Below are 67,482 nucleotides of genomic sequence, written 5' to 3' on the forward strand. Positions count from 1 at the left end.
TACATGACGATTCATCACAGTAGCAACATGACAGTTATGAAGTAGCAACGAAAATAATTTTATGGTTGGGTCACCACATGAGGAACTGTATTGAAAGGGCCAGAAGGTGGAGAACCACGACCCTAACCCCACACCCAGCACCTTCCCCTCCCGCAAGGCCTCTCATTCCCGCTGATGGGTCTTCTCTCTCCCGGTCCCCAGGGTGACTCCGGAGGCCCGCTGGTCTGCAATGGGTCCCTGCAAGGCATCATCTCTTGGGGGCAGGACCCCTGTGCCATCAGCAGAAAGCCTGGCGTCTACACAAAGGTCTGCAAGTACATAGACTGGATTCACGAGACGATGAAGAACAACTAGCCGGCACCAGCTCGCCAGCCTCACCCACGCCCCGTCCACGCGTGGTGACGTGGCGCCTGTTCCTTCTGCTCCTGACGAAGCCCGGCCAGGGCCCCTTCACGCGTCCCCGGGGGCGTCCTGGGCTAGATAGACGCCGAAGCGCAATAAGCAACTTGTCGGAACGGATGAGACCGGAATTCATTAACCTGGGAGTCTGGGGGGTGGTTGTTTGGTAGCTGTTTGGTTCGCTGTTGTATCCCAGGCCCAAAGACAGTTCCTGGCACGAGATTTCAATAAATGTTTAGTACATGGATGGCTCGCCTGAGTGCTTACCTGGGTGCCAGACCCCGGCCCATAGGGCTTTTCCCTGTAACGTACCCTGCACCAATGCCTAAGGAGGTCGGGCTAGCATTGTTATTACTAGTAGCCCTGTGCACGAGTCCGTGCGCTGCCCTCCTGTAGCTCCCCCCAACCCCCCCCCCCCCATAGCTTGTTGCCCTGCCCCATCCTATAGCTCTCTGCTACCCCCTTGTAGCCAGTAGGTCAATGTCACCCTCCTGTAGCTTCCCCCTCCTGCCTCCCCGCCTTGTAGCTTGCTGCCCTGCCCCCTCCTGTAGCTCTCCACAGCCCGCTTGTACCTCCCTGGCCCAACCACTTGCTGATCCATGATCTGGTCGTGATGCGCTTGGTCGTTACACCTCAGGGTGTAACGGCTAATTAGCATATTTTTTATTCTATAGGATTATGATTATTATTGTTATTATTATACCTATTTGCAGACGAGGAGACCGAGACACAGTGAAATGGAGTCACTGGCTCATGGTCACACAGCCAGCAAGTAGAAAAGCCAGGAGTCTGAAACAGGGGTGATGTCTTCAAGGAGCCCTACGGCCTCGGTTTCCTTAGCTGTCAAGCCGTGCGTACGCCTTGTACCCCAGCACGTGAGGTCGGTCTGCGTGCACATAGCGAAGACTGAACAAAAGGGAGTGCTCGTTGTTTTGTTTCCAACCTCCGTGAGAGGTAGCTAGTCCCCTGAGACCCGCACAGGCCAATCCGTTCGCCACTGACCGCGTGCGCCTTTTAAAAAATACGTTTTCATGGATTTTTACAGAGTTGGGAAGGGAGGGAGCCGGAAACGTGGTTGAGAGAGAAACACTGATCAGCTGCCCCCTGCACGGCCCCCACTGGGGATGGAGCCTGAAACCTGGGCATGTGTCCTGACCAGGAATCGAACCCGAGACCTCGTGGGGCGTGGGTCGACACCCGACCACTGAGCCACACCGGCCGGGTGTGACTCTAAATGAAGATTACATGAAAGCAGAAATGCCATTCTTCTGTCCCAGGTGACACATCGCCAGTGTGGTATGGCCACATGTGGCCCGTGGCCGCCCTGTTGGGCAGCACCGTGCGGCTGCAGGAAGTTTGCGTGGACAACGCAGAGCCGCACGGCCTCCGGAAGGAACTCCCTCCTCCCTGGAGAAGTTGCTGGGTCGACAGCCCAGCACCCGGCCCCTTTCCCAGGGTTCTGCTCTCCTGGCAAGGGAGGTAGCCGGCATGAGGAGGAAGAGCCCGCCTGCCTGCCTGGAGCTGGAACTGGGGCCTCCTGGTTGCTAGGCGGACTTGCTGCGTGACCTGCCCTGAGTCACGGCCCTCTCTGAGCCTCCCATTCCTCACCCGAAATGAGGAAGTTGGCTGAGCTCATGTGGACACCCCTGGCAGCCTCCGGTGATTCATGGGCCTGCCTGTCACCTGCAGACACACGGAGGGCAGGGAGGGTGTGAGGGGACCACACATGGGGAGGGCAGGGTGTGCCTGCCTCCCTCCCCTAACACCCGGGCTTGGTTACTGGGGACACACACAGGAAGTCCACTGCCCTGGCTGCAGTGGGGTGGGGTGGGGGTGGACTCCATCACAGAGCATCCCCCTGGGTCTTGTCTCCCTCCATCTCCCCCTCTTCCTTTTCCTGTTTTGTTTCTGTGAGTGTCTCTGAGGCTCCTACGCTGTCCTTGAACCTCTCTTATCTCTGCCTCCCCCTCTCCCTGGCAGCCTGCTGGCTTTCCTTACCTGGTCACCCAGGTATGCATCTCCCTATTTATTTATTGTCCTCAGCTCCCTGTTTATGCCCTTCTCTTCTGGTCCCCGCCACCCTCAGGCTCCCCGGGCACCCTCTCTCCCCATCTGGGAAGACTCCCTGGAACAATGAGACGTAGGGAAATCCCCACGGAAGCCAGGTCCCCACAAGGGTGTCTTGGGCACTGGGAGAAGCCTGTATTCCCGGGCCCCTCCCAGAGCAGGAATCTGGGGCCCGGGTTGGATGCCAGCCGCGCCCAAGTCTAATTAGGGAGAGGGAAAAGGAGGGGGCGCGGGCCCCAGGGGCAGGGTGGGGAAGTTTCCGGGCTCTCGGAGGTTAAAAGGGAAGGCCTGGCCAGGGGTCCCTGGGCAGAGGATCCAGCGGCCCGCACGACAAGCAGAAGCGCTTCTGGGTCACCACCTCCTTCTCGTCCGCGACAACCAGGTGAGGTCAGATGCACCTCTCATTCTGGTTAGGGACCCCGAATACCCGGCCGGAGCCCGGCGGGAGCCTGGTTTCCCTCCAGACCCCCCAGCCTGGCTGGGAAGGAAGCGCAGCCCCCACGCACCGATGGGCGGGCAGCCGGGGCAGCCCCGCCAGGAGCGCGCTCCCCGCGGGCGGGCGCAGGAGGGCGCAGCCAGAGCATCATTAAGATAATTGCGCCCATGACCGCTGTCCCGGCCCGAATGGCTACTCCGCCCGCCCCTGGGGTTGTGGCCTCAGGTTACAAGGGTCCCGCGGGCTGGAGGGGGGCGAGGAGGGGGGCTGGCTTGCCGAAGGGCGCGGCAGGATGAGGGTCTTGGTTAGGGCACCTGTTTTAACCAGCGCGCCCCGCTCCCTCCGCCCTTTCCAGCCCAGGTCCAGGCCATGAGACCCCAGCGCCTCCACCTCCCCGCCGCCTCGGGCGCCCGGGTCCCGGCCAAGCTGCTGCTGCCGCTGCTGATGGCGCAATTTTGGGGTGAGGCGGGGGTCAGGCCTCGTGTGAGGCGCGGAGACCCGGCGACGGGCAAGGGAGTTCTCACTACCCACCCCCGCACCCGCTCCCGCCCCGGCCCGGGGACCCCGCGCGCAGCCAGCGGTCCCGAGCTGGCCCCACGCCCAGCCGCGCCCCCTCGTCTAGCTGCGCCCGGGAGGCCGCGCCCCGGCCCGGCCCCGCCCCGCATGCCGCCCGCGCCCCCCTCCTCCCTTTCCCTTCCCGGGTCCTCTCCTCGCCCCTAACTCCGCCGGGTGCTGATCCGGTCCCTCCTCACGCCGCCCCGTTCGATCCCAAGTCTGGCCTCAGCCCCCTTCTCCTGCCCGTGGCGTGATTCCCACGCCTACTCCTCGCCGACCGCGCCCCGCGTCCTGGCCCCGCCCGCTCCGCCCCAGCCCCTCCAGACCCATCCTGCCGGGTCCCCTTTCTCCACTCCGCCCGGTCCCGCCTTCTTCCCCTTTCACGCCCCTTTCCTTCGCCCACTTCCCTCAGGTTCTCGCAGGACGCACCCCGCGCCCCCACTTCCCACTGTCTCCCGGGTTCTGGCTGGGCGCGCCCCTCCGCCCCGCCCCCTGCTCCGTGCCGCGGCCGCGCTCGGACCCCAAACCCCGCCCTTGCCCTGCGCGGCCTCCTCTGATCGCCACCTCCCGCCCCCCAGTTGCAGAGGCGGTGTCCCCCCAAAACGCCACGGCCTTTGACCTCGAGGTCTCTGGCGCCCCGTGCGCGCGCGGCTCGCAGCCCTGGCAGGTCTCCCTGTTCAACGGCCTCTCGTTCCACTGCGCGGGGGTCCTGGTGGACAAGAGCTGGGTGCTCACGGCCGCGCACTGCGGGAACAACAAGTAGGGAGCTCCTCGGGGCGGCGCGGGGGGCGCGGGGGAGGCGGGCCCGGGGGAGGGGGCGGGAGGCCTGGGGCGTTGGAGGGGCCGGTGCTCTCCCGGCTCCACGTGGGGTCCGTCCCGCGATGGTCTGCGCGGTGGCCGCCAGGGGGCAGTGTGGTCCTTCTCAGCATTTCTGGGCCCATCCATCACCTCCGTCCGCCTGATTCCCCGTGGGTTCCATGTAGGTGCAGAGAGTTGTGTGCCACAGACAGCGGTCAAGGAATTCCGCACTAAAACAAATGGTTCAGCTCATGAGTCCCTATTGAGGGAGGCAGAAAAGTGGGGGGACCCTCCCATGTCCCCAGCTCTCCTCTCTTCCGCTCACTCCTCCGCCCTCAGACCCAGGAGTCCAGGCCCCCAGCCCCTCCTCCCTCAGACCCAGGAGTCCAGGCCCCCAGCCCCTCCTCCCTCAGACCTCCTTCTAGGATCCAGGAGTCTACCCCCACCCCACTGCCTGTACCCTCCTCCCAGGGACTCAGAGTCCTGTTTCAGTCCCTATAAAGGCTTTGCCTCCACACGGCTCTTCCCTCCCCAGGCAGCTGTGGGCCCGCGTTGGGGATGACCACCTGCTGCTTCTCCAGGGGGAGCAGCTCCGCAGAACCACTCGCTTTATCGTGCACCCCAAGTACCACCACGGCTCGGGCCCCATCCTGCCGAGACGCACGGATGACCACGACCTCATGCTGCTGAAGCTGGCCAGGCCGGCCGTGCTCGGGTCACGCGTCCAGACCCTGCGCCTGCCGTACCGCTGCGCCCAGCCTGGAGACCAGTGCCAGGTGGCGGGCTGGGGCACCACGGCCCACCGAAGAGGCAAGAGCTGAGGGCCCTGTGTCTTGGGCAAGAGGGGCTGGGGTCTGGACCCCTGTGTCTGAGGGAGGAGGGGCTGGGAGTCTGGACCCCTGGGTCTGAGGGAGGAGGGGCTGGGAGTCTGGACTCCTGGGTCTGAGGGAGGAGGGGCTGGGGGCCTGGACTCCTGGGTCTGAGGGAGGAGGGGCTGGGGGCCTGGACTCCTGGGTCTGAGGGAGGAGGGGATGGGAGTCTGGACCCCTGTGTCTGAGGGAGGAGGGGCTGGGGTCTGGACCCCTGTGTCTGAGGGAGGAGGGGCTGGGAGTCTGGACCCCTGTGTCTGAGGGAGGAGGGGCTGGGAGTCTGGACCCCTGGGTCTGAGGGAGGAGGGGCTGGGAGTCTGGACCCCTGGGTCTGAGGGAGGAGGGGCTGGGGGCCTGGGCTCCTGGGTCTGAGGGAGGAGGGGCTGGGGGCCTGGACTCCTGGGGCTGAGGGAGGAGGGGCTGGGGGCCTGGACTCCTGGGTCTGAGGGAGGAAGGGATGGGAGTCTGGACCCCTGTGTCTGAGGGAGAGGGGCTGGGGGCCTGGACCCCTGGGTCAGAGGGAGGGAGGGCTGGGGGCCTGGGCTCCTGGGTCTGAGGGAGGAGGGGCTGGGGGCCTGGACCCCTGGGTCTGAGGGAGGAAGGGCTGGGGGCCTGGACTCCTGGGTCTGAGGGAGGAGGGGCTGGGGGCCTGGACCCCTGGGTCTGAGGGAGGAGGGGCGGGGGCCTGGGGCCTGGGATGGGAACAGTCTGGGTGTCTGGACTCCGGGGTCCTGGAGCATTGGGGCTGGACCCGGGAGAACCTGGTGTTTCCTCACATCAGTGAAATACAACAAGGGCCTGAGCTGCTCCAGGGTCAGCATCCTGAGCCCCAGGGAGTGTGAGGTCTTCTACCCGGGCGTCCTCACCAACAACATGCTGTGCGCGGGACTGGACCAGGGCCAGGACCCCTGCCAGGTAGGGCCTGCCCGGGGAGGGCCTCTGACCGGTGGGAGTGGGCAGAGGGAGGTGACAGGGGAGCAGAGGGTCCACCCTTGTCCCCAGTCCCCCAGCCACCCAGCCACACAGCATCCCCCCGCCCAACCCTCTCCCACCCCTACCTCGGCCTCATCCCTGCCAACAGAACTTGGTCCAAACCTATATGCAAATCTCATGAGTTTATTGGAGTCAAAATCTTGAGGACTTGCCCGGCGGCGAGATCTCCAGGGACTGAGAAAATGCTCCGGAGACAGGCTGCTTGGCCATTTCTTGCGTACGTTCAGAATCGAAGGGGAGGAGTGAGCAGGGTGGCCCGGCATCCAGGTGGTGGTGGATGAAGCAGGCGGGAGAACGCACAGCAGGGAAATCTCCGGAAGTGGGTGCCCAGCAACATGGGAGTTGCATACTTTCCCATCGGTGGGCGCAGGGTAGCTCACCGCTCACACTCACAGTACAGGGTACAGAGATGGCACGGGGGCCCCGCCGTCAATGAGGAGCTCTGTGGGCCTCCGGTCTGCTGCCAGCCCTTTTCCGCCCAGGGGGTTGGAAAAGAAGATGACGCTGGCATTTCCAAGGCATGTTATCATAGATGCATGAGAAGGATGGGCAGGCCTTGACGAAGGTGAAGACTGTTATCTTTGCTAAGGGAGCTGTAGGCCTGGGGCATGACCACCCGCCAGGACCTGCCCCGATAGGAATTTGCGATCTGACCATCCTGTGAGGTTTCTTGCAGTCTCTGCGTCAGTCAGGCTGCCCTGTAGCCCTCCCCCCACCCCCGCACCCCCGAAACCCGCCCTGAGCTGGTCAGGTTTATGCCACACACCCCTTTTCATTCGCGTCCCCACGTCCCAGCCTGCCTCCTCGGGCCCATCTTCTTATGTCCAACCCTGTCCCCAGCCCTACCCGCTTCCCAGGCCATCCTGAACTTCACTCCCATCAAGTCATTCCCAAGCCCCCTCACCCCGGGTCTCTCTCTCTCTCTACATCAGTGGTTCTCAACCTTCTGGCCCTTTCAATATAGTTCCTCATGCGGTGACCCAACCATAACATTATTTCCGTGGCTACTTCATCACTGTCATGTTGCCACTGTGATGAATCGTCATGTAAACATCTGAGATGCAGGATGGTCTTAGGCGACCCCTGTGAAAGGGTCTTTCGACCGCCAAAGGGGTCGCGACCCACAGGTTGAGAACCGCTGCTCTAGATCCATCTCCACCCCCTTCCCTGTCAGGAGCTAGAATCTCAGCTCTGTCACGCCTCCATTCTCATTTCCGGATCCAACATCCATAACCCACGGTCAAAGGCCACCCCACTTTATACCTGACTCCAGCCCCATTCCAGCCTCCTCTCTATCCCAGCCTCTTTCTCCCCCGTCACGACCTCAGTCCCCCCAAGCGGCAGCCCTCACATCGGTGCCAGTATCTGACCGCTCCACCCTCCTCCCCCCAGAGTGATTCCGGCGGCCCCCTGGTCTGCGATGAGACCCTGCAGGGCATCCTGTCCTGGGGCGTTTACCCCTGCGGCTCCGCTCAGCACCCGGCCGTCTACACGCAGATCTGCAGATACACTTCCTGGATCGAGAAGACCATCCGCTCCAACTGACCCCGCGACTCCCTCCCCATCTCACATCCTTCCTTGTACAGTCGCCAGACTTTCCCTCCCTCGCCCCGTCCAGAGCTCCGCCACCCGTCCTTACCAGCCAGCACCTCTCCTCTCGCCTCCTCCTCCTCCTACCTGCCCCCTGGAGTGCAGGACGCGGGAGCCCGAGAGAGGCCGGGAAGCCAGTCCCTGAGAGAAGCTATCGGCCACCCAGCCTGGCTTCCTCGGCCGTTCTCTGCTGGGTGACCCTTGGGCAAGCCAGGAACCTCTCTGGGCTTCCGTTTCCACCTGGAAAATGAAGACAAAGAAGTGCCTACCTCGTAGACGTGTTGTGAGGAAACCATGATAAAGCGTGTGTATGTGTGTAGATCAGCGGTTCTCAGCCTTCCTAGTGCCGCGACCCTTTAATACAGCTCCTCATGTTGTGGGGACCCCCAACCATAAAATTATGTTCGTTGCTACTTCATCACTGTCGTGTTGCTACTGTTATGAATCGTCATGTAAATATCTGATCTGCAGGATGTATTTAGGTGACCCCTGTGAAAGGGTTGTTCAACCCCCAAAGGGGTCACGACCCACCGGTTGAGAACCGCTAGTGTAGATCATGATGGTCATTCTCGGTAAAGCATGACCTGGCATGTGGTGTTAGGATCCGTGTACAGGTCCTGGTGACAACATGTGTGACTCTGGGTCTCGGAGAGGAGAGCACAGGGCAGTCCCCAATCCTGTCACACACACACACACACACACACACACACACACACACACACCCCAGGGGTCTCCATTCCTCCGGGCCGATGGGACCATCCCATGGCCCACCCCCCTCGAAGTTCTATGAAGCATCTCTGAGCCATTTCCTTCCTCCCTCCCATTGTGTCCCACGCCTGGGTCCACCCAAAACCAGTTGGGCCTGCACAGCAGGAGCTGGCCCGGCTTTTAGTCGCTTGGTACCTTCTTTGTCTTCCTGGGGCCGCTGGAACACGAGAGACCTCACCCCGGCTCCCTCCCAGCCTCTGAGGCCAGGGGAACGCTCCTCGCCTTCTTTGCTAAGCTCCCGAAAAGAGCCCTCCCTCTGACATTTAGGGGAAATTCTCTTTCTGTGTGTTCAAGCCGATTGCATCCCTTCACCAACCAAGAGCTGCAATCCCCTCATCCAACGCCCCTAACCCAAGTCCATCCTTCACCGCCCCATCCCAAGATGGCTTTGAGGTTTTTGCTCTGAAAGTGGGCGAAGAAGCGCTCTTTGCCTCGCTCTGAAGCTGTCTCCGTATAAATATTCCTGTACCTGGAGGAGATAATACACAGGATGTGGGCACAGCGAATATATGATCTTGCACCTCCACTTAGCCTGGCGTTTGGAGCGGAAACGTAAGCCGACCCTGTGAGCAGCAGAAATTCTCCATCCAGCACAGGCGGTTCTTGGGTCCCCATTCAAACACCAGTGTGTTGAGCGTTTATTGGCTGGCAGGCCGGGTGCTGGGCTGGGAACAGAGCGGTGACCACACGGCCGCTGCCCCCGCAGACGACTGGTGCACAGTCCCTGGCACGGACTCCTCCCTGCTCCCATCAGCACACCCAGGAAACCATCATGAAGCATCAGCTGAGTCTGTTATGGGAGGATCGGAAGCAAAGTGGGCGGGGACTCAAAAACTTGAATCATTTTCTTTAAAAAAAAATATTTTTATTGATTTCAGAGCAAAAGGGAGGGAGAGGGAGAGAGAGAGAAACATCAATGATGGGAGAGAATCATTGATCAGCTGCCTCCTGCACGCCCCCTGCTGGGGATGGAGCCTGCAACCCGGGCATGTGGCCTTGACTGGAATGGAACCCGGGACCCTTCAGTCCGCAGGCCGACGCTCTAGCCACTGAGCCACACCTGCTAGGGCTTGAATCATTTCTCAAAAAATATTTTTTATTGATTATGAGATAGAGTGGAAGGGAGAGGGAGGAGAGAGAAACAGCTGTGTGGGAGAGAAGCATGGATCAGCAGCATCCTGCACGCCCCCTGGTACAAACCCAGGTTTCAGGAGCGAGCCTGAGACCCGGGTTTGTACCCTGAGCGGGGAATTGAACCGGCAACCTTTTATAAAAAAAAATTTTTTTTTAATATATTTTACTGATTTTTTACAGAGAGGAAGGGAGAAGGATAGAGAGTTAGAAACATCGATGAGAGAGAAATATCGATCAGCTGCCTTCTGCACACCTTCTACTGGGGATGTTCCCCCAACCAAGGTACACACCCTTGACCGGAATCGAACCCGGGACCCTTCAGTCCGCAGGCCGATGCTCTATCCCAGCCGTGGGCAAACTACGGCCCGCGGGCCGGATCCTGCCCGTTTGAAATGAATAAAACTGAAAGAAAAAAAAAGACCGTACCCTTTTATGTAATGATGTTTACTTTGAATTTATATTAGTTCACACAAACACTCCATCCATGCTTTTGTTCCGGCCCTCCGGTCCAGTTTAAGAACCCATTGTGGCCCTCGAGTCAAAAAGTTTGCCCACCCCTGCTCTATCCACTGAGCCACACCGCTCAGGGCTGAACCAGCGACCTTTCAATGCACAGACAACGCACAGCCCACTGAGCAACACCATTTTTAAAGGCAGCTCACCAGCCTTTCAGTCACACCACAAGTATTTGCTGAATCCTGTCCTGTGTCACGTCCGAGAGATGAATCAGACTGGGCCCTGCTTTTGAGGAGCTGCTGGTCAGGTCAGGGAGACAGGCAAGCCTTCCATTCTTGGCATCCAAGTCTCCGCTCCAAGATCCCCTGAAGGAGGCCTTCCAGCATGGCCTGGGCTGAGGCGGTTCCCGCTCACCCCCACCTCACCCAGCCATTGTTTTGTTTCTCTCACAGCCCTCATTATAGCGGAAACGATCCTATATAATAAAGAGCTAATACGCTAATTAGACCAGACAGCAGAATGACCGTCCGGACGACCTTCCAGACGGCCTTCCGGACGAAGCTGGGACTGCAAGGGGCTGCGAGGGATGAGTCCCTTGCATGAATTTTGTGCATTGGGCACTAACTGGTTTGACTCAGTGGATAGAGCATCAGGGTCCTGGGTTCAAATCTGGTCAAGGGCACATGCTGGGTTGTGGGTTTGATTCCCAGTGGGGGGCATGCAGGAGGCAGCCGATCAATGGTTATCTCTCATCATTGATGTTTCTACCTCTCCCTCTCCCCTCCTCTCTGAAATATATAAAAATAAATAAAATCCTATATAATAAAAGCCTAATATGTAAATCGACCAAACAGCAGAACGACCGGTCGCTATGATGCGCACTGACCACCAGGGGGAAGACACTCAATGCAGGAGCTGCCCTCAGGCTCTAGGCCAGCCAAGGCAGGTGCCAGCGAGGGCCTACCAGTTGCCCCACAGATAGGCCCTGATCACTGGCCAGGCCTAGGGACCCTACCCGTGCACGAATTTCATGGACGAGGCTTCTAGTCTCATTTATATTTGTTTCCTCCCTAATGATGTGTCCCCTCCCTCCTCATACCCAGTCCATGAGGGCAGGGAGTCTGATTTATTCCTGGTGGTTTTTCTAAGCACCTGGTACCGTGCCTGGCACACAGAAGCCACTCAGTATACCATTGCAATAAAAAAAATAACACCAATCGATCAATGCTGTAACAGGAAGAGGGGCAGTGCGCCCTGAGGAGGGGCCCAGGTCTCCTCTTGAAGGAGTCAGGGAAGTCTTCTCAGATGAGGAGGCATCGCACGGGGTTTTTAAGGATACGTAGGCGCTCACCTGTGACAGGGAACATGCATTTCTATCACTTACTATGTTGAGCAGGTTACTTAAACTCTCTACCTCAGTTTCCACCCGCTTCCTGTGAAATTGAGATGCCATGCTTACCTAGCTGCCAGGTACAGAGTACACAGTCCATAAAGGCAGCTGTCAAGATGCTCTTAAAGCAGTTAGTATGACTCTTAGCACGTAGTGGGTCTTCAGTCCTTGGTCTCCAGACGTGCTCCTCTGGAGAGGGAGTTATGACAACTGCAGTCCTGGGAGCAGTGCCGGGCTCTGTAGGAGACGGACAGACACAGGTGTGTAATACTCACAATGTGCCAGACACTATCCTCACAAATGTGAATCAACCCCCCTACGACCTCGGCGGAGAGAGGGCCAGGGACCTGCTCAAGTTCACACACCCAGCGATTGCCAGCATTGAGGTTCGGATCCAGGTTGTCCAGGTCCAGAATTCATGCTCCAGACTGCTACGTCCTTGTGAGGACATGCAAAGGGAACCCAGACCAATTCGTCAACCAGGCTCGTGGCAGGTGGAAGAGGTGGTGAGTGCTCAGGGGAGGAAAAGAGGGACTCCGCCAGGAGAAATCACGGAAGACTCCCTGTAGGAGGTGGCATTTAGGTTGGGTCTTGAAGGATGAGTTCAAGTTTCCCCAGGAAAAGAAGGATCTTAAGAAACGCTGCTGTGAAAAAGAAGGAACTCTTACCATTTGCAACAGCACGGATGGAACTGGAGAGCATTATGCTAACTGAAATTAGCCAGTCCAGGAAAGATAAATACCTCACTCATTTGTGGAATATAAAGAACATTATAAACCATTGAGCAAAAGTAGATAGAGGCAAAGAAGCATCGAACAGACTGTGAAACTACAGCAGGAAGGCAGGGGAGGGGTGGAGGGGAGGGGTAAGAGATCAACTGAAGGACGTGTATGTATGCATATAAGCACAACCAATAGACACAAGACACTGGGTGTGTGTGTCGGGCGGGGGCGGGGGGGAGCGGTGAGGGCTAGTGCCTGGGGATAGGGGAGGCTGGGAGGAGGTCAATGGGGGGGGGGGGGGGGAAGGAGACGTATGTACTACTAATTGTAACACCTTAAACCAGTGGTCGGCAAACTCATGAGTCAACAGAGCCAGCTATCAACAGGACAACGATTGAAATTTCTTTTGAGAGCCAAATTTTTTAAACTTAAACTATATAGGTAGGTACATTGGTATTAACTTAATTAGGGTGCTCCTAAGGCTTAGGAAGAGCCACCCTCAAGGGGCCAAAGAGCCGCATGTGGCTCGCGAGCTCCAGTTTGCCGACCACGGCCTTAAACAATAGAATAAAATAAAATAATAAAATGAAATGAAATCAAATAAAATAAATACAATAAATAAAATAAAATTAAATAAATACAATAAATAAAATGAAGTGAAATAAACTAAAATAAAATAAATAAAATAAAAATAAAATAAATAAATAAATTATATTAATAAAATAAATAAAATAAGATTAAAATAAATACAATAAATTAAATTAAATTAAAATAAATACAAAAATAAAATAAATAATAAAATAAAATAAAATAAGAAAATAAAGAAAATAAAGAAAGAAAAGCATTCACTCATTCAATTAACATATCCTTGAAACCTCCCAGGAACCCAGCCTGAACTGGGTGATTCTAGGGACACAGAGATGAGTCAGACCTGGGCTTGGCCCTTCCTGGGCTGCCCATCAGATGAGAAGGTGTGGGGGAGCTGCAGCAAGAATGGGGTGATGGGAAGGACAACAGAAGGGAGGACATGGATGAGAAAAACAACAACAAGTGAACGTTCTCCGCACTCAGCCAGGATCCGGGGATAAGAAGAGAAAGGGAAACTCACTGGTTCCAGGCAGGTGGGCCACCGGGGCCTCCTGGTGTGAGGATGTGAGGAGGGGAGTAGGTGATGGCAAGTGTGTGTGAATCCGGTTGGGACCGTATTTCTCAAACATCTTTGTGGTCTCTGCCTCTTGGGGTCTGAATCTCCTCTTCCGGGATCTTCCTGTGTCTCCATCTCCCTCTCCCTATGATTTTTTTCTCTTTCCCCGCCTCAGCCACGTCCCGTCTCCTCTGTGGCTTCTTGCCTCGGAGTCCTGCTGCTTCTCCCGCCTGCAGCCTGATTTCTGTGCAGGGCTCCTGTTCATTGGTCATTCAAGACTCCAGAGCCCGCCTTAGGGATCTTCCTCCTCACCCTCGTCCTCCCTCAGGCCACTGACTGTCCTGCATGTAGATCGGGCACCTGGAGGTCATGGGGAACGAGGGCTCCCCCTCTTTGGAGATGCCCAGGAGGGTTCTATGTCCTCAGCCCCCTTCCCCATGTAGTCAAGCTCTGGCCCAGCAGGCAGTCAGCTCTTTCTAACAGGGGATCCCCCTGGATGGCTCCCTCTCCAGGCATCCAGGCCAGGCCCCAGGGCTTCCTCCTCCCCCAGTGACATTTCCCAACCCCAATTAATCACAGGGTGGCCCCAGGGAGGAGGAAGGAGATGGCATGGTGAACCATAAAGAAGCAGGGACACCAGAGCCAGATGCCAGGACCCAGGCGCCCAGAGGTCATGCAGCTGGGATTTGTGTGTGCTCTGCTTTCTCTCCTGGCAGGTGAGGCTCCTGCCATCCTCCCTGTCTATCCCGCGGACCCTCTAGGGCCCCAGCAGCCCCTCCACGTTGCCCTTCATGCCCCCAGCCTTCAGCTCCTGCCCTCCAGGCGTCTCTGCCTCTCCCCCCAGCCCTCCCACCTTGCTCTTCACTGACCCCCCTCTGCCTCCCACCTGCTCACAGGGAACAGCTGGGCAGACACCAGAGCCATTGGGGCTCAGGAATGCCACCCCAACTCGCAGCCCTGGCAGGCAGGCCTCTTCTATGTCACGCGCAACCCCTACCGCTTATTGTGCGGGGCGACCCTCGTCAGTGACCGCTGGCTGCTCACAGCTGCCCACTGCCAAAGGCCGTGAGTGATCGCTCTGGGGAGGGCGCCGGGGATAAGAGAAGGTGAGGGGGGCAAGGGCCCCTGGGAGAGGAGGGAGGGAGCTGGAGGCAAGAAGGGATGAGCTTCTGTTTCTGTTCCCAGAAGTTCAACTCAGAATTACAAAGAGTCAACTTTTCCTAATTCTAGAGTTTTAAAGAATCTGGTTCTAAGAGTCTAAGACTGGAAATTTGCAGTCTTTGGATCCTCGACTCTGACCCAGAGGAATCTAGAACCGTCGACTCCTAAAATCTTGGGTCCATGAGATTGCACAGGAGCCTCAGAGAATTCTAGAATCTTAGAAGTCCAGAGCAGCGCTGGCAATGAAATATAGCACTAGCCATTTAACCTTTCTAGTAGACATGTTGCAAAAGAAAATCAAGAAGATTTTATTTTAATAATAGATTTACCTACGTACTCAAAATATTATTTTAACATGTAATCAATGTTTAGATGCCTACAAATGTCATTGTTAACTCTTTATGGTGTAAGCCTTTGAAACTGGACATGTATTTTGCACATATGACACATCTCAATTTGAACTAGTTGTACTGGATAAGAGCAATACTAGAATCTTAGAGTAGTCCAGCTAAATTCATCGACTGCAGACGCTCATAATCCTAGAATACTGTGATTTGTACCATTCCAGAATCTTGAAGCAAGAAAATTCTAGAAGGTTATATTCATCAATGTCTAGAATTTGTCGCATTTAACATCCACAGAATGCTATCATTCCAGATTCTTAAAATCTCCACACTTTTAAGTCAGAGAATTCTAGAGTCTCCAACTGCTTGAATCCTAGATTTTTCAATTTCCAAAATCAATAGACTCATAGAATTCTAGAATGATGATATTCTCATCGGATTGTCCCAAAATATTAAAATTCTAGGCTCATTAAGTCCTAGGTTTAACTCAGATAATTTTAAAATCCTAGAATTTTGACCTCGAGGAATCTAGAACAGGATAATCTTGGATTCATGACATTCTAGAACTTGAGCCTCAAAGAATTCTAGAATTTGTAGGTTCCTAAGGGGTTAGAATCCTAGAGTCCTGGGCATTCTGATAGAATCCTAGAATTTCCATGAGGCAGAAACCCTGTCTGCATATCTCTGGAAAGGGGGCTGCCTACCCTGTTCTGATGTTCTTCCCTCCAGGAATGAAGAACAGGTGTTGCTACGGGATGCTATGTGGGAATTTCCCATCATGCATTGCTCCATGATGGGGCCTCTTTCAGCTCAAGGTCTGTCTAGGAGAGCAAAGTTGGGATTTCAGCCCCAAAGATGAAGGAGGCGAAAAGAAGAGATACGGATGAGAGGCAAGGATGAGTTCGGGTGAGGGAAAGGCCAATTTCCCAGACCCAGAGCCCCAGCACAGAGATAGAAATAACTTCACACTCCTCAAACACGGCGTTCTCAGACATTAGCCTGGCCCCTCACGTGAGAGGTCAGAGGCTGGGGGTTGGACATGCAGGCCACCAGAAGGTCCCCAGCTGTCCAGGACACGAACCCAGAGTAGAGGATGTAAACTAAAACAGCAGTAAGAAGACAGGAGGTCAAACCTCAGGAGGAAAGGCATTGAGGGGTTGGCGATACGGCCGTCAAGAAAAGCCGGGGGCCACAGGTGACCCCAAAGTTGGGGATTTTCCATACCCCATCCGCCGGCCACTCCCCACAGAACCACCAGGGGTGGGGCTGTTTTTGTGTTGTAGGTGGAGCCCCTGTGTGCCTACACGGTGCCAGGGAACCCAGGTCACCGGCAAGGCTGCAGGTGGGGCAATGAAGAAGATGGCTCAGGTGGCATGGACCTAGGACATGGTGTGAGGGAGACCTACAAAAGCAGAGGCAGACAAAGGGATGGGGTGGGGATCAGGAGCCCAGAGAGGGCGTGTGCCTGGCTTAAAATCACACAGCACTCTTGGGTTGCACATATGATGGGGACCCAGGAAGGATATATATATATACTTTGTGGAGAGTCACACAACACCTGAGGTCTGTCCCAGCAGGTTTCTGTGGGTCCGCCTGGGGGAGCATCACCTCCAGAAAAGGGAGGGCCCAGAGCAGCTGTTCCGGGTCATGGACTTCTTCCCCCACCCTGGGTTCAAGCAGAACCGTATCACCCAAGACTACAAGGATGACATCATGCTGATCCGTCTGCCCAGGAAGGCACGCCTGGGGCCTGCCGTGCAGCCCCTCAACGTCAGTGAGACCTGCGTCTCCCCCGGCACCCAGTGCCTCATCTCAGGCTGGGGGGCCGTGTCCAGCCCCACAGGTACAGCCTTGCCCATGACACACTCCCTTACGTCTCACGCTGAGGGTCTAAATCCCTCCTCCTTCTCTGTCTCTGCCTTTCATGTCTATGCTCTATCTATTGATCTATCTCTCTCTCCACCCATATGTTCCAACAAATCTAAGATGCTATCCTATATAATAAAGAGGTAATATGCAAATTGTTTGTCACGCCCTCACAAGATGGCTGCCTATGACCAGGCTGGCAGGGGGTTAGTGAGGGACAACCAAACGACTGAACAGCAGGCTGCATGGGGTGACCAGGTTGGTGGGGGGGCCATGAGGGGCAACCAGGCTGGCAGAGGGGACAGTTTGGGGCAACCAGGCCAGCAAGGGGGGGTAGTAAAAGGTGACCAGGATGGCAGAGGGAAGTAGTTGGGGGCAACCTGGCTGGCAGCAGAGGGCAGTTAGGGGCGACCAGGCCAGCAGGGAGGCAGTTAGGGGTGATCAGGCCAGCACGCAGAGGCAGTGAGGGGCGATCAGGCTGGTGGGGGGGGGGGAGGCCTGTTAGGGACGACCAGGCAGGCAGGCAGGTGAGCGATTAGGAGCCAGTGGTCCAGGATTGTGAGAGGGATGTCTGACGGCCAGTTTAGGCCCGATTCTGGGGATTGGGCCTAAACCAGCAGTCGGACATCCCCCGAGGGGTCCCGGATTAGAGAGGGTGCAGGCTGGGCTAAGGGGACACCCCCTCCCCATGCACGAATTTCATGCACTGAGCCTCTAGTAAATTATAAGGTGCATCATTACTTCACTGAGAATGGGGGTCCCACTGATCCTTGTGAGACCACATTTACTGGGAGACACCTCCTGATTTCAGGGTGTTTAAATGTGCAAATATATGCATCTTAGAATCCAAATAAGGTCGCCTATTCTCAGAGTCAGAAATCAAAGGCCTATTAGCCAAATTTGGCTTCCCACATTAGTGCTGGTTTTCCCAGTGTCTTGAAAAATAATGTCTGACTTTGTTGCTGCCAACATCTACAACCTGGGCAATTCTGCATAAAAGCTGAGTGTCTGGATTCGCTTGGGAAGAACTTGGGGCAATGCTGGACCCATGTTTCCCAAAGACCGACCACTGTTGGATAGAGAGAGTGGAGGTGGCCCCTGCAGATCGAACCACAACAGAGCCTGGCACCCCACTTCCATTTACCCACCAGGCCCCTGGGTGCATCTGAGTTGGCACCCAGGCATTGTATATATTGACATATGTGTGTCTATATTCATATCTATCTCTATGTGCTGTAACCTCCTCTATCTCTACCTCGTATCTCTAAATCTTTCTCTCTCTCTGTATCAATGACCATCTCCCCGATAAATGTCTCCTCCTGTTTAATTCGGGGCCTTCTCACTGGATATCTGTGGGCCTGTTTCTATTTCTGTATGGCCTCCTCTGAGAATTTCTTTCCCCTTAAAAGGTCTCTAGCTCCTGCCACGGTCTCTGTTTTTCTCCGTGTAAAATACATGCGCGTCTCTTCTCGTCTCTCGCTTCTCTGCGTGTTTCTGGTTCTCTCCTCTTCATATACGTTCAGGCTACGATTCTGTCCCTTTGTCACTGGGGCGCTTCTTGGAGAAGCAGATGCTGTGACTCCCATGGATCCCCCTTAAGAAAGGGGTTGTGGCCCTAACCGGTTTGGCTCAGTGGATAGAGCGTCGGCCTGCGGACTCAAGGTCCCAGGTTCGATTCCGGTCAAGGGCATGTACCTTGGTTGTGGGCACATCCCCAGTAGGGAGTGTGCAGGAGGCAGCTGGTCGGTGTTTCTCGCTCATCGATGTTTCTAACTCTCTATCCCTCTCCCTTCCTCTCTGTAAAAAAAATCAATAAAATATATTTAAGAAAGAAAGAAAGAAAGAAAGAAAGGAAGGAAGGAAGGAAGGAAGGAAGGAAGGAAGGAAGGAAGAAAGAAAGAAAGAAAGAAAGAAAGAAAGAAAGAAAGAAAGAAAGAAAGAAAGAAAGGGGTTGTGTGTGCTGCCCTGGCCGGTTTGGCTCAGTGGATAGAGCGACAGCCTGCAGACTGAAAGGTCCCGGGTTCGATTCCAGTCAAGGGCACATGCCCGTGTTGCAGCTTGATCCCCAGTAGGGGGCGTGCAGGAGGCAGCCGATCCGTGATTCTCTCTCCTCATTGATGTTTCTATCTCTCCATCTCCCTTCCTTCTGAAATCAATTTAAAAAAAAATTATTTTTTTTTAAAGAAAGGGGTTGTGTGTGCTGAGTGAGGTGGGTACAGCAGCTGATCCTTGGTGACCGCTTTCCACAACAGTGCATTTCCCAGTCACGCTGCAGTGTGCCAACATCAGCATCCTGGAGCCCAGACTCTGCCAGCGGGCATATCCCGGCCAAATCTCCAAGGGCATGCTCTGTGCCGGCCTGTGGGAGGGGGGCCGCGGCTCCTGCCAGGTGAGATGTACTCTGGGGAGGCGGTGGAGGATGGGGATCCTGCTATGACACTGAGGCCTGGGAGAGGATGGGGCCAGCACCAGAATTTGTGGATCTAAAAAAGCGGGGAGAGTTGGGGGTCTGAGCTCCAAGTCCTGGGGGAAGAGGGTGCTAGGGGCCCAGAATGCTAGGTCCCAGGGAGGGGTGAAGGCTGTGAGCTTTTCCTCCTGGGTCTGAGGGAGGAGGGCCTGGAGACCTGGATGTCTGGGTGTCAGGGGAGCGGAAACGGGGTGGTCTGTGTGATGTCATACTAGTCATGAGACGGGCCTACTAACCGTTTCTCTGCTCTTCTCCCACGCACAGGGCGACTCTGGGGGCCCCCTGGTTTGCCATGGGACTCTGGCTGGTGTGGTGTCTGGGGGCTCTGAGCTCTGCTCCCGACCTCACCACCCCGGTGTCTATAGTAGCGTTTGCCACTACGTGCGCTGGATCAGAAAGACGATGGAGGAATACTGAGCCCTCGTGCCTTGGATGACGGGGGTGGGGGGGCACAGGGTAGCGGGGGTCCAGCCTCCATGGTCTCCACCCGTGCCCTCAGCTGTCCTGGAGAGGAGCCTTCTGGATACTTAGGCTCCGCCCCCTTGGGATGGAGCAGGAAGACAGACACTTGCAGCCTCCTGGTTCCAGCTCTAAGACGTCAGCAAGAACTACCACCTTGTGGAACAGCACCACCTGGTGGCTCAACCCCAGGATGGCAATAGCCCCGCCCCTCGGAACTTTGCCCAATGAGAGGTCTCTGCTGGACTCCAGCCCGTGTGTGTGTGTGTGTGTGTGTGTGTGTGTGTGTGTGTGTGGCCCCGCCTCCTTTGTCAGAGTCCCCGTCCCCATGACGTCAGGGGTGCTATAGCTTTCCCCCATTGGCGGGCAGGAAGGGTCTGGTCCCGCCCCTCATGGCCCTGCTTTGGGCGGGTCCTGGGTTTGAATCCTGCCCTGGACCATCTGGGAGAAGTCGAGGGGAGGGTCTGGGTTTCTGCAGATCCAATGGGTGGTTTTGCAATAAAGGCATGGAGCCCTTTCTGCTTTCTGCTTGGGTCGTGGGATGGAGGAAGGGCAATGAGAGGGTGTTGGAGGGCCCAACGGGTACGGCCACTGGAGGAGGCCAATGGGGGGGGGGGGGGAGAATGGGGAACATCTGTCCTACTGTCAATAAGAATCCTATATAATAAAAGCCTAATGTGCTAAGTGTCTGACCGTTCCACCATTCAACCAGTCGCTATGGCATGCACTGACCACCAGGGGGCAGACCCTCTGATCAGTAGGTTAGCTTGCTGCTGGGGTCCAGCCAATGGGGATGGGCAAGACAAGCCAGACACGCCTTGGAGCCCTCCCACAGCCCCCCCACCCAGGCCCCCATCGTGTACTGGTGAGGTCCCTCGGCCTGGCCTGGGCTCTCTCCCAATCCAGGACCCCTCGGGGGGTGTTGGAGAGCTGGTTTCAGTGGATTTCCGCAGGCCAGGTCGAGGGACCCCACTGGTGCACGAATCTGTGCACCGGACCTCTAGTAATAATTTAATTTCCCTTGAGCCCTTCCTAGGTCCTGCCTGAAGTGTGTCCCCATCAGCCCTATTGCAGCAAGCCTCCTGGGTTCTGCTCAGGCTGGTCCGGTCGCCCCCAGGGGAAGGGGAAACCAGGTCACGGTGCCTCCCAAACCTGCCTGCCCAGGCCAGACAGCTCAGGGGACAGCGGGCAGGGCTGATCCACCCTCAGGTTCCTGACCAAGAAGACTTGTTTTTCTTCTATTCGGGGTTATTGGCGGCAGCAGCAGCAGCCCCCCTCCCCCCTCAGTCCCAAAGTCTGGGCCCCAAGCCCTCTCATCCTTGTATGCAGGATCCAGACATCCTCCCCCTCCTCATTCAGACCCAGGAGGCTAGGCCCCCAGCCCCGGCCTCGCCCAGACCCAGACGTCTGAGCCCCCAGTCCTTTCTGTTTCTGACCCAGGAGTCACAGCACTGAGCTCCTCTCCCTGGCCTCTGCAACCCGAGAATCCAGCCCAGCTGTGGGCAAACTATGGCCCGCGGGCCGGATCCTGCCCGTTTGAAATGAATAAAACTGAAAGAAAAAAAAAGACCGTACCCTTTTATGTAATGATGTTTACTTTGAATTTATATTAGTTCACACAAACACTCCATCCATGCTTTTGTTCCGGCCCTCCGGTCCAGTTTAAGAACCCATTGTGGCCCTCGAGTCAAAAAGTTTGCCCACCCCTGATCCAGCCCCTCCTCCCTGGAGAATTTCCCTTCAGCCCCTCAGCCCCGCAGCCCCCCCTCCCTCCAGCCCAGGGTGCTCTGTCAGCTCAGGGCGGGAGGAGGCGGAGCAGGAGGCGGGGAGTCCCAGTAAAAAGGCTCCAGGTCCCTGGACCAGGCAGAGTGAGCTCCTGGGGCCTCTTCCTCTGGGTCAGAATCAGTAGGTGGCCCCGCCCCCTGGCCTCTCAGAGCCTGGCACCTGGACCCGGGCCCCTCCTCCTTCAGGCCCAGGACTTTAACCCCAGATCCCCTCCTCCTTCCAGCCCCGGGAATCTGAGCCCCGAGGAGTCCGGGATACTAACTCCCTTCTCCCTGGGAACCTAAAAATCCAGACCCGCAGCCCCCACTCTTCTCAGATTCAGGAATAGGGGGCCCCACCCCCTTCTAACTCAGACCCTTCCTCCCACCAGACCCAGAAGATGCTCTGCTCCCCTGGACCCCCAATCCCACGAACCTACTAGGATTTCAGGCTCCCCTCTCCTCCTCTCAGCCCAGGATCTCCCTCCCCCAGGCCTCAGCATGGGACGCCCACCGCCTGCTGCCATGTGCTCCTGGATCTTCCTGCTCTTGCTGCTGGAAGCCTGTGCAGGTGAGGAGGGCCGGACGGCACCGGTGGTGAGTGTGCGCCTGTGTGCACGCCGTGGTGGCTGTGTGGGTGCCTGTGGTGGGTGAGGGAGGTGTGAGGTGTGTGATCGCATGTGGGGGCTCTGGGGCTGGCTTTGGTGGGGGCGGGCGGAGGCATGGCTCTGGGGACAGCAGGTAGGAGAGTCAGGGGATGCTGCAAATCTGCATGAGCACACCTAGCTTGCGGGCTGCTTGCCGAGGGGTGCAGATACCCACGGGAGTGTAGGAGCATGTGGGAGCATGTGCAAGTGTGTGATGACTCAGGGGCTTCCATTGTTATCGTGGTAATTAGCTAGTTAACTTTATTTTTTAATGTTTTTTAATTTAATTAATTGACTTCTTTTTATTGGTTTCAAGAGAGGAAGGGAGAGAGAGAAAAAAGCATCAATGATGAATCATTGATCGGCTGCCTCCTCCACGCCCCCTACTGGGGATGGAGCCTGCAACCCGGGCATGTGCCCTTGACCGGAATTGAGCCTGGGACCCTTCAGTCCGCAGGCTAATGCTCTATTCACTGAGCCAAACCAGCCAGGGCCAGCGAGTTAATATTAACAAAGAAAGCAAAGGGAATTCAGACATCGTAAGCATGGTCACCTGGGAAGTTTCACCAGGAAGCTACAACTTCCACAGTATTGTTCCTCCAAGCGGACTCACACCCCTCCGTCCCCCATCCCGAGGTTGGGGGTGGAAAGGGCAAGTTAAACCAGTGAAGTCAGGATGGCATATGGAAGGCGCTTGCCTGTCAGTCTCACCTGGGAAATGCTGGAGTGTCTAGGGCAGCAGTTCTCAATCTGTGGGTCGCGACCCCTTTGGGGGTCGAACGACCCTTTCACAGGGGTCGCCTAAGACCATCGGAAACACATATATAATTACATGTTGTTTTTGTGATGAATCGCGATGCTTTCATGATGTTCAATTTGTCACAGTGAAATTGGGGGTCACCACAGCATGAGGAGCTGTATTAAAGGGCCACGGCATTAGGGAGGTTGAGAACCACTGGTCTAGGGGGTGGCCCCATCAGAAGCTCCTGGAATCTTGGAAAGTTAATAGGTCAGTTTGAAGAAGCTCCTGGTTAAAATCCCCCGACAAAGAGTCCCTTCTCTCCTGCTCTCTTTAGCTCCACGACCCCACTGGCAGCTGCATGCCCGGCTTCTCCCTGCAGAGCCAGGTGGACCTCGCACGCAGGACACTGGCCTGGGCAGGACGCTCACATGGAGCAGAAGCCAGGGGCAGCGGCCTTTATCCTGGTCCTGCGGAAGATGAGACCGGATGTGTTCCGTGGTGGGATGGAGGGAAACGGGACATGGGGAAAGCAGGGGTTTGTTTCCACACCCATAAGCATCGCTCTCCTCCTGTGCCCGTCTCAGGAAACTCTTTTCCTTGAGACATAGCAAGAACTCCACCGCCCCCAATAACACAATGAGTGTCCGTGTGATTCCATGTGGCAGCTTGTGCAAGCCGGGAGCCCAACACGGGAGGGTGTGTGGACACGGGAGGGTGTGTGGACACGGGAGGGTGTGTGGACACGTGAGGAGACAGGCAGAGAACCTGGGTGTGTCCCTTTGAACCCACAGCGGTTTTCCTGCCCTCCTCCTCCCTCATCCCCCCGCTACACTGCCCCAGGGGTGGCGATCCACCCCTCTCCCTCCTGCTGCAGGGCACTGGAGGGCACAGGAGAGCAAGGTACTGGGGGCCAGGGGCTCAAGGCCCATTCGCAGCCTGGGAAGGCGGCTCTGTTCCAGGGCATTCAGCTGTCATGTCAGGGTGTCTTCATAGATGTCACAACTGGGTCCTCACAGAAGCCCACTGTAAAAAATAAAAATAAAAAAATTGTGGGTGGCCCTGGCTGGTGTGGCTCGGGTGGCTGAGCAGGGTGTCATGCACCAAAAGGTCACCAGTTCAATTCCCATCAGGATGCAGGTCCAGGTTTGGGGCTGCATCCCCAATAGGGGGCGTGCAGGAGGCAGCTGGTTGATGTTTCTCTCTCTTTCCCTCTCCTTTCCTTTCTCTCTAAAATCAACAAAAACATGTATTTAAAAACCTAGCCGGTTGGGCTCAGTGGATAGAGCGTCGGCCTGCGGACTGAAGGGTCCCAGGTTCGATTCTGGTCAGGGCACATGCCCGGGTTGCAGGCTCGATCCCCAGTGGGGGGCGTGCAGGAGGCAGCCGATCAATGATTCTTATCATTGATGTTTCTATCTCTTCCTCCCTCCCTCCTTTCCTCCCTCCCTCCCTCCCTCCCTCCCTCTTGCTTCCTCTCTGAAATCAATAAAAATATGTTTTAAAAAAACAAAAACCTGAATGGATGCTTGGCCTGAGGTGGGTTTGGCCTAAGGAAAGAGGGGGCTGTATTTTCACATCAGGGAAGAGAAACTGGGGACGGAGTTTCTAACAGAGGAGGCTTGGGGGCCTGGGCCTGAGAAGCTGAAGGGCTCCAACTCCTGGGTCTGAGGGAGGAGGGGCTGGGGGTCTGGACTCCTGGGTCTGAGGGAGGAGGGGCTGGGGGCCTGGACTCCTGGGTCTGAGGGAGGAGGGGCTGGGGGCCTGGACTCCTGGGTCTGAGGGAGGAGGGGCTGGGGGCTTGGACCCCTGGGTCTGAGGGAGGAGGGGCAGGGGGCCTGGACACCTGGGTCTGAGGGAGGAGGGGCTGGGGGCCTGGACTCCTGGGTCTGAGGGAGGAGGGGCTGGGGGCCTGGACACCTGGGTCTGAGGGAGGAGGGGCTGGGGGTCTGGACTCCTGGGTCTGAGGGAGGAGGGGCTGGGGGCCTGGACTCCTGGGTCTGAAAGAGGAGGGGGCTGGGGGCCTGGACCCCTGAGTCTGAGGGAGGAGGGGCTGGGGGCTTGGACCCCTGGGTCTGAGGGAGGAGGGGCTGGGGGCTTGGACCCCTGGGTCTGAGGGAGGAGGGGCTGGGGGCTTGGACCCCTGGGTCTGAGGGAGGAGGTGCTGGGGGCCTGGACCCCTGGGTCTGAGGGAGGAGGGGCTGGGGGCTTGGACCCCTGGGTCTGAGGGAGGAGGGGCTGGGGGCCTGGACTCCTGGGTCTGAGGGAGGAGGAGCCGGGGCCTGGGCTCCTGGGTCTGAGGAGGAGGGGCTGGGGGGCTGGACCCCTGAGTCTGAGGGCGGCGGGGCGGGGGCCTGGGCTCCTGGGTCTGAGAGAGGAGGGGCTGGGGGTTTGGACCCCTGAGTCTGAGGGAGGAGGGGCTGGGGGCCTGGACTCCTGGGTCTGAGGGAGGAGGGGCTGGGGCCTGGGCTCCTGGGTCTGAGGGAGGAGGGGCTGGGGGCTTGGACCCCTGGGTCTGAGGGAGGAGGAGCCGGGGCCTGGGCTCCTGGGTCTGAGGAGGAGGGGCTGGGGCCTGGGCTCCTGGGTCTGAGGAGGAGGGGCTGGGGGGGGCTGGACCCCTGAGTCTGAGGGAGGAGGGGCTGGGGCCTGGGCTCCTGGGTCTGAGAGAGGAGGGGCTGGGGGCTTGGACCCCTGGGTCTGAGGGAGGAGGGGCTGGGGCCTGGGCTCCTGGGTCTGAGAGAGGAGGGGCTGGGGGCCTGGGCTCCTGGGTCTGAGGGAGGAGGGGCTGGGGGCCTGGACTCCTGGGTCTGAGGGAGGAGGATCTGGGGGCCTGGGCTCCTGGGTCTGAGGGAGGAGGGGCTGGGGGCCTGGGCTCCTGGGTCTGAGGGAGGAGGGGCTGGGGGCCTGGACTCCTGGGTCCAAGGGAGGAGGCGCTGGGGGCCTGGGGCCTGGGATGGGAACAGCCTGGGTGTCTGGACTCCTGGGTCTGAGGGAGGAGGGGCTGGGGCCTGGACCCCTGGGTCTGAGGGAGGAGGGGCAGGGGCCTGGACTCCTGGGTCCGAGGGAGGAGGCGCTGGGGGCCTGGGGCCTGGGATGGGAACAGTCTGGGTGCCTGGACTCCGGGGTCCTGGAGCATTGGGGCTGGACCCGGGAGAACCTGGTGTTTCCTCACATCAGTGAAATACAACAAGGGCCTGAGCTGCTCCAGGGTCAGCATCCTGAGCCCCAGGGAGTGTGAGGTCTTCTACCCGGGCGTCCTCACCAACAACATGCTGTGCGCGGGACTGGACCAGGGCCAGGACCCCTGCCAGGTAGGGCCTGCCCGGGGAGGGCCTCTGACCGGTGGGAGTGGGCAGAGGGAGGTGACAGGGGAGCAGAGGGTCCACCCTTGTCCCCAGTCCCCCAGCCACCCAGCCACACAGCATCCCCCCGCCCAACCCTCTCCCACCCCTACCTCGGCCTCATCCCTGCCAACAGAACTTGGTCCAAACCTATATGCAAATCTCATGAGTTTATTGGAGTCAAAATCTTGAGGACTTGCCCGGCAGGAGATCTCCAGGGATTGAGAAAAAAAACAACACAAAAGACCTGTCTGCCTTTGTAACGATAATATCTAGTTTCCAATAAGCTTATCTAAATAATCTATTAGCCAGTTAACTGCCACGCGTCCAACACGGAAACCATCCCCGCACATCAAGATATTTTGAATTGAAATTTTTAAAAAAAATCAATTTGCAATGAATATTATAAAAATAAATATATTACTCACACTACGGGTGTCCTTGAATATTTTCCGTTGAAAATTCTCATGGGGAAAAAAAAAAAAGATTTTAAAGCAACTACAGAGGGGGCGAACAAAGGGTTAAAATACAAATTCTGAGGAATGAATCTTACCTAAGCCGATCAGCTTAACTCCAGTCACCTGTGGTTTACTGAATCTGTAAATTTTACTGAATGCCTGTCTCCATTAAAATAACTCTCTTAAGCCCGGCCAGCATGGCTCAGTGGTTGAGCATCGACCTATCAACCAGGAGGTCACGGTTCAAATTCCCGGTCAGGGCACGTGCCCGGGGTTGCGGGCTCCATCCTCAGTGCAAGGCGTGCAGGAGGCAGTGGATCAATGATTCGCTCTCATCATTGATGTTTCCCTCCCTTCTGCTCTGAAATCCATGAAAATATTTTTCCAAAAAATGTCAGGAAGTTTGCTAAGACATCATAAAATACGTTTGCCAGCCGAGGGAATGCCAGTGACTCATTTTTACGTTTTCTATCTTCTAGCTCTACTGAAGTCCTCGCTGGACATTCTCCAGGACCCGTTTAAGGGATGTGGGACTTTGGAAACGGAGGCATGTCATTTCCACAGGTAAATATCACTCCTTATCCTGAGCCAGCCTTAGCAGGCTCTTTTTCTGAAGACGTCGCAAGTACCACAGCCCCACCAGCAGTGGACGAATCCCACCCACGTAGTCCTCCGATAACATCATGATCTGCAAACAGCTCCTGGGGACAACGTGTGTGGCTCTGTGTCCTGGGGAGAAAAATGCAGGGCAGTCCCCCATCCTACCCCCTCACACACCCCAGAGCCAATGGGAGCATCACAGGGCCCACCCCCCTCGGAAGTTCCTTGAAGCATCACTGCACCTCTTCCTCCTTCCCTCCTCCCACTGTGTCCCATGTCTGGGCCCACCCAACACCAGCTGGTCCTGTATAGCAGGAGCCGGGCTGGCTCTGAGTCACCTGGTACCAGCTGGCCTTCCTGGGGCCACTGGAACCCAAGAGACGTCACCCTGTCTCCGCCCCAGCCTCTAAGGCCAGAGGAACTCTCCTCACCGCTGTGTTACATCCCCACAAAGAAGCCCGCTGACGTGTAGGGGAAATGGTTCCGTTTGCTTGTGAAATCCAACGGCATCCCTTCACCCACCAAAAGCTGCAGTCGCAAGCTCACCGCGTCTCCATGCTCAGCCCTCACCCAACGCCCATAACCCAAGGCCAGCTCCATCCTCCAGACCGCACTCCCGAAACGGCTTTGGGATTTTGCTTGAAAAACGTGGGAAGAAGGGTTCATTTCCCCTCTCGGGAACTGTCTCCGTGTAAATATTCCTGTGCCAGGAGTGGGACTGGGGAGGTGTGGGGCGATGATACTGAGTCCAGGCAAAGTCAGCAAATGTTCTTGCACCTCCACTTAGCCTGGCGTTTGGAGCGGAAACGTAAGCCGACCCTGTGAGCCACAGAAATTCTCCATCCAGCACAGGCGGTTCTTGTGTCCCCATTCGCACACCAGTTTGTTGAGCGTTTATTGGCTGGCAGGCCGGGTGCTGGGCTGGGAACAGAGCGGTGACCACACGGCCGCTGCCCCCGCAGACGACTGGTGCACAGTCCCTGGCACGGACTCCTCCCTGCTCCCATCAGCACACCCAGGAAACCATCATGAAGCATCAGCTGAGTCTGTTATGGGAGGATCGGAAGCAAAGTGGGCGGGGACTTGAACACTTGATTCATTTCCAAAGGCCGTTCACCCATTTCTTTAGTCATGTCTCCAGAGTTTATGGAATCCTGTCCTACGTCAGTTCCCCGGGGTGACTGGGCCCTGCCCTCACGGAGCTGCTACGCAGGTCAGGGAGACAGGCAGATCTTACATTCTGGGCATGCAGGTCTTCACGCCAAGGTGCCTTCCTCAGAGGCCCTCCAGGATTGCCCTGGCTAAAGGGGTTCCCCTCAAGTCACCAATCTATTGCTGTGTTTATTTTTAATTTATTTATTTTTGGAGCACGTGTCATAGCAGAAACTATCTCATTTATTTGTTTACTCCCAAATGATCTGTCCCCTTCCTCCTCCCACCCAGTCCATGAGGGCAGGGAGTCTCATTTATTCACTTGTGTTTTTCTAAGCACCTAGTCAGTACCTGGTACACAGAAGCCACTCAATACATTTCTTTAAAATATTTTTTATTGATTTTAGAGAGGAAAGGAGAGAGAGACAGAGAGAGAGAGAGAGAGAAAACCAACAAGGATGAGAGAGAAACATTGATTGGCTGCCTCCTGCACACCCTGCCCTAGGTATCAAGCCTGCAACCTGGGCATGTGACCTGACCAGAATTGAACCGTGACCTCCTGGTTCATAGGTCGACACGCAACCACTGAGCAACACCGGCTGGGCAATACACTGTTGAAATAAAAAAAACTAATAATAACATAAATCGGTCAATGCTGTCAGAGAAAAAGGTACAGTGTGCCCCGAGGAGGGGCCAAGGTCTCTTCTGTTTTTTAAAAAATGTATTGTTACTGATTTCAGAGAGGAAGGAAGAAGGAGAGACTGACAGAAACATCAATGATGAGGATCATTAATTGGCTGCCTCCTGCACCCCCCCTAATGGGGATCAAGCCTGCAACCTGGGCATGTGCCCTAACCAGGAATCAAACCATGACCTTCTGGTTCATAGGTCAATGCTCAACTACTGAGCAACATTGGCCAGGCAATATATATATTGGCCAGGAATATATATCCTATATAATAAAGAGCTAATATGCAAATGGTTGTCACGTTGTCACGCTGTCACGCCGCCACGGCTCAAACAACACTGGGGAGAGAGGAAGGAGGACCAGCCAGGCACAAATGAGCTCCTGAGAGAGGAATGGGGACCGGCTAGGCTGTGGCCTGGGAGAGGGACAAGTCGTCCGCCCCATGCTCCCGGGTGCCAGTGGCTGCGTCTGGACCTGTGGCCTGGGAGAGGGACAAGCCACACCCCCCCGTGGTCCCAGGTGCCAGCACCTGCACCTATGGCCTGGGAGAGGGACAAGCTGCCCGTCCTGAGGTCCCAGGCCCCAGCACCTACGGCTGTGGCCCAGGTGAAGCTACCCGCCCATGGTCCCCTGCAGCTGCGGCCGGCCCGGACAAAGCTGGCACAGGTCCTGAGTGCCTGCAGCCACCCAGAGGAAGAGAAGCCCAGGTCCTGGGTGCCTGCGACCGGCTGGAGGAGAGCATCCTGGGTCATGGGTACAGGGCAAGGCAGAGGTGGTTAGGGGCAATCAGACCAGCAGGGGAGCAGTTAGGGGCTATCAGGCAGGCAGGCAGGTGAGCAGTTAGGAGTCAGCAGTCCCGGATTGCGAGAGGCAGTCGGACATCCCCCGAGGGGTCCTGGATTGCAGATGGTGCAGGCCGGGCTGAGGGACCTCCCCCCCCCCCCCCGCACGAATTTCATGCACTGGGCCTCTAATATATATATATATATATATATATATATATATATATATATATATATATATATATATATATATATATACATACACACACACACACACACACACACACACGGTTGATTTCAGAGAGGAAGGAACAGGGAGAGATAGAAATATCAATGATGAGAATCATTGATCAGCTGCTTCCTGCACGCCCCCTACTGGGCATGGAGCCCACAACCTGGGGGTGTGCCCTGACCAAGAATTGAACCATGACCTCCTGGTTCCTAGGTTGATGCTCAACCACTGAGCCACGCTGGCCAGGTGGCAAGGTCTCTCCTTAAAGGAGTCAGGGATGTCTTCTCAGATGAGGAGGCATTGCATGGGTTGCTGTTTTCTTTAATCCTCACTCTAGGATAAGTTTTTCTTGACTTTAGAGAGAGAGGAAGGGAGAGAAACATTGATGTGAGAGAGAAACATCAATTTGTTGCCTCCTCTAAAAGCCCCGACCTGGGACTGAACTCAAAACCCAACCATGTGTCCATACGGGGAACTGAACAGGCAACCTTTTGGTGTATGGGATGAAGCGCCAACCAACGGAGCCACCCAGCTAGGGCTGCATGGGGTTTTAAAGGATAAGGAGGAGTTCGCCAGTTCTGGAAGGAAATGTATTTCTATAACTTATTGTGTGACACTGACGGCTCTACCTTAATTCCCATCCCCACTTCCTGAGAAATTGAGATGAAAAAGACTTTTGTGAGAAGTAAATGAGATAGTATACATCAGCGGTTCTCAACCTGTGGGTCGCAACCCCTTTGGCGGTCGAAAGACCCTTTCACAGGGGTCGCCTAAGACCATCCTGCATATCAGATGTTTACATGACGATTCATAATGGTAGCAACATGACAGTGATGAAGTAGCAACGAAAATAATTGTATGGTTGGGTCACAACATGAGGAACTGTATTGAAAGGGCCAGAAGGCTGAGAACCACTGGTATACATGCAATGCTTACCTAACGGCCAGGTACAGAGTACACAGTCCATAAAGGCAGCTGTCAAGATGCTCTTAAAGCAGTTAGTATGACTCTTAGCACATAGTGGGTATTCAGTCCTTGGTCTCCAGACGTGCTCATCTAGAGAGGGAGCTAAGACAACTGCAGTCCTGGGAGCAGTGCAGGGCTCTGTAGGAGACGGACAGACACAGGTGTGTAATACTCACAATGTGCCAGACACTATCCTCACAAATGTGAATCAACCCCCCTACGACCTCAGCGAAGAGAGGGCCAGGGACCTGCTCAAGTTCACACACCCAGTGATTGCCAGCATTGAGGTTCGGATCCAGGTTGTCCAGGTCCAGAATTCATGCTCCAGACTGCTACGTCCTTGTGAGGACATGCAAAGGGAACCCAGACCAATTTGTCAACCAGGCTCGTGGCAGGTGGAAGAGGTGGTGAGTGCTCAGGGGAGGAAAAGAGGGACTCCGCCAGGAGAAATCACAGGAGACTCCCTGTAGGAGGTGGCATTTAGGTTGGGTCTTGAAGGATGAGTAGGAGTTCACTAGGAAAAGAAGGATATTGAGAAAGACATTCACTCATTCAATTAACATATCCAGGAATCGAGCCTGAACTGGATGATTCTGGGGAAGCAGTGATTAATCAGACCTGGGCTTGGCCCTTCCTGGGCTGCCCATCAAATGATGAAAGAGAGGAAGAGAGGCAACAAGAATGGGGTGATGGGAAGGACAACAGAGGGGAGGACATGGATGAGAAAACAAAAGACAAGAGAATGTTCTCTGCACTCAGCCAAGATCTGGGGATATAAGAGAAAGGGAAACGCGCTGGTTCCAGGCAGGTGGGCCACCGGGGGCCTCCTGGTGTGAGGATGTGAGGAAGGGAGTAGGTGATGGCAAGTGTGTGTGAATCCGGTTGGGACCGTATTTCTCAAACATCTTTGTGGTCTCTGCTTCTTTCAGTCTGAGTCAGAGTCTCTCTCTCTCTCTCTCTCTCTCTCTCTCTCTCTCTCTCTCTCTGGATCTTCCTGTGTCTCTATCTCCCTCTCCCTTTGATTTCTTTTTCTTTCCCCACCTCAGCCACATCCCGTCTTCTTCTTGCCTCTGAGTCCTGCTGCTTCTCCCGCCTACAGCCTGATTTCTGTGCAGGGCTCCTGTTCATTGGTCATTCAAGACTCCAGAGCCCGCCTTAGGGATCTTCCTCCTCACCCTCGTCTTCCCTCAGGCCACTGACTGTCCTGCATGTAGATCCGGTACCTGGAGGCCATGGGGAACGAGGGCTCCCCCTCTTTGGAGACGCCCAGGAGGGTTCTATGTCCTCAGCCCCCCTCCCCATGTAGCCAAGCCCTGGCCCAGCAGGCAGTCAGCTCTTTCTAACAGGGGATCCCCCTGGATGGCTCCCTCTCCAGGCATCCAGGCCAGGCCCCAGGGCTTCCTCCTCCCCCAGTGACATTTCCCAACCCCAATTAATCACAGGGTGGCCCCAGGGAGGAGGAAGGAGATGGCATGGTGAACCATAAAGAAGCAGGGACACCAGAGCCAGATGCCAGGACCCAGGCGCCCAGAGGTCATGCAGCTGGGATTTGTGTGTGCTCTGCTTTCTCTCCTGGCAGGTGAGGCTCCTGCCATCCTCCCTGTCTATCCCGCGGACCCTCTAGGGCCCCAGCAGCCCCTCCACGTTGCCCTTCATGCCCCCAGCCTTCAGCTCCTGCCCTCCAGGCGTCTCTGCCTCTCCCCCCAGCCCTCCCACCTTGCTCTTCACTGACCCCCCCTCTGCCTCCCACCTGCTCACAGGGAACAGCTGGGCAGACACCAGAGCCATTGGGGCTCAGGAATGCCACCCCAACTCGCAGCCCTGGCAGGCAGGCCTCTTCTTCCGCACGCACCTATTCTGCGGGGCGACCCTCATCAGTGACCGCTGGCTGCTCACAGCTGCCCACTGCTACAAGCCGTGAGTGACCGCTCTGGGGAGGAGGCGATGTGTGAGGAAAGAGTGAGGTGGACAAAGGCTCTGGGAGAGGAGGGAGGGAGCTGTGGGGCCAGAAGGGATGAGCCTCTATTTCTCTTCTCAGAAGTTCAACTCAAAATTACAAATTTGTCAACTTTTCCTAATTCTAGAGTTTTTAATCATCTGGTTCTAAGAGTCTATGATTGGAAATTTACACCCTTAGAATCCTTGACTCTGACCCAGGGTAATCCAGAACTGTAGACTCCTAAAATCTTGGATCGACGAGATTCTACAGGAGCCTCAGAGAATTCTAGAATCTTAGAAGTCCAGAGCAGCGCTGGCAATGAAATATAACACCAGCCATTTAAATCTAACATTTCTAGTAGACATGTTGCAACAGAAAAACAAGAAGATTTCATTTTAATAATGGATTTAACTTTAAATATTATTTTGACATGTAATCAATGTTTAAATATCTACAAATGTCATCGTTTATTCTTGTGTGTGTGTGTGTGTGTAAGCCTTTGAAACCGTACGTGGATTTTACATGTCTGACACATCTCAATCGGAACTAGTTGTACTGGACAGAGGAATATTAAAATCTTAGATTCAGAGTCTTCTGTCTGGATTAATCAAATACAGACACTCATAGTCCTAGAATAATACTGTGATATGTAACGTTCAGAATCTTGAACCAAGAAAATTCTAGAAGGTTTCTCTTCATAAACATCTAGAATTTGTTGGATTTAATATGGCAGAATGCTATGATTCCAGATTCTTAAAATCCCCACATTTTCATTCAGAGAAGTCTAGGGTCTCCAACTATTTGAACCCTAGATTTTCAAATTTCCAGTCAAAGCTTCGTAGAATTCCGGAATGATAACAATCTTGTGCGATTGCTTCAAAATATTAGAATTTTAGACTTGTTATGTCCTAGATTTAATTCTGATCATTTTTTTAAAACTATATATTTTATTGATTTTTCACAGACAGGAAGAGAGAGGGATAGAGAGTTAGAAACATCGATGAGAGAGAAACATCGACCAGCTGCCTCCTGCACACCTCCCACTGGGGATGTGCCCGCAACCAAGGCACATGCCCCCGGCCAGAATCGAACCTGGGACCCTTCAGTCCGCAGGCCGACGCTCCATCCACTGAGCCAAACCGGTCAGGGCAATTCTGATAATTTTTAAAACCTAGAATATTTGATCTAGAGAAATCTAGAACAGTACAATTTGGGATTCATGACATTCTAGAACATTAGCCTCACAGAAATCTAGAATTTGTGGGTTCCTGGGATGTTAGAATCCTAGAGCTTTAGATTCTGAGCATTCTAATGGAATCATGCAGAATCTACCGGAGGCAGAAATCCTGTTTGCCTCTCTCTGGAATGGAGTTGTCCACTCTGTTCTGATGCTCTTCAGGAATGAAGCGCAGGATTGTTTACAGGATGCTGTGTGGGAATGTCCCATCATGCACTGCTCCATGATGGGGCCCCTTGCAGCTCAAGGTCTGCACACCAGGCTAGATTCAGCTCCAGACACAGAGCAGGAGAAGCAAAGAGGGGTGGGGGTGGAAGGGATGAAGGGGCAAGTATGAGTGTGAGTGGGGAAAGGGCTAGTTGCAGAGGCAACACGGTGACAGAGAGACACAGAGATAGAAATAGCCTCACGCTCCTCGAACCCGGCGTTCTCCGGGATCGGCCTGGCCCCTCCTGTGAGAGGTCGGAGGTTGTGCAATGGGATGGATATGTAGACCCCCCCAGAACGTCGCCAGCTGACCAGGCCATGGACCCAGAGCAGAACAAGGGAACGAGAAACACAGCGAGAAGGCGCGAGGTTACACCTCAGGGGGAAACGCACTAGAGGGTTAGCGATAGGGCAGATCGGAAAAGCCTGAGGCCACAGCTGACTCCCGAGTTGGGGATTTTCCATATCCTATCCACCTCCTGCGAACACACTGGAAGGCACAAACAGCCACTCCTCACAGAAGCCACCAGACCTGCGGGGGCGGGGGTGGGGCTGTTTCTGTGCTGTAGGTGGAGCCCCCATGTGCTTACCTAGTTCCAGGGGACACAGGTCACCAACAAGGCAGCAGGTGGGGCAATGACGAAGGCGGACCCGTTGGCACGGACCTGGGGAAGGGTGTGACCTTTGGAGGAGAGTTACAAATGCCCAGGCAGACAAAGGGATGGAGTGGGGAGCAGAGGCCCAGAGAGGGTGTGCGCCTGGCTTAAAATCACACAGCACTCTCGGGTCGCACATACGATGGGGACCCAGAGAGGATACGGAGTGTGTGGAGAGTCACCTAACACCGTGGTGGACACGGATTTTGACCCCTGAGGTCTGTCCCTGCAGGTATCTGTGGGTCCGCCTCGGGGAGCACCACCTCTGGAAATGGGAGGGCCCAGAGCAGCTGTTCCGGGTCACGGACTTCTTCCCCCACCCTGGGTTCAACCAGGACCTTAGAGCCCAAGACCACAATAACGACATCATGCTGATCCGTCTGCCCAGGAAGGCACGCCTGGGACCTGCCGTGCAGCCCCTCAACATCAGCCAGACCTGCGTCTCCCCGGGCACCCAGTGCCTCATCTCAGGCTGGGGGGCCGTGTCCAGCCCCATAGGTACAGCCTTGCCCATGACACACTCCCTTACGTCTCACGCTGAGGGTCTAAATCCCTCCTCCTTCTCTGTCTCTGCCTTTTCATGTCTATCCTCTATTGATCTATCCCTCCACCTGTATATTCCAGCAAATCTAAGATGCTATAAATTATAAGGCGTATCATTATTGCACCTCATATTATTTATTCTCATATTATTGAGAATGGTGGGGGGTTCCATGGACCCTTGTGAGATACCATTTACTGGAACTCACCTCCTGATTTCGGGGTGTTTAAATGTGAAAAAATATATGTATCTTAGAATCCAAATAAAGCCTTCTATTCTCAGAGTCAGAAATCAAAGACCTACTAGCCAAATTTGGCTTCCCACATCTTCCCACGTTAGTGCTGGTTTTCCAAGTGTCTTGAAAAATAATGTCTGAATTTGTTGCTGCCAACATCTAAAACCTGGGAGATTCTACACAGCAGTCAGGGTTCTTACTCACATTCATTCCCACAAGAGCTACCAATATTGGAGAGAGTGCAGGTGGCCCCCTGCAGGCCAAACCACAACAGCCTCCTGTTTACCCACCAACCCCCTGGATGCACCTGAGTTTGCATCCATGTCTGTCATTTTTGCACATTATATACGTGGACATATGCATATTTATATCCATGTCTATCTCTATATGCGGTAACGCCCTCTATCTCTACCTCGTATCTCTACATCTTTATCTCTGTCAGTATCCACGACCATCTCCCCATAAATGTCTCCTCCCCTTTAACTCACAGCCTTCTCACCGGATATCTCTGGGCACATTTCTATTACTTCATGGCCTCCTCTGAGAATTTCTTTCCTCGTAAGAGGTTTCTAGCTCCTGGCATGGTCTCTATATTTTCTATGTAAATTATATATGTGCCTCTTCTTGTCTCTTGCCTCGCTGTGTCTTTTTCCCCCCCCCTCTCTGCATCTTTCTGTTTCTCTTTCTCCCTTTCTCCTTCTTCATATACATCCATTTCCCTTCTATGCTATGATTCTGTCTCTTTGTCGCTGGCTTTGTTTCTATCTTGGAGAATCTTATGCTGTGGTTCCAAGGATCCTTCTTAAGAAATGGAGGGGGAGCCCAGCCCCGTGCTTTAGTGGCTGAGCATCGACCTATGAACCAGGGGGTCACAGTTGGATTCCTGATCAGGGCATATGCCCAGGTTAGGGGCTCAATCTCCAGTAGGGGGCGTCCAGGATGCAGCCAATCAATGATTCTCTCTCATCATTGATGTTTTTCTCTCTCTTTTCCTCTCTGAAATCAATTATATATATTAGTGGCCCAGTGCATGAAATTCATGCACGGGGGCGGCGGGGGGGGTGTCCCTCAGCCCAGCCTGCACCCTCTCCAATCTGGGACCCCCCCCAGGGGATGTCTGACTGCCGGTTTAGGCCCTCTCTCAATCCGGGACCGCTGGCTCCTAACTGCTCACCTGCTTGCCTGCCTTATCGCCCCTAACAACTCTGCCTGCCAACCTGCTCGACCCCAACTGTCCTCCCTGCCGGCCTGCTCACCCCCAACTGCCCCTCCCCCCTGCTGGCTTGATCACCCCCAACTACCCTCCCCTCCTGGTCTGATCGCCCCTAACCGCCTCTGCCTCGGCCCTGCCACCATGCCTTTGTCCAGAAGGGCATCCGGAAGGTCTCCCGGTCTAATTAGCATATTACCCTATTATTAGTATAGATTTTTAAAAAGAAATGGACAGGGAGGATCCTGAATGAGACGAGTAAAGCTGCTGATCCCCTTCCCCAACAGTGGAGTACCCACTCACGCTGCAGTGCGCCAACATCAGCATCCTGGAGCCCAGACGCTGCCGGCTGGCATATCCCGGCCAAATCTCCAAGCGCATGCTCTGTGCCGGCCTGTGGGAGGGTGGCCGCGGCTCCTGCCAGGTGAGATGTACTCTGGGGAGGCGATGGAGGATGGGGATCCTGCAACGACACTGAGGCCTGGGAGAGGACGGGCCAGCACCAGGATTTCTGGGCCTAAAAGAGGAGGGAACTGGGGTGGGGTGGGGGGTCTGGTTTCTAAGTCCTGGGGGAAGAGGGTCTAGGGGCCCAGAATGCTAGGTCCCAGGGAGGGGTGAAGGCTGTGAGCTTTTCCTCCTGGGTCTGAGGGAGGAGGGCCTGGAGACCTGGATGTCTGGGTGTCAGGGGAGCGGAAACGGGGTGGTCTGTGTGATGTCATACTAGTCATGAGACGGGCCTAATCGTTTCTCTGCTCTTCTCCCACGCACAGGGCGACTCTGGGGGCCCCCTGGTTTGCCATGGGACTCTGGCTGGTGTGGTGTCTGGGGGCTCCGAGCCCTGCTCCCGACCTCGGCGCCCTGCCGTCTATAGTAGCGTTTGCCACTACGTGCGCTGGATCAGAAAGACGATGGAGGAATACTGAGCCCTCGTGCCTTGGATGACGCGGGGCGGGGCACAGGGTGGGGGGGTCCAGCCTCCATGGTCTCCACCTGTGCCCTCAGCTGTCCTGGAGAGGAGCCTTCTGGATACTTAGGCTCCGCCCCCTTGGGATGGAGCAGGAAGACAGACACTTGCAGCCTCCTGGTTCCAGCTCTAAGACTTCAGCAAGAACTATACCACCTTGTGGAACAGCACCACCTGGTGGCTCAACCCCAGGATGGCAATAGCCCCGCCCCTCGGAACTTTGCCCAATGAGAGGTGCCAGCCGGACTCCAGCCCGTGTGGCCCCGCCTTCTCCTTTGTCAGAGTCCCCGCCCCGTGACGTCACGGGTGCTACAGCCCCGCCCCCCCAATTGGCGAGCAGGAAAGATCTGGTCACGCCCCTTGCAGCCCTGCTTTGGGCCTGGGTTTGAATCCTGCCCTGGACCATCTGGGTGAAGTCCAGGGGAGAGTCTGGGTTTCTTCAGATCGAATGGGTGGTTTTGCAATAAATGCATGGAGCCCTTTCTGCTTTCTGCTTGGGTCGTGGGATGGAGGAAGGGCAAGGGATGGGCGGTGGAGCGCCGGTAGGGAACCGTCACCGCGTTGAAATTTCCCCGGGTCGGTCCTGCCTGAAGTCTGTCCCCATCAGCCCTATTGCAGCAAGCCTCCTGGGTTCTGTCAGGCTGGTCCGGTCGCCCCCAGGGGAAGGGGAAACCAGGTCACGGTGCCTCCCAAACCTGCCTGCCCAGATCCCACCCTCTCAGGGGACAGAAGGCGGGGCCGACCCGCCCTCAGGTGTCCTAACCAAGACTTGCCTGTCTTCTGTTGGGGGTTACTGGCAGCAGCCCCTCTTTGCTCTTCCCCCCATCCTCCCTCAGTCCCAAAGTCCGGGCCCCAAGTCCTCTCATCCTTGTATGCAGGATCCAGACATCCTCCCCCTCCTCATTCAGACCCAGGAGGCTAAGTCCTCAGCCCCCTTCTCTTCTCAGACCTAGACAGACGTCTGAGCCCCCAGTCCTTTCTGTTTCTGACCCAGGAGTCACAGCACTGAGCCCCTCTCTCCCTGGCCTCTGGCCCCGAGAATCCAGCCCCTCCTCCCTGGAGAATTTCCCTTCAGCCTCAGCCCCGCAGCCCCCCCTCCCTCCAGCCCAGGGTGCTCTGTCAGCTCAGGGCGGGAGGAGGCGGAGCAGGAGGCGGGGAGTCCCAGTTAAAAGGCTCCAGGTCCCTGGACCAGGCAGAGTGAGCTCCTGGGGCCTCTTCCTCTGGGTCAGAATCAGTAGGTGGCCCCGCCCCCTGGCCTCTCAGAGCCTGGCACCTGGACCCGGGCCCCTCCTCCTTCAGGCCCAGGACTTTAACCCCAGATCCCCTCCTCCTTCCAGCCCCGGGAATCTGAGCCCCAGCCTCCTCTTCCCCAAGATTCAGGAGTCCGGGATACTAACTCCCTTCTCCCTGGGAACCTAAAAATCCAGACCCACCGCCCCCTCTCTCCTCAGATTCAGGAATCGGGGCCCCACCCCCTTCTAAGACCCAGGTTCTGGGTCCCAGCCTTTTCCTCCCACAGGACCCAGAAGAACAGCTCTGGATGCTCTGCTCCCCTGGACCCCCCATCCCACGAACCTACTAGGATTTCAGGCTCCCCTCTCCTCCTCTCAGCCCAGGCTCTCCCTCCCCCAGGCCTCAGCATGGGACGCCCACCGCCTGCTGCCATGTGCACCTGGATCTTCCTGCTCTTGCTGCTGGAAGCCTGTGCAGGTGAGGAGGGCCGGACGGCACCGGTGGTGAGTGTGCGCCTGTGTGCACGCCGTGGTGGCTGTGTGGGTGCCTGTGGTGGGTGAGGGAGGTGTGAGGTGTGTGACCGCATGTGGGGGCTTCAGGGGCTGGCTTTGGTGGGGGCGGGCGGAGGCATGGCTCTGGGGACAGCAGGTAGGAGAGTCAGGGGATGCTGCAAATCTGCATGAGCACACCTAGCTCATGGGGCTGCTTGCCGAGGGCAGAAGACACACATGGGAGTGTAGGAGCATGTGGAAGCATGCTTGGGTGTGTGACTCTGTGTGATGACTCACAGAGTTCATTGAGTGTACGTGTGAATGTGTGCGGTGGTATGTGCCAGGCGGGAGCCCCACACGGGAGGGTGTGTGGACACAGGAGGGAGGCAAGCAGAGAACTTGGGGTGTGTCCCTTTGAACCCACAGTGGTTTTCCTGCCCTCCTCCCTCATTCCCCCTCCACTGCCCCAGGGGTGGCGATTCAACCTCTCCCTCCTGCTGCAGGGCACTGGAGGGCACAGGAGAGCAAGGTGCTGGGGGGCCAGCCGTGCAAGCCCAACTCGCAGCCTTGGCAGACAGCCTTGTTCCAGGGGGACCAGCTGTTATGCGGGGGTGTCCTCATAGATGACAACTGGGTCCTCACGGCAGCCCATTGTAAAAAACCGTGAGTGGGTGCCTGGGGCAGAGGTGGGCTGGGCCTGGTGAAGGAGGGGGCTGTGTTTTACCTTGGGAAAGAGAGCTGGGTACCAGGCCTCTAAGGGAAGAGGTCTGAGAGAAGAGGGAGCTGGGAGCCTGGACGCCTGCATCCCAAAACTAATCCTCATCACTACAGGAACTACACAGTCCGCTTGGGAGAGCACAGCCTGCAGAATAAGAGTGGGCCGGCACAGGAGAGGGCCGTGGCCCAGTCCATCCCACATCCCTGCTTCAGTGGCGACAGTGAGGACCATAACCACGACCTGATGCTCCTTCGACTACGTGAACCAGCATCCGCAGGGCCCAGCGTGAAGCCCATCAACCTGACAGATCACTGCCCTCAAGATGGCCAGAAGTGCACCATCTCAGGCTGGGGCACTATTACCAGCCCCCAAGGTAATTGGAGTGGAGGAGGAGCTGGTGTTCCCAGTGGACCCCAAGCCACTAGCAAAACTTTACCCCTGGAGGGACATAAGGAAGGAAATGTGACTGTGGGGTTGCAATTCACAAGTGGTCCATGTTAGGAACTTTGAAGGCCAGAATATCAATAGGATTGGTGGGAGAAAGCATAGTAACACATTGTTTAGCAGGGCTCGAAAATATGGATGGATGGATGAATCCCTCTTTTATGATGGAGAGTAACGTGTTATGAGATCTTTGTTGTATAGGATTTTATATAATCTCATTAATAGACTTGGGATACAAAGGATTTACAATGGCCCAAGAAAGCAGATTTCTCAGCCCGTTTTCCCTCTTGAACCCAAGAATACTGGCCCAGGCTCTCGGCCTCACTCGTTTATCTAAACGAATGGATAGACTCTGAAGCTCCATAAGGGCTCATGTTATATCTATTTTTTTAATTGGGCATTCCTGGTGCTCAATACGTATTTGTCGGATGATCATGTGGATGAGTGAAAGAGGGAACAAATAACTCCCTCCTTCCAAAAGCTGTTGTGAAGATTAAACGAGATGCGAGCATATAACTCCTGGCTGGTAGAGGTGCCTACGTTTCCCCACTCAAACCTACTGCTCAAAGGCAAATAAGAAAGACAAATTCCACTTACAGTCATTAAAATGCAAACACTTGTGAGGATCTGACAGGCCCCACATGCTGGACGGGATGAGTCCCTGTCCTTATAGAGTTGCATGCCAGGTGGAGGAAAATAGATAACATAGAACATGAAATATGCGAGTTGTGGCATAATGAAATACCCTGGAAGGTAAGAGGATAGGGCAGTGATGGTGAACCTTTTGAGCTCGGCGTGTCAGCATTTTGAAAAACCCTAACTTAACTCTGGTGCCATGTCACACACAGAAATTTTTTGAATTTGCAATCATAGTAAAACAAAAACATATTTCTGATATTTATTTTATATATTTAAATGTCATTTAACAAAGAAAAATCAACCATAAAAACGAGTTCGCATGTCAGCTCTGACACACGTGTCATAGGTTCGCCATCACTGGGATAGGGAGTGATAGAGGTGTGGTGTTTTATTTAAGATGGTCGGAGAAGGCGGGGGGGGGGGGAGGGAGGAAGAGGAGGAGGGGGAGGAGGAGGAAGAGGAGGAGGAGGAGGAGGAGGGGAAGGAGGAGGAGGAGGGGGAGGAGGGGGAGGAGGGGGAGGGGGAGGAGGGGGAGGGGGGGGAGGAGGGGGAGGAGGAGGAGGAGGAAGAGACGACGGAAATGGGAAGTAGAATTCAGCTGAGATTGAGAACCTGGTGGCCTGGGGGTGGGAAGACTGGAGGGAGTGGGACAGATGTGTCACAAGAGGGCACCTCCAAATCCTCCTGTCCCAACTCTTAATTTGAAAATGACTCAAGGCAAGAAACAAAAGATAGGATCCAATGGTCCGACACCAGGGGCCATGGCTCTGTTGAAGATGGTGAGAAATCATGAGCCACAAGGAATGTGCCAGAAACTACCCCTGTTCCTCCCCCCACCCCCCGCCCCCTGCAGCTGTGGATGCAGAGGAAAGGTTAGATCCAGGCAGGCATGGAGGGCAAGGGTTGCTCTCTCTGGGAGCTTACAGCCTGTACTCCCTCAGAGAGCCTTCCAGATGCCCTCAACTGTGCAGAAGTCAAAATTGTGTCCCAGAAGAGGTGTGAAGACGCCTACCCTGGGAAAGTCACCGAGGCCATGATCTGTGCCGGAGACAGCAGTGGGGCTGACTCATGCCAGGTGAGTGACTTCCTAATCAACCAATCAAAATCCCTCTGAATTAGCCAACCTGAAACCCCTTCCCCCCCCCCCCCCCCGCCACCCCCTTTCTCTCCTGGTAGAGGCTGGAGGCACCGCAGTGGGGTGACCCCAAAGGCTCGTTCCCGTCTCTATAAGGTGGGAAGAAGATTCAGAGAAGGCCACACTCTCCCTGCAGGTCACACAGCGCAGGGATCAGAAGCGTTGAGTAGTCGCTGTCGTTTTTATGGAAACCCCTGTCTGCAGGATGAGGATGAGGTTCAGGGAGGGGAAAGTTAAAGGGGGTGAGAGGATGTTTCCATGAAGGAGAGAGTCGGAGGCTACAGGGCGCACAACCTTCCGACGTTTGTGCAGACTCTGCCATCCACCAGCTACTCAGCCACTTTGATTTGGCTCCTGACTCCGTTTCTTAGCACAGCTGCCTGCTCCTGATTGGTTTCTTGGGGGAGTCATGCTCTCTTCTCAATTGGCCAGGGAAGGGTGCCATGGATTAGTCCTCCTTCAAAGACGCCTCATCCCCAAGATAACATGTCTTGGGATTTGCCACAGATGTTAACTCTCTCTTTTCCATTGGCTGCAACTCGTCTTCAGGGCTCTTCCTGGCTTTGTCCCCGGCATGGAAACCCCGCCCCCTTTGCCAATGATTGGACCCTGAAAACGATGCTCCACTGCAGTTCTTCCCCATTGGCCGGGAACACAGTCATTCCATCAGTGATCCTGCCCTGAAATCAGTTTCTGTGAATGGTTCTTAGAGAGGATGGTTTCTCCCCACAGACTCCTGCAATTATTGGCATAGGTACATGCGTGTGTGCATGTGTACAGGAACCCTGCTCTTTTTCATGTTTGGTAACTAGATTCAATGATCTGTTCACCAAAAGCCAGGAATGGAGAACACATCAGCTCAGTCCCTGATGTTTTCTCTTTAGATGGGACCCTTCAGAGCACTCTCTTCTCTCATTGGCCGGGGTTTCCCTCACCCCCCCGAGACAATTTGTCTGGTCCCTTGTATGTGGAAGACCCCACCCCACTCTCTTAACCTCTCGCTCACCCTAGCCTGCTGGGGCTGACCAGCAGACCCTAAGCAACAGATGATTACTCTGACACACGTTTCTGTGAAAGAGAGGGCCAAGGGACTGCCTGGCTAAAGGAACCAGACAGCCCCATTTGCCTGCCTCCTTAGGCTTTTACTGTAGTAACAGCTTGAACTAAACTTGACCTCTAGATCAGTAGTTCTCAACCTTCCGGCCCTTTAAATACAGTTCCTCATGTTGTGACCCAACCATAAAATTATTTTCATTGCCACTTCATAACTGTAATGCTGCTACTGTTATGAATCGTAATGTAAGTATCTGATATGCAGGATGGTCTTAGGTGACCCCTGTGAAAGGGTCATTCGACTGCCAAAGGGGTCGCGACCCACAGGTTGAGAACTGCTGCTCTAGATACTATTAGCAGGGTAAGCATCCTTGAGAAAACACCTGCATCTGTAGTGTCTTTAAAACAAGGACGTTTTGAAATCTAAACATAAAGATTCCAGTAAAACACCCAGGGGCTCAGGCTTGTTTGGAAAAATCAAGGCAGGGTCTACCACCCTCAGCAAGGTTCCCCTAGGTATCCGACCTTCCAGAGAATCCTTACAAACTTTCCAACCAAGTCCCGTGCTTCCCTACATCAACCAGCGGTTGGAACCAGGGGACAATGCTCTTGTTCCCAGTGGCTGGGGGGCCAATCATGCAGCAGAGCTGGTGCTAAATGCTGGGTATCTTAGGTGAAACTCTCCCCCTACTCCCCTGCAGGGCGATTCCGGGGGCCCATTGGTGTGTGGTGGAGTTCTCCAAGGGATCACATCCTGGGGATCGGACCCCTGCGGGCAGCCCCAGAGGCCTGGTGTCTACACCAACCTCTGCCGCTACCTCGACTGGATCAAGAAGACCATGGGCAGCAGGAGCTCAGCCTAGGACAAGCTTTGGATCCCTCAATAAACCAAAAACCATGGCCTGGCTCTTTGCCTGTCTTGCTTTGGCCCTGCTGGGAGTGTGGAGAGACAGAATCTGTGCACTATGGGAGGCTTGACAGGAGGTCTAGAGAGACCAGGACCCCAAGGCCACTCTGGCCATTACCACTGCCTGAAAGGACCCCGTTTTCCTGGAAAGAGTTGGAGGAAGGGGAGATTAATTTCAGGGGAGAGAAAACATGTAAGAATTTTTTAAAACCTTTATTGTTGTATTACATATGTCCCCCTTTTTCCATTAACCCCCTCCAGCCCGTCCCAGTCCCTCACCACCGCACTATCTGTGGCCATGGGCCATACAAGGTTCTTGGTTGAATACTTCCCACCCATCCATCCTCCCCCACCTTTCCTCTGAGATTCTGCACTCTGTTCTATGCTTCTGTCTCTCTGGATCCACTCCGTTCATCTGTTTACTGTGTTACTTAGATTACACATATGAGCGAGATCATGTGATCCCTGTCTTTCTCTGATGAAGACTTGTAAGAATTTTCTAATATCCAATGGCATGGCCTGTCAAAGACAGACTTGAGAGGGTTTATGTTTCTTTTTCCTGAGCAGCTAATGTGTTCTTACCCGCCGAGGAGAGATTCTTCTTCCTCGCATTGTTAAAATTTTGAAATATGCAAAATAGGGTGCAGGAAGTATGTTGACAACTAAACATGCACTCGTGAACACCCATAAAGCACCACCCAGGTGAAGAAATAGGACACTGACAGCCCTGAGATGTCTGTGAGACCAATTCCCTCCCCCAGCTCCCCTCAGGAGAAATAGCACTCTTTCTCACAGCTTAGAGCTGCCCGGGGGTAACTGCTGTGGAAGAAGGGGGTGAGGCACATCATTGCTGGTGTCCAAGTTGAAGTGTGGGGAAGAGGAAATTTGGGGCAGTTCTTAGGAAAGATGTGTGTGGAGTGGGTAGTTGTTGTGAGGATATAATGTATTGCAACCAAGTGGAGACAGGCTCCCCTCTGCACCTCTCTCCTGGCTCTTCCAGGATGTTCTATGACTTTCTTGCTAACAACCTTTGGTGCTGCAAATCCCTTTTCTACTGCTTCTGCATTTTCAGTGTCTGCTCCCTCGTGCCTTTTCCCATTTCTCTCTCATTTTAACTTTTCAACTTCACCTTCAACCATCAACGGCTCCATTCTCCCAGAATTCTTAAATTTTATTTATTCATTCATTCATTGAGAGAGAGAGAGAGAGAAACATCAGTTTGTTGCCCCACTATTTGTGCATTCATCGGTTGGTTCTTGTATGTGTCCTGACCAGGGGATTGAACCTGCAACCTTAGCATATAGGAAGAATGCTCTAACCAACTGAGCTAGCCCTCCAGGACTCCCAGGATTTCTCAGGACATATTTTCATAAAAGAAAATCCAACTGGTCCAGCTCAACTTTTCTCCTTCAGCCACATCATAGGTCCCTGAATAGCCAATGGTTTGACTGCATTCTGGTCAAGTGACCAACCCTATCCAATCACCACAGGGTGTTTGGAGTCATGCTCTATGAGAGATGTGGATGAAGTGGTTTTCCCCAAGGGTTGTGAGATGTCTTGTATATAACAGTCTCCCTGAACTTCCATGAAAGTCCCTTCAGCCAGAAATCCGGAGGAAATCTTTCATGCCTGACACTAAGTCCCTGGTGCCACGAATGCGTATCTGGAGGGGCTACCCAAAGGTCATCTCAACATGAAGAATAGCCCAGATTTGGAAGCAGCCCAAATGTCCATCAGTAAATGAGTGGATAAAAAAGCTGTGGTACATTGACACAACAGAATACTGCTCAGCCCTAAGAAAAAAAGAAATCTTACACTTTTCTGCAGCATGGGTAGACCCAGAGAGTATTATGCTAAGTGAAATAAGCCAGTCAAAGAAAGACAAGTACCATGATTTCACTTATATGTGGAATCTAAAGAACAAAATAAATGAACATAGTGGAGGCAGACTCATGGATACAGAGAACAGCCTGACAGTTGTCAGAGGGGAGGGGATTGGGGGCTGGTTAAGGGTGAAGGGATTAAGCAAGGGAAAAAAATAAAGACTCATGGGTGCAGACAACAGTATGGTGCCTACCAGAGAGAAGGGGGGAGGGGGGATAGAAGAGGAAAAAAGGGATAAATGGTGATGGAAGGAGACTTGACTTGGGGTTGTAAACATGCAATATGGATAACTTCCCTCTAGCGGAGAAGCTCTCTGAATCCTCAGACCCATTAGCTTTTATTTGATATATACCCTGATACTGGGAGGAGATGAACCCAACATTCCTCGTTATTATCTTTTACCTGCATAACCTCAGTAAAATATTTATGTGCAGTTAACGAACTTGCATTACCTGTAAAAGAAACATGTACCTCTCCATTGTCCTTTGTATGTATCCAATCCTACAGATTTCCCCACTTTTAAAAAATTCAACAAAGAGGGATATCACAAGCCATTGGCAACAAATTCCACTCCTGGACTTGTATAAAGGAGCTGAGAGGCAGGACTAGAATACACATTTGACCTTTAGCAAAGCAAACAGGCATATCAAAGGTAAAGTTTGGTAAACAGTAAAAGGATTAGCAGGTTAGGGCAGTGGTCAGCAAACTCATTAGTCAACAGAGCCAAATATCAACAGTATAATGACTGAAATTTCTTTTGAGAGCCAAATTTTTTAAACTTAAACTATATAGGTAGGTACCCTGTTATTAACTTAACTAGGGTACTCCTAAGCTGGCCTTTGCTAAAAATGTTCTCAATCTGATAGAGGTACGTTCACTGAGGTCGACCCCTTCCAACTCTCCCATCCACACTCGTCTTGTATACTTGTTTCGTCTATCTCCTTTTGTTCACCCTCTCTATATGTCCAAACCATCTCAACATACATACCTTCTCAATCCTCGACACATCTTCTTTCACTCCACAACATTTCCTAAAATTAACTTAATAAAGTTTACTTAAAGTTTTAAGTCTTAGTTAAACTATAGGTACGTTGAATAAAACCTGGTATCATACTTAATAACGATATTATTTATTGATAAAATTAAATTCCTTACAATTTACAATATCCATAAAATTAAAACATGACAATGACTGACAAACACTAATGTGAACAATGGCCTTGCATCTCCTTGGAAAGTTTGGGTAAGTCAGGTTTGTATGTTGTTGTTTTTAATTTTATGCACGATTCCAGGTTCTCATCAGTAAGACAACTTCTCAATTTACTCTTGATAAGGTTCATGCTTGAAAATGATTGTTCGCATAAATATGTAGACCCGAATAAGGAAAGAACAGCAAACGCTAGTTTTTTCAGTTGATTATATGAGTCAGGAATACTATTCCAGGTGTTAAAAATCAACATATCTTCCTTCTCCAGGTCTTTCAAAGCAGACCACTTGTGCTGTGAACTAAGTTCACATTTGTTTTCCTCCATTATTTCTATGTCAGCACAAAGACGTTCAAATTTCGAGCTCCACAGTTCTCTGTTTTTTAAATCCAGCAATTGCATTTCAAAGTTGCCAATGTCAATATTAAAGGGAGAAAAATGTAATTCTGTTACAGTAGCATCGAGAGGTTTTTTAACAAAGGCTAACGTCGCTTTGCTGTTTCTGAATTCCTGAAACCTGTTGAGAAAAGCTTCCCTCATATTTAAAAGTGTTGTTTTGAAATAGCAAATGTCAATATCAGAATTATTTTCTTGGCGATGTTTCAACAGGCTTGGAAAGTGAATCAAAGTTTCTCTATCAAAATCTTGAGCAAAAAGATATAATTTGTTTTCAAATGAAATAACTTCTTCTAACATCGAAAAAGCTGTGTTTCCTTTCCCCTGTAGTTTATGATTAAGCTGATTTAGATGAGACGTAACATCTACCATGAAATAAAATTTTTGGATCCACTGATCGTTTGTTAGTTCTGGATAGTGAATACCCTTCTCAAGGAGAAATGCTTTAATTTCTGTTAATAAGGAAGCAAAACGTTTCAAAACGTTTCCTCTTGATAACCAGCGTACCTTGTTAAGCAGCAGCAGATCTGCGTACTCACTCTCTATTTCAACTAAAAATTCTTTAAATTGGCGATGATTAAGAGCTTTAGCTACAATGGAGTTGATAATCTTAATCACCAATTCCATAACGTTGCAAATTTCTTCTGGAAATGTCTGCGCACAAAGCGCTTCTTGATGAATGATGCAATGGTAAGTAAGTATCTCGTGATTAATTTTTTCTTTCAAAATAGCAACAAATCCGTTTCTTACGCCGGTCATACTTTTCGACCCGTCTGTTGAAATTGAGACAATTTTATCGAGTGGAATATGATGTTTTTCAATGCACTCAATTACAGCATTTGCTATATCCTCTCCACATGTTTGACCTTTGAGTGGCAATAATCCTAAAAGTTCTTCTTTAGGACCTGTAGATGAAATAAATCGTACAAAAAGTGAAACTTGTGCTGTATCATTTATGTCACAAGACTCGCCAACTGCTATTGATAAAGCTGAAACCAATTTAAGATCTTCGACTTGCTGGTTGGTTATATTCGAAGACATTTTGACTGTTCTATCTTTCACTGTTTCAGCAGACAATGGTAACTCTTTAATTTTTTTTAGAATATCTGCTTTGTTCTTAAAATCCCGAAATAGCTCTTCGGATGCATTTATAAAACAACTTTTTATATATTCCCCATCTGTATATGGTTTTCCTCTCTTAGCAATCTCTTGACTAACCACAAAACTTGCAATATTAACATTGTTGGAAGATGGCATCCAGTAATTAAATTCAGAACTTAATTTTTCTTGACTCTTCTGAAGTTCCTCAACTGCTTTCTTCCTTGCATCACCGACAGGATATTTAATACTAAATGACACGTGTTTAGTTGTAAAGTGTCTCTCCACATTTGATTTCTTATTATGCGCCAATTTTTCCTGACAAATAAGACAGGTCGGAAGGCCATTTAAGTTTTGAATAAATGCAAAAGTCTCGGTCCATTCAACTTTAAATTCACGGTTTTCATCTTCTGTTCTTCGCTTCTTCTTTGTAGTCATGTCAAACAGGACACCTAAAAAATGTTTCACTTTATAATAAAGCCACCAACACAAAATAATTACATTCTTAAATTGATGACAAAAATACTTGTAGGATTTGCAGCTGGTTGGAAAAATACAGGTAACTTTATGCTTTGAGTAGGTACTTTTGTCACCTGCATGCAATTTGCGGACACGACTAGCACTAACCACTGCACAATGAGACTGCTGACTGGCTGGCTCACTCAACTTGTACATAAATCGCGCACGCCTCCCCTGCGCTGTGTATCCCGCAGTCCGCCTGCGCGGCGTCTCCCATCGCCTGACCGACCGACACCCACCCCTTCTTCTAATGCCACTTCTTCAAAATAAGACTTGCCCACGCTGAACACCGACCTCTGTGCATGGGCCACGGAGTTTCAATCGCACTGTACTTACGCGCCCGCACATGGTATTTTGTGGAAGAGCCACACTCAAAGGGCCAAAGAGCCGCATGTGGCTCGCAAGCCAGTTTCCTGGCCACTGCCCTAGCCGGTTTGGCTCAGTGGTTAGAGTGTTGGCCCATGGACTGAAGAGTCCTGGATTTGGTTCTAGTCGAGGGCATGTACCTCGGTTGCAAACTCAATCCCCAGTCCAGGTCAGAGTAGTGTGGGAGGCAACCAATTGATGTGTCTCTCCCTCTACCTTCCACTCCCCAAAAAAACATCAATGGAAAAATACCCTTGGGTGAGGATTAACAACAGCAAAAGCCAACCTCGTTGGTTCTGCCGACTTAGCTACAGGGAAGAGGCAAACAGAGAGCACCCCCATGTGCATGAAGGTTGCAGAAATAAGGCCCTTTCCCCTTTTCAAAAAGGAGAGGGGCATAGGAAAATCAGAGTCTCTATACGTGCAGGTCCTCAGCTGTGGAACAGGAACAAACGAGCCAGTTCACTGGGCTCCTGAGGTCTGAAGGAACAAGTGCAGAGCACTGTGCATGCTCAGAGTGGGTGCTCAGCACCTCTCATTATACCAACATCACCACAATTTAGGTCTTTTCAACTAGAAATTTGTAACATTAGAAGCTTAACATGATTATTATGGAGTTATTAAGAAGATACTTCTGTTCTTACCAAGAAGGATGGGGGCGGCTGTTGACTCCTGGAGGAACCACCTGCAGAAAGGAGTAGGGAGGGAAAGCAGTCAGCGGGGTGCAGGGCAACCATGGTCCCCCATGCATCCCTCCCCAGAGCCAGGGCCCCTCAGACTCCTGGGTGTCAAAGATCCCAGGGGGCACCATGTCCTCAGGTGAGGTCAGAGCCCAGTGCTGGACATCATGGGGACCCTAGTCTCCCTCTTCACCCAGGCCCCAGAGCGACTTGCCTATAGTCCTAAGGGGACAACACAGACAAGAACGCAAAGATCCAGGCAGGAAAAATGACTAATACATGGCCCTGAGCTGCAACAAGAGAACCCCCATCGCCTGCCTTCTGACACTGTATCTCATTGACACCTCAGTGGCTTATCCCTGGGTGTCACACTACTTGTATGACCTGCAGCACCTGACCTAAGCCCCACTGTTGAAAATGGGGATAGATTCGCCTTGCAGACAGGCTGTTGGCAGAATCCAATGAGATAAAGGTGTCCCCTTGGCTCAGCTCCAAGGTGGGTCCGATGAGCACATCCCTGCACGTGCTCTGCCCACACCTCAGGCCTGCTTTCCCACCCAGCTCCCCAAAGCATCCAGCTCTGGGCCAGGCCTGCATCACCATTCCTTGCTTCTTAACCTGGGGAAGCAGCTATACCAGAACCTTCTGAATCAGAAAAAGTTAAATGCCTGCCATCAGGATCTGGGAGGATCTGGTGAGTTCTCAAAAGTACTGAAACAGGGCAAGCACTTCCTATTTTGAGCTACTCTTTATCAAGCAGAAACCCTTAAATCCGAGTTTTGTATAGAAATATGCTGTCCACTTGAATGCACATATGCATGGCCCATGAACACAGACAATGGGGTGGTGAGGGTTTGGGGGGACGGACAGACAAGGGACAGGCTGGAGAGGATCAATGGGGAGGAAAAGGGAACAGGTGTACTGGTTAATAATGCAGATTTTGTAATCAAAACACGTAATTTCAACAGAAACATCAAAAGTGCTTTATTCAAAATAATAACCATCGCTAGTTACACATTTCTCCCGTCTTTCCGATAATTTGTGGATACTATTCTAATAGAACTTTTCTTGTTTTGAGGCAAACCATTCAGAGACCTAATTTTTCACTTCTTCATACGTTTTGCAGTGCTGCTCAGAAAGTGTGTGCCATCGATCGGAACAAGAGGTAATCTGAAGGAGCAAGGTCTGGTGAATACGGCGGGTGGTTAATACTTCCCAGGCAAGATCTTTTTTATTTTTTTTAAAATATATTTTATTGATTTTTTTACAGAGAGGAAGGGAGAGGGATAGAGAGGTAGAAACATCGATGAGAGAAAAACATCAATCAGCTGCCTCCTGCACACCTCCTACTGGGGATGTGCCTGCAACCAAGATACATGCCCTTGACCAGAATCAAACCTGGGAACTTTCAGTCCCCAGGCCAACGCTCTATCCACTGAGCCAAACAGGTTAGGGCCCAGCAAGATCTTTTAACATGTCTTTAACTGGTTTTGAAGTGTGTGATGGTGAGTCATCATGAAGCAAAATTACTTTGCCATATCTTCTGGCCCATGCTGATCGTCTTATGATCAAAGCATGGTTCAAATTGATTATTTGTTGTCGGTATTGATCAGTATTAACAGTTTCACCTTGTTTTAGAAGCTCATAATACACCACACCTTCCTGATTCCACCAAACGCAGAGCATTGTCTTCTTTCCAAAGCGATTTGGCCTTGCAGTCAATGGTTGACCTGAATCAACCCATGATTTTGTGCATTTGGGATTCTCAAAATAAATCCACTTTTCACTGCCAGTCACAATTCGATGCCAAAAAGACGTTCTTTTGTGCCGCCGAAGCAGCATTTTACTGATGACTTTTCAGGTTTTCCATTTGTCTTTCGTTCAGTTGATGTGGCATCCATTTTCCTTCCTTTAAAATCTTTCCCATTGCTTGTAAATAATCGGAAATTGTTTGCTGAGGAATGTCTAATCTTTCTCCAAGTTATTTTTGAGTTTGACACACATCTTCATCTAATAAGGCTTGTAATTGTTGGTCTTCAAACTTTTTTGGTTGACCAGGATGTTCTTTATCTTTCACATCGAAATCATCACTTTTAACACATTGTTTGCGGGTAGTTTTCATCGCGCGCTAACAGGTGGCGCAGGCCATTTTTGCTAATTTTTTTGCGCAAATGGCAACATTCAGTAAAATTACGATAACTTTAGTTTTGCATATTTTTTTTCAATGAAACTTTTTGTGATTTACTATAAAATGTATACTGAATTATTTTTCTTAAATTTTAAAGACAAATACTGGAATTGTGTGAAGGGATGACTCTACGCAGTTGAATAGATTACCGTTATACCTGGAAGTACATACATAATTCACCATTGTATGTGTTAGAGACCCAAATTTTGTCCTTTGGAATTCGTATATCTTCATGTTAGCATCCCTTTAGAGCAATAAAAAAGTATAAAAATAAACGTATTTATACGTTACCTGCATTCTACCGCTAGTCTATAAAAAACATATTAATACGTGTCCCCCACTCTACCACCAGTCAACATAAAAAGTATAAATACATTTCCCGCATACAATGTGTTAAAGCGTTTAAACCAGCATTCACAAGTATCTTGAGATGGAGCATGTTCACCATAAGCTTCCCAAAGTATACAACTTTGAGCAGCACTTTTCTGTTCAAAATAATGAATTAAAACTTCTCCCAAATGCTCTTTTTTTGGCACGAAATTCGACATTTTTAAGTGTAAAAAATCTATGTTAACACCTTCAGAAAATTTGACATAGGAAGGTTTGAAGCTTGCTGTCAATGCCAAATAGCATACGTATCAAATTGCATATATAGCAACCCATGTGTAACTCCATCTACTGAAAAAAATCCGGTTAACCAGTACACCTGTATGTAACACTTTCAACAACAAAAAAAGACAGAGACACTATCTCCCCTGCCCCCCATACCCACGTCCAGCTGGCACCTCCCTCCCTCCATGCTTTCCCAGAAATTCCCTCTCAAAGGGCACTTAGGGTGAAGAGCATCTGCCCCTCAAAAGACAATTAGGGCCTGGCCGGTGTTGCTCGGTGGTTGAGTGTCAACCTATGAACCAGGAGGTCAGTTGGATTCCTGGTCAGACACATGCCTGGGTTGTGGGCTCGATCCCCAGTAGGGGGCGCTCAGGAGGCACTGATATTTCTATCTCTCCCTCTCCCTTTTCTCTCTGAAAAAAAAAAAGTGAAAAGGTGGCATGAAAAAAAAAAAAGAAACGTATGGGGCAGTGGCGAAAAGACGGCAATGCCAATGATGAATGAATGAGAAAAATCTTCCCACTTGGGACATGGTGGTTTGGTGGGGGAGATGGGAAATGAGCTTCACAGCCGGTAGCCTGGGGTGAGCCATTGCCCAGCAGCCAAGAAGCCCAAATCCAAGGCCATAAGGCAGCGGTTCTCAACCTTGGCTGCACATTAGTCACCGGGGAATCTTTTTAAAATCCTGATTCCTAGAACCCATCCCCCGGTGTTACGGAGCGAGTTCCCCAGAGACAGACCACCGACTTCTAATTAGTTAGAGCAAGCAAGCATTTATTGATTACAGATTAGAATCTGGGCCCCTGCCGTAGCTGACACAGCAGCAGGCAATCGCCAGGCGAAGGGCGGAGGGGCAGTCCCTCCTTTTATCACCCCTCCCGACCTTGGCTGATCTGTCCTATTCCTATTGTTTGGCTACTGAACTAACAGCCCACCCCCCGGGTGAGGGCCAGGCGGAATTCCTGCTGTTTTTCAGGCTTTGCCCAGCTTCCTTCTTTCCCCAGATGCCACTCTGGCAGAATTCCTGCTGTTTTGCTAAAGCTATTCTTCTCCCTGACAGGCTTTGCTCAACTTCCTTCATTCCCCAGACGGCACCCTTATCTTGACTTGTTTTTCAAATCTGGTCTTCCCCTATGTCTGATTCAAGTTACAAGCTATGTTCAGTACTTTTCCACCCTGGCTGAGCCCTCCACCCTGCGATTTCTATCTCATTCCCCACTCCTCTTACGGGGGGGGGGGGGAATCAAACCTTTGATTCGCTCTCACTCTCCTCGTCCATAGCGCGATTTTGGTACTGGACACAGAGAGCAAGGATCTTAAGGTCCTGAGTCCTGGCTTGAATCATGTTAGCTATCGACCTAAAAATGCAGGGGGCTATAGTTAACATTAGTATAAGTCCAAGTAGTAGCCCCAAAAGGGGAAGTAGATAGGGGAGGAGTCCGTTGAAGCTGCTCCATAAGGGGTTGTCAGACAGTTCTTTCCTCCTCTTGACTAGATCCTCCTGGAGCTTCTTGATCTTGTCTCGGACGATTCCCGATTTGTTGGCATAGAAGCAGCAGCGTTCCTGGAGGGCTAAGCAGATCCCTCCCTGCTCTGCAGTGAGTAAGTCGAGCCCCCTCCGGTTCTGGAGGACAACTTCAGGTAGAGAGTCTATTTGGTCTTGGAGGTCATTTATAGTTCCTGAGAGGGCTTGATCATCAATTAACTGATTGGAAAGCTTGGTATAGGCGTGTACAGCTACTCCTGGTCCTGCAGAGCCCGATGCCACAGCACCCGAAACTCCTAGTCCTAAGAGTAGGGGAATAAATTGGATAGCCCTTTTACTGCGTCCTGCTATGTAATCAAGACTAGGAAGGGGAACGGGCTCTTCTCCTGGGATAATGTCTATATCAGGGAGGATAATAGCCTGTATGCATAATCCTGTCCAGTTGACAGGTAGGGCTGTGAAGGCCAGGCTACCCCCGCAAACAAAAACCTGCCCAGGGGCTGGGCAGAGGGGTGTGGAGTGGTTTGAGACCTGGGTGCACTCGGAGAAAGTCTGATACCCTACATCTAAGTCATAGCTATTGTTCTGGAACAGCCCCCTAAAACATAGGGAGGTATTAAACCTTACGGGCTGTATTCTGAAGGGAAGGGTGAGGCTGCAGCTTCCAGCCTCCTGTATGGAAGAATTCCCGGTGGGGAGGGCAAGGGGCATGGCTGTCCCAAGAGTCATACATAGCCAACAGTCTGCGGCCAGAGACGGGTTAGAGCCATTTAGAGCTCTAAGGGTAGCCTCTAAGATGTCGGAGGTCTGGGCATCTAGATCGATGTCCCTGGGCTTGCGGAGAGCCAGAGGATGGTAACGGAGGGGTGGGTACAAGGAGTGAATCATCTTTTCTATCTGTTCTTGTACCTCAGCTTCTCTAACCCGATCAGTGGGTCCCCCCCCATCAGATACGTGGATTGGGGCACGAGGTGACCAGCAGCTAGCCTGGCCAAGATTGCCTCGGCAGGAGGCTTGAGCAAGTTTGGAGTACCCTTGGCTATTGCTAGTGTCCCAGTCCCCTCCAAAAGAACCAGAATACGTTCTCTGCAGGATGGCAGTTAGATAGATTTTCCCATCTGTATGGGTGCACTGCTGGACCTCCCGGTAGCAAGTGGAATGCATTTCTGTGGCCATCTGACAGTTGGAAGGGCACGGTCCGGGTTTGCCCTTCTCTGGCAGTATAATTTTAGGTTTACTGACACACTTCCATCCCTGTTTAAATCCGCCCCCCGTCAAAGCCTTAAAAGTTAAGTAGGCTGTTTTACTGCCACAATCAGTTGTTTGGGAGTATTGGGACGGAGTCACTCCCGTACTCCCTCCCGTGCAGTCACAAGGGCTCCCATAAAGTTCCCGCACTAAGTCCTGTGTATTGGGTGGGGGCTCTAGCCCACCCTCTGAAGGGTGGGGCAGAGTCGCCAATAGTAGTAGTAAGGTTATTATTCCTTCCCCACCCGGGTTAACTTGATCTTGAGTGGGTCGTCGGTCGGGCTGATTTGCCATTTCTCCTGGTCCCCTGGGAGTTCTTCAGGTGCCTTTTTCAGCCGGGTGTGATGTATCCAGTGCTGCTTTCCTGCTACTCTGACGGCTGTAGGAGTACTGAGAACAACAATGAAGGGTCCTTCCCACCTTGGTTCTAATTGTCCAGGATTTAACCTTTTAATTTAAACCAAGCTTCCAGGTTGTGCCACCGGAGGTCTAGGCGGTGCGCTCGCCTCTGGTGTTGGCTGGCGGACTAGCCGGTGGACTTCCTCTCTGGTCTGCTGTAATGCCTGTAGAGACTTAAGGAGGTTTCTGTTAGTTATTCCCCCCATGTGTTCTTCCCCCACGCGGGGGAGAAGGGGAGGCGGTCTCCCAAACATAATGTCATAAGGAGTGAACTTCTCAAGGTAGGGGGTACATCGAGCCCTCAGTAGGGCAAAAGGGAGGAGGTTCACCCAATCTCCGCCAGTTTCTAGTTTTAACTTAGTTAAGGTTTCTTTTATCGTCCTATTCATCCTATCTACCTGCCCTGAACTCTGTGGCCTATAGACACAGTGGAGTTTCCACTTAATTTTTAGGGTAGTTGCCAATTGTTCGGTGACCTTGGCGATGAACGCCGACCCATTGTCAGACCCCATGTAGATAGGTAAGCCGAATCGGGGCAGAATTTCAAAAACCAATTGTTTTACTACTACCTGGGCAGTCTCTCTCTTCGTGGCGAACGCTTCTGGCCACCCGGAGAAAGTGTCCACAAACACAAGGAGCTACCTGTATCCTCGCCGAGCCGGGGGAAGTTCGGTGAAGTCCACTTACCAGTGCTCACCGGGGGTGCTGCCTCTGAACCGGGTCCCCGGTTCCTTCACTGGCACTGGCTTGGGGTTGACTAATGCACAGGCGCGACATCTTCTGGCTATATCTCGAGTTAACCGGTCTAGTCCTTTAACGAGGTATTTCTTCTTTAGGAGTTCAGCTAATTTGACTCCACCCAAGTGTGTGGCCCGATGCGTCTGTTCCGCCACCTGTCTTCCTAGGGCTTGGGGTAGGAGGATTCTTCCATCGGTCAGCTGGATCCACCCGCCTGAGTTCCTCTGAGTCCATTCCTATCCGCTTCTCAGAACACCAGCCATTCGCGTGGAGACCCCACTCCCACGTTCCCCTTCGTGGCCTCTGGGGTCCTAACTCCCCTCAGTCTCTGTTCGAAGCGGCAAAGCATGCGCAGCCGCCTGGGGTGGGAAACACAGAAGCAACGTCCGAGGGAAGCGCGCGCGGTAAACCTCAGGAGAACTCGCCGCCTCACGCCCCCCGCCCCCCAGGAAGACGGACAAAATGGCGGACGCCCAGGCCGAGCGCGCCAGCGGCGAGAGTCCTCCCCACTGCGCGCGCCCCCCACCCGCTCCAGACGCCCCAAGATGCGGGGCGAAGGCCGTGGTCCTAACGACGCGACAGCGTGGCCATCCCGCCACAGCCCCGGCCACCTCATTGCACGCGCGGCCCGGATCCCCAAGCCCCGCCGCGCAGACGGAAAGAAACCGAACACGAAGGAAACTCACCCGATTCCGACTTTCTCCTCAACAAACGCGGCGGGGCTCGCGCTCGCGCTCGGGTCCCACTTTAGGGAGCGCGCCGCTCGCGAGGACCCCCCACGGCCAGTCTGGGGCCCGCCCCGAGGCGTCTAGTGGCGGCGCCGGTGCCAGAAACCCCGCTTCGGTGCTTGAGGACGGACAGTGTCTGTCCCCGTTAGAATCCTCCTGAACGTCGGGACATAATACGTTGCCCCCGTAGGCGGACAACACAAACCGAGGAAACATCGCCGCCTGTTGTCCTGTCAGGAGCGTCAGGCACTTCGGTGGACAGCCCCAAAGAAGGACCGGGAAGGGGAAGGACCCCGAGTGGAGGCGGGGCCCGCGCCACAGCCCTGGCGGAAGGGGCGGGGCCGACTCCCGACGTAATCCCAGCGGTAGAGTGGGAGGCGGGGCTAGAAATGAGATTGACAGGGCGGAGTTCTGGGAGGGCGCTCAGGTGCCGCGGAGTTAGAGGCTTAGCCTGGACCCTGGTTCGGGGCCGGGAGGGGCGGGGAGGGGCGGGGAGGGGCGGGGGCCGGGAGGCGGGGAGAGGGGGGCGGTCTGGGGTCCTGGGCTCCGGTGTCCGGAGGAGGAGGACGGGGACAGGACTCTGGGGCTGAGGCAGCACCGCCTTTGGGCTTGTTCCCCGGCTTTTAGATCGCCAAAGACCTGGGGGCTGGGTTTCATGGTAGGGTTGGCGATCTAAGGCGTGACGGTAAAACGTTTTTGTGGGTTTTTTTTTTTATATTTTATAAATTTTTTACAGAGAGGAAGGGAGAGGAATAGAGAGTTAGAAACATCGATGAGAGAGAAACATCCATCAGCCGCCTCCTGCGCACCCCCTACTGGGGATGTGCCCGCAGCCCAGGTATGTTTTGTTTTTTGTTTAGTTTTGTTTTTCAAAGATGAAATAGGAAACTTTAATATGTCAACCCACACACCAGAGGTCGCCGTGGTCAACAGTTTGGTGCGGACTCTTTATGACACACGCACACACACACACACCACACATGCACACACATACACACACACGCGCACACACGTACGTGCGCACACACGCACACACATGTGAGCAGAACACACGTTGTTTAGCTGGCTCCCCTCGTTTTCTGGGGTTTTTTCCTTCCTTCTAAATGGGAGAGTCCTCTCGTGAAGTCTGTAGTCCGAAGTGAAAGGAAGAGACGCGATCTCCTCTCTTAGGAAAAACGAGGCGTTTCCTACCCGGACCACAGGCCACCCCCGAGTGAAGCCAGGGCTTCGCTGTGGCCCCGAGGCTGGGAGTGGCGTGCCCCCGAGGCTGGGAGTGAGGTGCCTGGTCCCCTAATCCTCCTCCCTCCCCTCCCTTGCCCGGGCCCCACGGGCACGCTGGTTCCCGGGCCTTCTTAGGACCTGCCAAGCACACAGTTGCGCCCCAGGACCTTTGCATTTGCTGTTCCCTCTGCCTGGAACTCTTTCCCGCAATCTGACTCCATTTGCTCTCTTCCTCTCTTGAGCCATGATTCCGCTCAGGTGTCACCTTAGCAGAGAGGCCCCCCCAACCCCCCTTCTCTTTACCGAACAGACCGGTCTCCCTTGCACTCCTTTGTTTCTCTTCATAGCACGGATCCCCTAACACACCCAACTCTTCCTTAGTGGTCCTATTATTTTGCCTCCCAGATGAAATGTCAGTTCCGTAAAGACAAGGATTTGCATCCAATGTGATCACCGTTATAGATCCGGTGTCTGGCACATAGTTACAAATCAGCCTGCGTTAAAAAACAAACAAACAAAAAACAAACAAAAAAAAAACCAAATGTGACCCCTGGCCGGGTAGCTCAGTTGATTGGAGCATTGTCCTGTACACCTAAAGGTTGCAGGTTCAATCCCTGGTCAGGGCACATACAAGCAGCAAGCAATGAATGCATAAATAAGTGGAACAACAAATAAATCTCTCTCTCTCTCTCTCTCTCTCTCTCTCTCTCTCTCTCTCTCTCTCTTCCCTCCACCTCCCTCCCACTTTCTCTCTCTGAAAAGCAATGGGAAAAAAATCCTCGTTGGCCTAATTCTTGGCTGGCCTTGTGCCTCGAGTCTCTTTGTCATGATTCCCTCCCCTCACTTCTACCCTTAAGTCCCATCCTTCTACCCCACAGGGCCCAAGGTGCTGGGGTCCAGCCCCAGCGGGTCCAGGGGTTCCCCAAGGTGTGGACGGAGTCGGCGAAGAATGAAGGACACTGGCGTCAGTGTTCAGGTGATCATCATAGCCAGGTTCTTCTTTTTATTGTCATCTAACATCTGTATTTATCCTATTTGGTCCCAATCCTATCCATTCTATACAAAAGGCCAGGGGGCGTCCCATCTCCATTCCAAGGTTACTCCATTGCTCCACTAAGCTCCAAGGAAGTCACTGAAGGAGGTCACTCCACGCAAAGATCAAAGAGACCAACCACCCCTCTGGGGAAACAACCTTTCTCAGGGAGGTGGTCCTGTTTAAAACACATAGCTGTTAAGAGGGGAGCAAACATATTAAGAACAATATGCCATATATGCCAGGTCCCTTGAAACATCCCTGCAGGGACTGCCTCAAGCAGCCAGGGTGGATCGGCTTCCAACACCAAGGGACGACCTCAGGAGGTAGGGCAGTACCACAGAACACTGACAAGGTACTACTAACTAAGCCAAAAGCATATTCTGGCCAAAAGTACAGATTTAAAAATGCCGATTTTTAACAAGAGTCGTGGTGGGTGTGAGGGCCAGAGAGCAGGGTCGTCAGCCCCATGACAAGGAGCTATGGGAGCAGGAAGGAGGGCCATTCCCATGTCCTAAGTCCAGATGGCCTGGGGTGCCAGGATGAACCAGAAATTCACGTAGTTCATGTAGGAAATGAAACCCGAGGGAGGAAGAAAGCAGAGGGGGTGAGGTGTAGAGTTCACCAGCCCCACCTGGACCCCAGTCCTCTCCCCATGCCCAATGATACCCCCTACCCTGTCCCCATATACATCCCTACACCCAACCTCAACCCCATTCCCTGCACTGTCCGAATCCATTTTCAAATTCAATCCCGTCCCCAGTTCCATCTCATTCCCTACCCTGTCCCCATATACATCCCTACACCCAACCTCAACCCCATTCCCTGCACTGTCCGAGTCCATTTCCAAATTCAACCCCGTCCCCAGTTCCATCTCATCCCCTACCCTGTCCCCAACCCCTTCACCTGCATTTCCCTCAACCCTCCACCTTCAAACCCAAACCTAACCCATCCCCTACCCTGCCACCAATAATCCATTTCCTAACCCAAACCCAACCCCATCCTCATCCCCAACTCTTTCCCGGGCCGTCCCCCATCGGTATCACGGAACCCTGTCCAAACCCAACCCCATCCCAGCTCAGACCAATCGCCAGGAAGCAGAAGATGCCAGTCCACGCCAGGTAGAAGCTACGCCCCAGACTGTCGGTCATGCCTTCCTGCAGGAACTCATGGGCCTGCAGCAGGTAGAACAGGACACCCAATACCATGCTGGTCCCTGCAGGAGTACAGGTGTTAGGAGGCTGGACAGCAGGTGTGTGAAGACCCGTGCCCCTGGCTGTGTAACTGCGTGGCTCTTGCCCATTATTTCCCCACTTCCTTTGCCCCCCTGCATCTCTCCTCACAAGTAGGATAAGAGGCTCCTGACAATGTCATAGCAGAGGGCATTGGAAGTGCAAGTCTTGGTCTTTCTGTGGGCCACGGGGGTGTCTAAAACCACAGGCTTTGGGGCCAACTGACTGGAACGCTTGTCTGGCCTCGGCCTCCCACCGTCGGGACACACTCCATCTCTCTGAGCCTCATTCCCCCCATCTGTAAAGTGGGCATAATTGCAGGAACCATCTCCCTGGTTGTCAGGAGAAGAATTATTGAGGTTGGCCCATTTCCTGGCACACAGGGAGCCCTCAAGAATCAAGCCAGATTAACATCACTGTACTGGGTCTTTAATTTGGGGTTTCTGAGGTAGTGGATAAGGAACTCTGTCATTCTGGATATTTTAGCTGTATTTTTGAATGACATGAATTGAAGATGATTTGTGAAAAGGAAAAGTTTTTGTTTTCAGGTAGTGAATGGAGTACTGGGTAATTTTTATTTATAAATTTTTGAGAGAGAGAGAGAGAGAGAATGGAGAGTGAGGAAGACAGAGAGAGAACATCGATTAGTTGTTCCTCTTATTTATACATTCATTGGTTGATTCTTGTATGTGCCCTGATTGAGGATAAAACTCACATCCTTGCTGTATCAGAACGATGCTCTAACCCAGTGGTCAGCAAACCGGCTCGCGAGCCACATGCGGCTCTTTGGCCCTTTGAGTGTGGCTCTTCCACAAAATACCATGTGCGGGCGCACAGGTACAGTGCGATTGAAACTTTGTGGCCCATGCACAGAAGTCGGTATTTTGTGGAAGAGCCACACTTTGTTGAATTTTTTAAAAAGTGGGGAAATCTGTAGGATTGGTTACAAAGGACAACGGAGAGGTACATGTTTCTTTTACAGGTAATGCAAGTTCGTTAACCTCTCACATAAATATTTTACCGAGGTTATGCAGGTAAAAGATAACGATGAGGAATGTTGGGTTCATCTCCTCCCAGTATCAGGTCTATATCTCTGGAATTTTGGAGAGATTATACTGACTTTGAAAGCTGTTCTTTTCCCAGATGCACAAACAGTGAACAGGGTGTGCTCAAGATAAAGGTTAACATACCCTATAGACCTTAGGACGTGACTTCCTGCAATAACCCATCTGTTGGGAGTATTTTATGATCAGAACATCCCATGTGGTTACTTTCAGTTAGTGAGTTTGTCAGACTTGCCAAATAGTTATATTCTTGCTCATATTTCTTCTCATCGTATCTCCCTCTTGAGTCTCTCCTAGCCCCACGCTCCACCCTTCCCCCATTTTGCAGAAATTCTGCAGCCATTGGTTCACTGCACCCAGGAAGTGAAGACCCCTCCTGGAACAAAGTATAGAAGCCACGTCTCCCAGCCGCCCCTCTCTCAGACCCAGAAGTCCACACCCATCCTGCTTAGGACCCACAGTCAAGGGACCAGCTCCCTCCTAATTCTGGACCCCAAAGTCTAGACCGCCATGAAGGTCCTTCCTTTTGAGACTTTGGAGTCCAGGTAGCCCCTCATATTCTTCTTCACAGTGGAGAACGTGGGGTTCAGCTCAGAAAGGCAATGTGTCTCACCAGGAAGCAGCACAGCCTGGGTTCAGGTCCCTGCCCGTCTGACTCTCATTTCTCAGAAAACACGGAGAGGCTGTGAAAAGCCACCCAGGGCCTCGTGGGCTATACTGAGGACCAGGTTCTATGCTGTGATTTGGCAGGGACACCCACTTCTCCAACGTCAATGCTGAAGCTGGCATTGTCCTCAACGAACACTCATCAAGCTCACTTCCTGGTGTGAAAATGAACTTGGCCACAAATATGGAGAGATTGGTCGGATGATCCACGTGGCATCCATATAGTGAGCGCCCCCTGGACCCCAGCCCTGTGGGAGGAGGAGAGGCCTTCAGCTACTGGCGAGCCGTTGCCCCAAATCGATTCCCAACACACTGAAAATCTCCTGACCTCCACAGGGTGCAGCCCTGACATCCTGGAGAAGTAGGGGTGTGGCCTAGGGAAGCCTAGCTTGTCATACATAGTAAAGCTCACTGGCCCTAGCCGGTTTGGCTCAGTGGATAGAGCCTCGGCCTGTGGACTGAAGGGTCCCAGGTTCTATTCCGGTCAAGAGCACATGCCTGGGTTGCAGGCGTGATCCCCAGTAGAGGGCATGCAGGAGGCAGCTGATTCATGATTCTCTCTCATCAATGATGTTTCTCTCTCTCCCTCCCTCTCCCTTCCTCTTTGAAATCAATAAAAATATATTTTAAAAAATAAAGTTCACTGTATCCAGTCCTCCCCCCACCCCCCAAAAAATCAACAACAACTGTGGTGAAGATTAAATGAGATGTGAGCATATAACTTCTGGCTTATAAAGGTGCCAGATAAGTGTTTTCACCTCAATTCTATAGCTCACAGGCTAAAAAGAAAGGTAAATACACTTTCAGCCGTTAAATCAACATTTACTGACGAGGATCTGACAGACCCCAGGAGCTGTACTGTATGAGTCCCGATCTTTTTTTAAAAAATATATTTTATTGATTTTTTTTACAGAGAGGAAGGGAGAGGGATAGAGAGTTAGAAACATCGATAAGAGAGAAACATCGATCAGCTGCTTCCTGCACACTCCCTACTGGGGATGTGCCCACAAGCAAGGTACATATATACCCTTGACTGGAATCGAACCTGGGACCTTTCAATCTGCAGTCCCACGCTCTATCCATTGAGCAAAACCAGTTAGGGCTATGAGTTCCTAACTTTATGCAGCTCCATGCGAGGTGGGGGAAATGGACAATGAACAAATGCATAGAAAACAAAACTTGACACAGGGTTGAAACAGGAATTTTAGGGATAAATAGAACAGATTTAGGAAATTTTTGAAATGAAGGGGACCATGGAGGAAGCACAGGGCTGCAGAGCAGCAGAAGGTATATTTCTATAGAATAGGGGAAGCTGAAAAGCTGCAACAGGCACATTTCCATAGAATGAGGGAGCTGGGAACAGCAAATATTTACAAAATAAAACGAAGCAAGCCCTTCATCCAGAAGGAGAAGAAGAAAGCCCAAAGGGAATAGGAAAATAGGGAAGGAGTTGGGGGAGAACCTCACATGTCCCACCTGGGCCAGGAGTTACTATAGTAACCAGTCTAAGGGAATAGTGACCATCAGAGGGGATATCAAGGCACCAGGATCTGCTGCCTTTATAAACCATAGGGAAAGGGAACTCAGTGGGACCCTTCGCCCCTCCCTACGTGGGAGTCCATTCTGTGGGACTCTTTCTCTCTCCCCACTTGGGAGTCTACATGTTCTTCAATAAATCTCCATCTTTGCTATACCACTTTCTCTCTGTGCATTCATTCTTCGATTCTGGCGGACAAAAAATCAAGTTCCAGTCCAAAAATTCCATTTCAGAGTTAAGTGCTATAATGAAATATCGCGGATGGTAAGAAGAGCTTACCCCTGGAGAAAGGGAAAGATTTGTTGGTTAATTTGGATTCCACATGGAAATTCAGCTCAGAATTAGATTTGGAATTGACTGTTTGTGATCTAGACTAGCTCTGAAATTGGGACAGGACGTCGAGGTCTACCTAAAAAGACTCTGGCAGTGGGACAACAACAACACAGAAACTTTAAACCAGGAAGGAAACCTGCAGGTGACATGAGATGAAGGGGCTCCATGGAGCATTAACTCACCAGCTCAACAACTGCATCAAAGACACTGCCCATCACCATCACTTTGTCTCCGTTTGTCCATCTCCAGAGCTATGGCTCTATCCCCCGGGCACTTCCCTCCCCAGATCCAGGAAGGCTGCCTCCCTTCCAGAATTTACACCCAAAAAGGACCCTGTCTAACAGAGTCAAGGAGAAATCTTCTTTTGTCTCACTTTGGGAAGAGGAGAGCAGTTCCCTGAAGTAACCCAGGGGTCTTCCCCTGCCTCCTCATTGGCCAACATTGTATCACATGTTTATTTATAAACCAATCCCTGGACAGCAGACACCCCCCTGACCCCCTTGGTGCAGTAAAGCTCATTTGTGGTCACATGAGCACAGCCGGTTGTCCAAACAAAATCAAGGTTCTGACAAGTGGCAGAAGGAATGCATGCTGGGTAGGCAACACCAATGTCTATGATGGGTCAACTTGTGGGACTGAGGTAGAATTGGATTAAAGATCTGAATTGAGATAACACATGGGCTCACACTAAGGAATGAAGCATATGTGGGGGTCTGAGTTAGAAGTGAGGGTCAATTCCACTGTTAGGAATCAGCCATCTACTAGTAATCTGACAATGGTTCCTGTGTTACTCCATGCAAATGCTAAAGTCCTACCTCGGTCTTCAATCCCCATGTCTTCCAAATCCTGTGAGGCCTCTGAACCCATCACCCACCCTTGTCCCTCTGATTCATTCAGCTCCAATAAAAAAGTCTTCCCTGCTAGAACATTCTAGGTCTCCCTCCTCTTCTCACCTGCCTGTCACTCTGCCCAGGACTCACTGCTCCCAAGTAGCTACATGAATCCATCTACACCTCTTACAAGATTTTGTGCGAATGTCCTCTTCACCTGGGGTCTTTCCAACCACCTTTCCCAACATTATAACTGCAGGGGTGGTGAGATCAAAGGGAACCAATAACCCCCTAGGCCTCCTCTGGTCTTATTTTTCTCCATAGCACTCACTGCCACATAAAAAACAACAACCTATAAATGTGAAGTTCTTGTTTCCTTACTTAAGTCTCCACCCAGTGGAATGAGGGGCTTTGTGACTGAATTTTGTTGTTTTGTGGAAGCTGTGCCCTCAGAGGCCAGAACAGATTCTGGCTCACAGTCAATGCTCAGTAGATACTTCAGGAATGAATACAATGAGCAAAGATGAAAATGCAAAGAAATTCATCCCACCATCATTGTAATGAAAGCCATTCAAAGGCACTTCAAGGTTGAAGAGTGAAATAAGTCAGAAGACAGCTATCGTGTAGAATAAAGGTAGGAGTAATCATTCTAAGAGAGGAAATGGTCCAAGACTTTCTAAATTTATTTTTAATTTGTTTGTTGTTGTTGTTAATCCTCACCCAAGGATATTTTTTCGTTGATTTTTTTTTAAAATATATTTTATTGATTTTTTACAGAGAGGAAGGGAGAGAGATAGAGAGTTAGAAACGTCAATGAGAGAGAAACATCGATCAGCCGCCTCCTGCACATCTCCTACTGGGGATGTGCCCGCGGGATGTGCCCGCAACCCAGGTACATGCCCTTGACCGGAATGGAACCTGGGACCTTTCAGTCCACAAGCCAACGCTCTGTCCACTGAGCCAAACCGGTTTTGGCTTTTCGTTGATTTTTAGGGAGAGTGGAAGAGAGAGGGAAAGACAGAAACATCGATGTAAGAGAGTGTCACGGCCAAAGTAGATCCTGAGTTGGGGGGGAGGGGGGTGAAAGGATTGAGAAAAGACAGGCAAGAGAATGAAAGCTGGGTCTCGGTGGGACGCTGCTCCCTGATGAGGAGACAGCGCCCACAAGCCGTGTCTTTATTTTATAGCAGATGCCACGAGGCAAAGTAGGGGCGTGATCACATTGTTTACAGCATTCTCGTGAGTTTCACCTCACTCAACTACATGCACCCGAACTCTATCACAAGGTACGTGGGGCTATGTGTTTGGACCATAGGTTCAAGCTCACAACCACGGCCGTTGGCTATGATTGTGCTGGGAGGGCCCTGCCCTCCAGCTGGGACTTGCACGTGGCAATGAGAGGACCCTGTCCTTCCATTAGTCCC

The 67,482-nt window shown here is 52.6% G+C and overlaps 5 protein-coding genes, 1 long non-coding RNA gene and 1 other non-coding gene across 20 annotated transcripts in view; 5 read left to right on the forward strand and 2 right to left on the reverse strand.

Moving 5' to 3' along the window:
* The window catches only part of KLK11 (kallikrein related peptidase 11), a 5,611-nt gene extending 4,965 nt beyond the window's left edge, over nucleotides 1–646 (forward strand). For both annotated transcript variants that reach the window (XM_036296141.1, XM_036296140.1), the window contains exon 6: nucleotides 202–646. In XM_036296141.1, the coding sequence (XP_036152034.1) occupies nucleotides 202–354 (153 nt within the window). In that variant the 3' untranslated portion in view covers nucleotides 355–646. The remainder of the gene's footprint in view (nucleotides 1–201) is intronic.
* A 1,589-nt stretch (nucleotides 647–2,235) lies between these two features.
* On the forward strand, nucleotides 2,236–8,125 carry KLK10 (kallikrein related peptidase 10). Of its 4 annotated transcripts, XR_004965584.1 has the most exons (7): nucleotides 2,237–2,848; nucleotides 3,258–3,362; nucleotides 4,036–4,216; nucleotides 4,791–5,065; nucleotides 5,906–6,039; nucleotides 6,206–6,334; nucleotides 7,510–7,649. XR_004965584.1 is itself a non-coding variant. In XM_036296151.1 (6 exons), the coding sequence occupies exons 2-6, from the start codon at nucleotides 3,272–3,274 to the stop codon at nucleotides 6,236–6,238; spliced, it is 714 nt and encodes a 237-aa protein (XP_036152044.1). In that variant the 5' UTR covers nucleotides 2,236–2,848; nucleotides 3,258–3,271; the 3' UTR covers nucleotides 6,239–6,340. The 4 variants fall into 4 exon arrangements, 3 of the variants coding, with proteins under 3 accessions (XP_036152044.1, XP_036152042.1, XP_036152043.1); XM_036296151.1 differs by lacking the exon at nucleotides 7,510–7,649 and having other exon boundaries at nucleotides 2,236–2,848; nucleotides 6,206–6,340; XM_036296149.1 differs by lacking the exon at nucleotides 6,206–6,334 and having other exon boundaries at nucleotides 2,296–2,848; nucleotides 7,510–8,125.
* A 4,971-nt stretch (nucleotides 8,126–13,096) lies between these two features.
* LOC118649164 (kallikrein-9-like) lies at nucleotides 13,097–23,241 on the forward strand. 3 transcript variants are annotated; one of them, XM_036295972.1, is made up of 7 exons: nucleotides 13,097–13,298; nucleotides 13,901–14,037; nucleotides 16,404–16,669; nucleotides 18,945–19,081; nucleotides 19,424–19,852; nucleotides 21,774–21,952; nucleotides 23,105–23,241. In XM_036295972.1, the coding sequence occupies exons 2-5, from the start codon at nucleotides 13,931–13,933 to the stop codon at nucleotides 19,574–19,576; spliced, it is 663 nt and encodes a 220-aa protein (XP_036151865.1). In that variant the 5' UTR covers nucleotides 13,097–13,298; nucleotides 13,901–13,930; the 3' UTR covers nucleotides 19,577–19,852; nucleotides 21,774–21,952; nucleotides 23,105–23,241. The 3 variants fall into 3 exon arrangements, with proteins under 3 accessions (XP_036151865.1, XP_036151864.1, XP_036151863.1); XM_036295970.1 differs by lacking the exon at nucleotides 13,097–13,298 and adding an exon at nucleotides 14,218–14,386 and having other exon boundaries at nucleotides 13,344–14,037; XM_036295971.1 differs by lacking the exon at nucleotides 13,097–13,298 and having other exon boundaries at nucleotides 13,324–14,037.
* A 413-nt stretch (nucleotides 23,242–23,654) lies between these two features.
* LOC118649166 lies at nucleotides 23,655–28,711 on the reverse strand. The gene is made up of 3 exons (XR_004965571.1): nucleotides 26,662–28,711; nucleotides 26,537–26,572; nucleotides 23,655–23,793 (listed from the first exon to the last, which is right to left on the reverse strand). It is a non-coding gene; the product is annotated as an uncharacterized LOC118649166 (long non-coding RNA).
* A 3,635-nt stretch (nucleotides 28,712–32,346) lies between these two features.
* On the forward strand, nucleotides 32,347–38,457 carry KLK9 (kallikrein related peptidase 9). The gene is made up of 5 exons (XM_036295974.1): nucleotides 32,347–32,565; nucleotides 32,747–32,903; nucleotides 35,258–35,523; nucleotides 37,299–37,435; nucleotides 37,782–38,457. The coding sequence occupies exons 1-5, from the start codon at nucleotides 32,496–32,498 to the stop codon at nucleotides 37,932–37,934; spliced, it is 783 nt and encodes a 260-aa protein (XP_036151867.1). The 5' UTR covers nucleotides 32,347–32,495; the 3' UTR covers nucleotides 37,935–38,457.
* A 652-nt stretch (nucleotides 38,458–39,109) lies between these two features.
* Nucleotides 39,110–44,593, forward strand: KLK8 (kallikrein related peptidase 8). 8 transcript variants are annotated; one of them, XM_036295963.1, is made up of 6 exons: nucleotides 39,110–39,209; nucleotides 39,495–39,685; nucleotides 40,170–40,362; nucleotides 40,531–40,790; nucleotides 42,442–42,575; nucleotides 44,390–44,593. In XM_036295963.1, exons 2-6 carry the CDS (start codon nucleotides 39,616–39,618, stop codon nucleotides 44,549–44,551), a joined length of 819 nt encoding a protein of 272 aa, XP_036151856.1. In that variant the 5' UTR covers nucleotides 39,110–39,209; nucleotides 39,495–39,615; the 3' UTR covers nucleotides 44,552–44,593. The 8 variants fall into 8 exon arrangements, with proteins under 8 accessions (XP_036151856.1, XP_036151861.1, XP_036151858.1 ...); XM_036295968.1 differs by having other exon boundaries at nucleotides 39,126–39,209; nucleotides 39,608–39,685; nucleotides 40,203–40,362; XM_036295965.1 differs by having other exon boundaries at nucleotides 39,128–39,209; nucleotides 39,608–39,685.
* Nucleotides 44,594–50,829: 6,236 nt separating this feature from the next.
* On the reverse strand, nucleotides 50,830–50,920 carry LOC118649315. The gene has a single exon (XR_004965596.1). It is a non-coding gene; the product is annotated as a small nucleolar RNA SNORD88 (small nucleolar RNA).
* Nucleotides 50,921–67,482: the final 16,562 nt, after the last annotated feature.

The sequence above is a fragment of the Myotis myotis genome, unplaced genomic scaffold (genome assembly GCF_014108235.1).
Source record: "Myotis myotis isolate mMyoMyo1 unplaced genomic scaffold, mMyoMyo1.p scaffold_m19_p_28, whole genome shotgun sequence".
In the NCBI taxonomy this organism is placed as follows: Eukaryota; Metazoa; Chordata; class Mammalia; order Chiroptera; family Vespertilionidae; genus Myotis; species Myotis myotis.

Coding starts and splice junctions, on each gene's coding strand:
- KLK9 (XM_036295974.1), top strand. CDS start 32,496: ATGCCAGGACCCAGGCGCCCAGAGGTCATGCAGCTGGGATTTGTGTGT. Junction 32,566..32,746: donor TCTGCTTTCTCTCCTGGCAG/GTGAGGCTCCTG, acceptor ACCTGCTCACAG/GGAACAGCTGGGCAGACACC. Junction 32,904..35,257: donor GCTGCCCACTGCTACAAGCC/GTGAGTGACCGC, acceptor CTGTCCCTGCAG/GTATCTGTGGGTCCGCCTCG.
- LOC118649164 (XM_036295970.1), top strand. CDS start 13,968: ATGCCAGGACCCAGGCGCCCAGAGGTCATGCAGCTGGGATTTGTGTGT. Junction 14,387..16,403: donor GCTGCCCACTGCCAAAGGCC/GTGAGTGATCGC, acceptor CTGTCCCAGCAG/GTTTCTGTGGGTCCGCCTGG. Junction 16,670..18,944: donor GGCCGTGTCCAGCCCCACAG/GTACAGCCTTGC, acceptor TTTCCACAACAG/TGCATTTCCCAGTCACGCTG.
- KLK8 (XM_036295963.1), top strand. CDS start 39,616: ATGGGACGCCCACCGCCTGCTGCCATGTGCACCTGGATCTTCCTGCTC. Junction 39,686..40,169: donor GCTGCTGGAAGCCTGTGCAG/GTGAGGAGGGCC, acceptor CCACTGCCCCAG/GGGTGGCGATTCAACCTCTC. Junction 40,363..40,530: donor GCAGCCCATTGTAAAAAACC/GTGAGTGGGTGC, acceptor TCATCACTACAG/GAACTACACAGTCCGCTTGG.
- KLK10 (XM_036296149.1), top strand. CDS start 3,272: ATGAGACCCCAGCGCCTCCACCTCCCCGCCGCCTCGGGCGCCCGGGTC. Junction 3,363..4,035: donor GCTGATGGCGCAATTTTGGG/GTGAGGCGGGGG, acceptor CCCGCCCCCCAG/TTGCAGAGGCGGTGTCCCCC. Junction 6,040..7,509: donor AGGGCCAGGACCCCTGCCAG/GTAGGGCCTGCC, acceptor TCCTCCCCCCAG/AGTGATTCCGGCGGCCCCCT.